We start from the raw sequence: 72,089 nt of genomic DNA, 5'->3' as shown, positions 1-72,089 counted from the left end.
AGATATCCATTAATTAGGTGGGTAAAAGCATATAATTGACTCAACAAAGAAATGCCTATATCACTTCCTAAACTGAACAAGACTATTATTTCACTTTACAAACACACGGGGAAAGTTCTAGACATTAACCGACATGAATAGAATATCACAAAATCTCGCACACACATTGGCACATAACTCACTTAGGATCGGATCTATCCCGACTCCCTAGTCAAAGCAGTTAAGAAAAGTTACAATCAGACAATTTAAGGTACATATCCATGAGTTAAGAACTGAGCCTAGGCATCACAACTAAGGTACTCACTGCTCTCAAGTCACAACAATGTCAAGGAAAGTCATCTCCATTTAATACATAGCACAAGATTTCACTATTCCTAATAAAAACACTAACTACACCCGGTTCAAGCAAAATTCTTAGAAAGAACGGCGGCACGAAGCAAAACCAAGGGGTGATTGTTATACTACCTAAGCAAACAAAACAAAATAAACGGCTACAAAAGTTTTCTTCAACTTTTATCCCTCAAGAAGACAGCCGAGGAAATCCATCATCTAGAAAAGTCAATTTTTTTTTCAATCAAAAGAAACGATTACAAACATACATATACATATTTATATTCCGTACCCCAAATTTTAAATTATGGCATGTCCCCATGACACACAAATAAAAATCAAGAGGTAAAGGAAACTTCACTGATTCATCTAGCCGGGGTCGGAATCGAAATCGGGATCTCCTTTGCACGCCCGACCCAATGCATACATCCATGCTGGGCGTTTCTTTTTCGCTTTCTTCGAGTGTATATGGGTATAATCGAGCCTGCTGTATGACTTGACTCCCGGTGAGCCAAACGAAGTAGGAACGTGACCATAATGTATCAGAGTCAGAGCGAAAAACCCCTCGTATCGGGGATATCAGGGCCATATCTTCGAGGTATGATTTGAGAATTGAGACTTCAGAGAGCATTGCCAATCATCTGCACACAACTAACAAAGGGCTGTGATGTACGTGCCTAATCAGATATCACGGCGTAAATCTCAGCTCGTATCGGCAGAAAATCAGTGATCGGCGAAACAGAAGATTTTTACCTTTTTTAGAATTGTACTTAGGGTAAAACTCCCCTACTATATAAAGGGGAAGGCTTACTATTTATAGGAAACATTGTAACATGCATATCAAAGCAATACACTCTTATTTTCTATGTTATTCAAAGTTCTTACTTTTGTTCATTAGTTCTACATTAGTGTGAGTCCGGGATCGAAGGCAGGCACCTCGTTAAGACATTACTGAGTCCGGGATCACTCTCCTTATTAGCTTGACAATTTAGTATGCCCTTTATCTGTTTAATCTAATGCCATTTATCATTTGTATTAAATTAATCCGCATATCCTTAAAATCACATATAACTTTAATTGTTATCTATTTTTTTAGGATAAACAGTTTGGCGCCCATCGCGGGGCTAAGGATAATAGTGGCAATTTGATACAAATTTCCATAACACACTATATTTTACACTTGTTCTTTGAGCTTTTAATTTCAGGTCAAATTAAAAATGTCAAACTCCTAATATATCCATTTGAATGTTGATGCTGAGTCTGACCACCATGGCGAGAACAACAACATGGCGCCCAACAACGAGGTGTCCCCTATTGACCCCAACGGAGTCCAAATCGCGGATCTGATCGATGCTAACTCACACGTGGCTATCAAAGCAAACTTGCCTACCTACCCCGAAAACAACATTCACGGGGGAGCCCGATCGATAGCCCGGAGTACACATGACGGTGAAGGTGATGGGATCAACTTGCGGGTGATCTTCGAAATGTTACAGGCTCAACAGGAAGCAATATCCCACTTGCAGAACCAAACCCACACCCCCAAGAGAGTTGAGCCCGAACCATCTCGGAAAAACACTAGCAGAAATAAAGCGGCCACAGGAAGGCCGAGTGAAGCTGAACCTGGGACTAACCCCAAGATAATAAAGATGCTCGAGGAACTAACAAAACGGGTGGAATCGGGAAAAAAAACTCGAAACCAACGACAAAAAAGTGGAGACCTATAAATCCAGGGTTGATCAAATCCCAGGAGCACCACCGATACTGAAGGGCCTGGATTCCAAGAAATTTGTCCTAAAACCTTTCCCTCCGAGCGCATCTCCGAAGCCGATCCCAAAGAAGTTTCGTATGCTCAAAATTTCGAAGAATAATGGAATAACTGATCCAAATGAACATGGGACCTCCTATACATGCGCCATCAAGGGAAACGACTTGGAAGATGACGAAATCAAATTCGTTCTGCTGAAAAAGTTTGGAGAAACCTTGTGAAAGGGAGACATGATATGGTATCACAACTTACCTCCTAATTCTATTGACTCGTTTGCTATCATTGCAAATGTCTTTGTAAAGTCGCACGTCAGGACCATCAAGGTCGAGACCACGAAGTCAGACTTTTTCATAGTAAAGCAAAGGGATAACGAGATGCTCAGGGAATTCGTGTCGAGGTTTTAAATAGAACAAATGGATATGACTCCGGTCGCGGACGATTGTGCAGTTCAGGAATTTTCCCAAGGACATAACCCCTAAAGCTCATTGGCTTCGCAACAGTTGAAACAAAATTTGATAGAATACCCGGCGGTAACTTGGGCCGACGTCCATAATAGGTACCAATCAAAAATCAGGGTCGAAGATGATCAGCTCGAGGCCCCTTCCAAATTTGTTTATCTTGTTAGAACTAGTGACAGATCCAAAAGATCCATCGATCATGAACCAAGATCGAGCAGAGATCGGTATCAACCATACAACAGAGATCGAAGGGGTAATGGGTCCAGACGCAACCCTGCGAGGAGTGAAAAAAGGAACGATCGAGGCCACAATAGTCGGGGACTTATGAGTAAGAATAGTTCGACAGGCCACTCGGGGCCCGGGAGGCACCGAGATTATCGGAATACAACTTCAGTGTCGACGCTGCCAACATTGTGTATGCCATCAGACACATCAAAGATACCAAATGGTCTCGACCATTGCAGTCCGATCCTGCCCAAAGGGACCCCAACCTAATGTGTAAGTATCATGGCACTCACGGCCACAGAAGCAAAAAATGCCGACAATTAAGAGAATAAGTAGCCCGGTTATTCAATAACGAACACCTCTAAGAATTTCTGAGTGATCGAGCTAAAAATCACTTCAGGAATAGGGACTCTAACAAGCAGACCGAGCAAGAGAAACCTCAGCATGTCATTAACATGATCATTGGTGGAGTTGACGTCCCCCAAGGGTCGGTGCTAAAGCACACTAAGGTGTCTATTACAAGGGAAAAACGGACTCGACTGTACTCATAAATAAATCTCGAGTTATGTGTGTTAAGTGATCCAGGTAGCTCGGCCAATATCATCAGATCGAGGGTCGTGGAACAACTGGGTCTACAAGAGCGGATTTAACATGGCATGCGAAACTACTAAAGGGGAGATAACCCTGCCGGTAAAACCACTGGAACCATTCAGAAAACAAAGTTCTATGTGATCGAAGGAGATATGAGATACAATGCTCTATTCGGAAGGCCATTGATTCACAACATGAGGGCAGTACCCTCGACACTACACCAGGCATTAAAATTTCCCACATCGAGAGGGATCAAGATAGTTTACGGAAAACAACCGACAAAAAAAAAATATTCGAGGTCGATGAGGTGACCCCGATATCCACACTCTCGACATCAAAGAACCCGAGTTCGGTTATGAAGAAAGAAACCAAATAGCAATCACCGACACCGGCCCCGACCGAACTAGAGAAGCATGAGACAGGCGGGGATGATGATCACAGAGTACCTAGGTCGTTCATAGCCTCTGACGATTCTGATGCTACCATGTCAACGATTGAGGAGCTGGAGCAATTCATATTGATCGAGAACTTGCCCGATCGGAAGGTATACCTCGGCACGGGGCTAACTACTGAGCTAAGGTAAAAACTCATTAAATTCCTTATAGCTAACATATATTGTTTCGCTTGGTCCCATCTTGATATGACAGGGATCCCGCTAGAAATAACTACTCACAAGCTGAGATTGGATCCAAAGTTCCATCTGGTTAAACAGAAGAGGAGGCCTCAGTCCAAAGTCAGCATGCATTCATCAAAGACGAGGTATCCAAACTCCTTAAAATAGGCTCCTTTCGGGAAGTTAAGTACCTGGATTGGTTAGCTAACGTAGTGGTAGTGCCTAAAAGGGAAATAAATTAAGAATGTGTGTAGATTACAAAGACTTGAGTAAGGCATGCCCTAAGGACTCTTTTTCTTTGCCTAACATCGATCGCATGATCGATGCGCCGACCGGCCATGAGACACCCAGTTTTCTCGACGCTATTCCGGGTACTACCGAATCCGGATGGGCCCGGGTGATCAAGAAAAAACTTCCTTCATCACTAAATACGACACCTATTGTTATAACGTAATGCCGTTCGGACTAAAAAATGCCGGTGCTACTTACCAACATCTGGTAAATCGGATGTTCGAAGGGCAAATAGGAAAATCAATTGAGGTTTAAATTGACGACACCTTCAACATACTGAATGAATGTGCATTGGTGATCGGGTCCGAGAAGTTCCTTGGATTCATGGTGTCCAACCGAGGGATCGAGATCAAACCTGACAAGATCAAAGCTATAGAGGACATCACCGTGGTAGACAATGTCAAGGCTGTTCAAAGACTAACCGGGAGCATAGACGCCCTGGGTCGGTTCATATCAAGGTCCTCCGATAAGAGTCATCAGTTCTTCTAATTATTGAAGAAGAAGAATAACTTTTCGTGGATCCCGGAGTGCCACCAAGCTTTGGAAGATTTCAAACAGTACCTTTCGAGTCCACCTTTGCTTCATACTCCGAAGGCAGACGAGTAGTTGTACCTGTACTTAGCGGTATCCGAGATAGTGGTAAGTTGAGTCCTAGTCCAGGAAGAGGAAGGTACGCAATTTACTATCTATTATGTTATCAGGTCTCTAGGCGAGGCCGAAACAAAGAATCCTCACATGGAGAAATTGGCGCTCGCTTTTCTAAGTGCCTCCAGGAAGTAAAAGCCATATTTTTGGGACAAACTCAATCTCTCGGGACAATTGGCCAAATGTGCCGTGGAAATTAGCGGGTACGATATCAAATATCGACCTCGAACCGCCATCAAATCTTAAATTTTGGCAGACTTCGTGGCCGACTTCACGCCGGCCGTAATACCCGAAGTCAAAAGGGAATTGTTGTTGACCTCGGGGACTCCCTCGGTGATCTGGACCCTCTTTACAGACGGTGCCTCGAATGCAAAAGGGTCCGGACTTGGCATCGTGTTGAAGCCACCTACGGGTAACATAGTAAGGCAATCTATGAGAACTGTGAAATTGACTAACAATGAGGCCGAGTATGAGGCCATGATTGCAGGTCTCGAATTGGCTTAAAGCCTGGGGGCCGAAGTGATCGAAGCTAAATGTGATTCCCTCCTTGTGGTAAATCAAGTCAATGGGACAATCAAAGTGAAAGAGGAACGAATGCGAAGATACTTGGATAAACTACAGGTAATGCTGCATCGATTCAAGGAATGGACCCTACAATACGTACCCCGAGATCAAAACAGTGAGACCGATGCTCTAGCTAACTTGGGTTCGTCGATTGGTGATAATGAATTTAGCTCGGGAACGGTTGACAACTGATAAAATCAGTAGAGGAAGAAGGCCATGCCAAGATAAACTCAACAAGTTTAACTTGGAATTGGAGAAACAAGTATATAGACTATTTGAAGACTGGGAAGTTGCCCTCGGATCCTAAAGAATCGAGAGCTTTGTGTACGAAGGCAGCCATGTTTAGCTTGTCCGAAGATACGCTATTCAGAAGAATGTTTGATGGCCCACTCACTATATGCTTGGGGTCGGGAGACACCGAATATGTTTTGAGGGAAGTTCACAAGGGCACCTACGGAAACCATTCGGGGGCAGAATCATTAGTTCGTAAGATAATCAGAGCCGACTATTACTGGGTTGGCATGGACAAAACTGTGAAGGAGTTCGTGCGAAAATGCGATGGCTGTCAGAGGAACGCACCAATGATCCTCCAACCAGGGGAGTTACTACATTTGGTCTTGTCGCCTTGGCCGTTCATGAAATGGGGAATGGACATCGTCAGTCCGCTGCCATGGGCACCTGGTAAGGCTCAATTTATACTATTTATGACTGACTATTTCTCTAAATGGGTCGAAGATCAAGCGTTTGAAAAGGTTCAGGAAAAAGAAGTCATCGACTTCATTTGGGACCACATAATATGCCGGTTCGGTATACCGGCCGAGATAGTGTGTGATAACGGAAGTAGTTCATCAACAGCAAGGTAAGAAAATTTTCGAGGACCATAAGATCAAAAAGATCTTGTCAACACCCTACCACCCTAGTGGGAACGGACAGGCAGAGTCGACGAACAAAAAAATCCTTCAAAACCTTAAGAAAAGGTTGACCGATGCCAAAGGGAAATGGAAGGAAATCTTGCCCGAAGTCTTGTGGGCATATCGCACGACCTCAAAATCCAGTATCAGGGCCACCCCATTTTCGTTGGTCTATGGTGCCGAAACATTAATATCGATCGAGGTAGGAGAATCGAGCCTCAGGTTCCGATATGCAATCGAAGAATCAAACGGCGAGGCCATGAGTACGAGCCTAGAACTATTGGATGAGAGGCGTGAGGCCACTCTAGTCCGACTGGCCACCCAAAAGCATCAGATAGAAAGATATTACAACCGGAGAGCCAACCTTCAACACTTCAACATCGAGGACTTGGTGTTAAGAAGAGTAACACAGAGCACCCAGAACCTGAACGAAGGGAAGCTAGGACCAAATTGGGAAGGTCCATATTAAGTCATCGGGATTACCGGTAAAGGTCCGTATAAACTCAAAGCCGGAAACGGCGCACAACTACCAAACAACTGGAATATGACCCACTTAAAATGATACAACTGCTAAGGTACGCCCTCATTCATTTTCTTTTAATTATTTTATTGTGAATTGGGCTAACACTTACAGGCAACAACCAAAGGAGAATGTAGTTGTTAGGTCTGAAAGTACGCGTTGCACTCTTTCCCCCTTGAATCGGTTTTGTCCCAAATGGGTTTTTCGGTAAGGTTTTTAATGAGGCAACAATAAACCGTGCTAACTTAGAGTCAAAGACCAGTTTTAAATTGGAATCAATGGTCGCATCAACAGTATTCGAGCCCACTCGAAGATCGACCTCGAATACTAGGGTCCATCACCCTCGGGTTAGGATTTTTAGCAAGGAAGAAAACTTTGTGCTCGAACAGTCTAGGCTCAGTGGTTAGGATTTATTGTATGGGTGTTTAACGGGAGGGCTGGGATGGGCTGGACACAAAAAAACCCAGTCCGTTCATTTAACGTTGCGGGCTGTTAGCGGACTGAGTTAGCGGGCTGTACTTTTTTGGGTTTTTTTTGTCCGTCCGGGTTCGGGCTTAGTGGGCTGGACCGGGCCGTGCAATTTTTTATTTAAAGTAAATTTTATTTTTCTTATTCAATGTTATTGATACTTAAGTGTTTGCAAACTTTTAAGGCTTAGAATTTGAAGTTTAAAGTTTTAAATTTGAAATTTGAGTTTTACAATTTTATTTAATAAGACCAATAGGCAATATGTAAGAATCAAGCTCTGAATACTTTCATTTAATATTTTTATTGAATAATATATAATACTTCAAATTAAGTTGCAAGTTATTTTTTGATTTTGTTATTTTTGAACTTGCAAATTAAAAGTTTACAACAATTATAAAAAAAAGAAATAGTACATCACATGCTTTGTATCATTTTTGTAAGTTCATCCATGTCAACATGAGATTTTTGGTTTCCGGCATTGGTTGAATCAGAACCATAAACCATTATATCTCCAATTTCTCGGTCCTCCGCTTCATCTACCTCGTCACGCCCTTGATTTCGCCGTTCTGATCTTATCCAATCTTTGAAGCACACTAGAATTTCCAAAGCGTTGCTGCCCAATAAATGACGGATATCTCCTAATTGTTGCCTTGCTTGGCTAAATGCACTCTCTGATGCGACTGTTGAAATCGACACATTTAGCACGTCTCGAGCCATGGCCGAAAGAACATGAAATTGATTTGAGTTGCTCCTCCACCAACCCAGTGGTAGAAATTCCTTTGTGCGGGGCTCTGCTGACTTTTGCAAGTAGAATTGAAGTTCATCAACATTCCTTCTACTGGTTTGTTGATGCTCCCCTAGTGTAGACAAAATCAAATAATTTATCAAATATTAGGGGTGTGGGGGCTATTTTCTTAAGGGGGTATGCCGAAATGGCCATTTCTGCAAAAAAAGGGACGTTGGCCAACAGTTATATTTGAATTTGACCGTTGGCAACGGTAAAAAAAAAAAAATTTAAAAAAAAACGGTTAAAAACCGGGTTGAACCGGGTTGTAGCCCGTTAAAAACTCGTTAACGGGCTTAGCGGGTTCAGGTGCACCGGTATCCAAAAACTATTCATTGAAACCCGCTCCCCGCCCAACCCGTCCCAGCCGGCCCCCCACGCTACAGTACCGGGCTGACCTGGGCTGAACCGGGTTGTAAACCGGTCAACCCGGCCCGATTAACAGGTATAATTTTTGTAAGGGCCAAACAGTCAAATAAACTGTGCCCGCGTAGGTCACCTCGGCCATAATACGAGCTTCTACACTCTTACAATCTTATACGTTACACACAAAAATGAAAGAAAATTTCTACCTTGCTAACAAACATTTTTTGCTTCTTAAAAGTATCGAGCCTAAGGGCTATTCCTACCGAGGAATTATCGAGCCCAAAGGCCACCCTTATTCGAGCCCAAAGGGCTACCCCCACTCGGGGAGTGCCGTCCGAGGTAAGTTCAGGCGGATCGGGTTATCGAAACCCAGAGGCACAAGACCTAATAGGCAGTGCCCAAATCTAAAAGGCTATGGCCACCCTAAAAACGGTTCGGAGACGTCCGAAGCCCGTAATAAAAACATAAGGCCTTCAACAAAATTCCAAACCTATTCAAAGATTACCCTCGGCAAAGATATAGTCTAAAAGCATTTAAACAATCATCTTGGGGAAAGCTTCCGGTCACTCCGAGCCCTAATAAGTTTCACGAAAAACTTGTCTATCCAAACTAGTACATCTTCTACTATTCCTTCAGGTATGATTATGGTCTGATCCGCCAGCTGCAAGGACACAGGTATAGACCTGATCTCTCCAATTGCTCCCTCCAATTTCCTGAAAATAGACAAAGGCATACAATTAATGGAAGCACTTGAATCACTCAAAGATTGTTTAAATTTAGTACTTCCTAAAGACCAAGGTATAGTAAAACTCTCTGGATCTCCACATTTTTAGGGAGCTTATTTTGCAAGATGGCACTACAATGCTCTGTCAGATTGACAACCGATGTCTCTTTCACTTTTTGCTTCTTGGACAATATCTAATTCATGAATTTAGCATAAGCTGGCATCTGTAGAAGCATCTCTGTGAAAGGTATATTCACATGCACCTGCTTGAACACTTCTAGAAAGTGCTCGAATTATTTGTCTAACTTCTCCCTTCGTTGCTTCTGGGGGAAGGTAGAGCAAACATGTATTTTCTCTCTTCAGTCTTATTATTTGTTGCATTATCATCCTTCTTCTTTTTCTGAAATATAGTATTACCCTTCTTCTTCTTCTTCTTCTTCTTCTTCTTCTTCAGACCATCATCTACCATCCCTGCACCTTTTTGAATATTATCATTTTTCTGCTCTTCCACAATCTCCATCTGTCTTTCAATCGGCTCACCCTTTTGCTTTGCTATGCGATCCTCCAACTCGTGCCTACTTATCAAAGACACTGCATTAATTGTCTCTTTTAGATTTCTTTCTGTATCAGTATGGAGCGTTCCTGGAACCCTCTCAGACAATAGAGTAGCGAGTTTCCCAACCTGACTTTCCAGGTTTCAAAAGGATGTGCCTAGTTCTTTTATAGCTGCACTATGGGTGTCAAGCCTCTCATCTATCTTGATAATGAAGGCCTTCATTAGATCTTCCATGCCAGACTGATTAGACTGTGGAGGCTGATATTGCTGCCCCTGCTGATTTTGAAAGCATGGAGCTCCTTGTCCTTGAGGTCTAGAGTTATTTTGCTGCCATGGTTCAGGCTACCACTTGGTGAATTCCAAGAAAATCCTGGGTGCCTCTGTCCCATAGAAATGAAATTGTTATCACTCTGGTAGTTTCCTCTATCAAAACTTCCCACATCATTTACCACTTCATCTGCAGCTAAGGCCTGACACTCATGCGTTGGATGACCCATTCCACAGAAATCACAAACTGGTGATGGCTGACTCTCGACCTTGGCTAAGGTCAACTTTCTTATCTCTTTGGCCATGGCCTCTAGTTGGGCTTGCATTGCTGTATTAGAATCTACTTGATGAACCCTAACTGACCTTCTTCTATCATTACTCTTAGTCGGTCATTAGTTGGCATCTTCAGATAGCTCATCAAGAATTGCCACAATCTTCTCAGGAGTCTTCTTCATTAATAGACCTCCGACTGCAGTGTTCAAAATTCGTCATGAGGGAGGTGTCAGTCCATCCCAAAATTCTTGGAGTTGCATCCATAATTCAATCCCATTACGCTGACACTTCCTTACTATCTCCTTGAATCTTTCCCATGCCTCAAAAACTGTTTCGGTGTTCGTTTGGCAGAAGTTGTGAATTTCCCTTCTGAATTTCACAGTTTTAGCAGCTGAGAAGTATTTGTCAAGAATGTTTTTAGTCATATCTTACCATGACCAGATCGACCCCGTTGGTAAGCTACAAAGCCAGTGCTTCGCGTCATCCTTCAGTGAAAGAGAATGCCGTTAAATATACTGCATCTTTTGACACTCCGTTGTACTGGAAAGTGTTCATGAATTTCTCAAAATCCATCAAGTGAGTGTTAGGATCTTCATTCACCTTACCTCTGAAGATACAGTTGTTCTGAATGTTTTGAATTTAGCCTTGCTTCAACTCAAAATTATTCGTTGTTACTGGTGGAGGTCTGACACTAAACAGTCCCTGATTGTAGATTGGTCTGGCATAATCTCCCAATGCTCTACCAGACCTGGGTACCGCATTCTCGAACTGGTCTTCAACCAAAGGTCGATTTAGATTGAATCTTTGACCCCCATCACCATCGACAGTCACATCAATAGCTCTATCGGCTACCTTAACTGCTATTTGTGCAGCTTCTTGTCTCTGTTGTGCTACCTCTCTTGCAGCTAAATCAACTTCGTCGTCATTGTTATTGTCCATGTGTTCTGGGGTTGAAGGTTTCCCCAAGAACTTTTTGGTGAGTTCTTTCTCGTTCCTCAACTGTCGCATACTCTTTTTGACCTTTGGATTGTATGGAATCAATTCCTTTGAAGAAGATTGAGTCATACACCAAAGACGTCAATCTGTTGCATGCACACGGAAGATGAAACTCGTGAAGAATAAAAACAATTCTTGAATTAGCACCAAAAACTAATTTGAATACTATTTATTTTCAATCCCCGGCAACGACGCCAAAATTTGACGAGTGCAAAACATAATACAAAATTGATGCTCCCTAGCCAAAGATAGTATGGTTTAATTATCGTCTCCACATGAATTGGATTTAAACAATGCTCAAGTAATTTCTAGCTTAACGCTATTCAAGATGATCAAAACTTGATTTGTAATGGTTATAATCTACGATTAACTATTAAAGTAAAGCAATTGACGACTGACTTCAACAAACCAGAGATTAGCAAGGTCGGTTTCTTATCAATGTGAGGAATAATGGTTTTGACGTGATAGATGCAATGTTTTGATCCAGGATATGATATAGTTATATTTCACTCTTGGGATTCTATCGATTCTCACGAATTCAATAGGTGATTAGCTTATGCTTCCGATTCAGACTCCTCTCTTGATTAAATCTAAATCTTTTAAATAAACTAATGTGAAGTGCGGTGAAACTTGCAAGAATATATTGGTAAGAATGAATATTCAATATTATGCTCCTCTTCTGATTAAACAAGATAGTAATTAAAATCACAACTAGAGTTAAAGTTCTTCCAATAAATTCAAGCAATTAAGCAGTAATCAAATCCATAAACAATAACCAAATCACCAAATCACGCTAAACCCTAAGGTAAACTATCCTATAATTATGGAGGAAGTCATCACAAAAAGAGTTAATGAATAATAGAGCATCAATCTAACTTTACAATCTAAACTCCCAATTGAATTGATGGAGAGATGATGAAATCCCGTGTCTTGTAGCCTCCAATGCTCTCCTAAAGCTTCCAAGGTCAAAAGTTCCTTGAAAAACGTGTTTCCAGTGTATTTATACCATGTAGGAACGAACCCGGACAAAACTACCCTCTTTGAGCCGAAGAGGGAGAACCAACATACTTTTTACACTTCATGCGTCACACAATGTATTTTTAGAATTAGTGCAATTTGCTCGGTTGCAAACTCTCTAAACTTAGCTTGTCTGACAAAATTTTGTACTGATGCTACGCATTATGCCACACACTATGCCTAGCATTAGTGTATTTTTCTGTCATACCCAAAAACTCCAAGTCTCTAAACTTCTCAAATGTCTGACGAGATTTTGTACTAATGCGACGCCTAATGCCACGTCATATGCGACGCACTAGTTCATTTTGCACTAGCCCTTGCTCTTTCTTCTAACTTTCATACGCAACGTCGGTCCACGAGCCCCGGACGCAATCCCCGTTTAGTTCCTTAGGTTTTTACTCAGACTTAAAGCTCCAAATTATTCGATTTAGCTCCAGAACATCTTGTTAACTCGGAATCATCTCCTACAAAGCATAAAATACGTAATAAGTGCAAATCACCATAATTTAATATCAAACACGCTCAAAGTGCAGTAATTAGAGAGCAAAATGTAGCTAAAACACGTGATTCTTGCCTACCATTAGGCTCTCACTTAACAACAAGACAAGACTCTTAAGGACCTCCCAGTTCTCCGAGCCGAGCTAGAAAAGTCACCGAAGGAGGCCTCGTCCGTGAAATGGGAGCATGACAAATTGGTCAAGCAAGTAAGGATTTTTGAGGTTAAAATCGAGAGGTTACGCGTAGTGACTAACGACGCAACCTCGCAGGTCCAAGAGAAGATAGATTTGATTGACCAGCTCCGGTCCAAGATGAATGAGGTCAAGACTACGGCCGAGGCGCTGAGGAGCATGATGGACCAGCTGGCCTCAGAAAAAGAGGCTACAAAATAGGAGCTAGCATTAGTCAAAGACCAGCTCCAGGTGGCAAAGGACAAATCCGACAAGTGGTCATGGCTAAATGACGAACTCGGGGCACAACTGGATTCATCCGCCTCGGAACGGGATGCCCTTGGCCAGGAATATACTGCGCTAAAGTCCAAATTGGAGGCAACCTCGATTGATTCTTCCGAAATCGAGGAAATGCTAGCCCAGTATAAGGCTGATGTGGAGATAGCCGAGGCCCCGTTTAAGAACGAAGACCGTGTATGTAAAGCTGTTGTCCCAGAGGTAGACCCTCGAGGAGGTTCACGCCTGAGGATTCGACTTGTCGGCCAAGATTGAAGAAGTTAAGAGGCTAGAGGCCGAGGCAAAAGAACTTTATGAGCCCGAAGGTTCCGAAGGTTTCGGTGCCGAGTCGAGCTCCGGTGAAGATCATGCGGAGATGCCTTAGTTCTTTTTAGGTTTCCTTTTTGTAGATTTTTCTTGTTTACCTTGAGGCAGTTTTATCGTGCCTTTGTAAATATTTTTTGAAATATATATAAAATATTCCCTTTGGCAACACCATGTATTTACTTTTCAGCATCTATTTGTAATCTTTTATTTGTGTATCGTCCCTAATGCATTAGCATGGAATCAAACATAATCAAGAGTCGAGATAGCCTGTGGGCTTTAGGATTTAGGATTTGTTATGAATTATCGACGAAGCGAAATGCGTAGTAATAAAGTATGAAGGAACCAAAGATTTCTTTCATTGCTTTATATGTAGAGTACATAATCGGAGACGCATAAGCCTTGTGCCGAGGCTAGAGTGGGCTACATGGACACGGTTCGTTTGACCGTTTGACTCTTACAATGAATCCTAACCACCAAGCCTTGGCTTTTGATATATAAAATTTTCCCTTTATAAATATCTTAACCTAGGGGTAATGGCCTCCAGTATTTGAGGCTGAACTTGCGAGGGCTCGAACACTGTTGGTTTGGTGCAAACGATCAACAATTCCGGTTTAAGGCTGGTCTTCAAAACTAAGGTAGCATGTTTTACTATTGCCTTGTTAAAAACCTTGCCAAAAAATCCACTTCGGGACAATACTGGTTCAAGGAAAAAAGAGTACAAAATGTGATTCCAGATATAATCGTCACATTTGCCCTTGGTCGAGTACTTGCATAAGTTAGTCTGTAATATAACAAAATTAAAAAGGGAATTGAGTCCGTACCTTAGCATTAGTACTGCTTTAAGTGTGCCACATTCCAGTTGTTCGATAGTTGTACACCATTTCCTGACTTGAGTTTATACGAGCCTTTGCCGGTTATTTCGGCAACTCTATACAGTCCTTCCCAATTCGAGCCCAATTTTTCTGTCGTTTGGGTTCCTGGTGTGTAGCGTTACTTTTCTCAACACCAAGTCCCCGACTTTAAAATGTCAAAGGTTGGCTCTTCGGTTGTAGTACCTCCCTAATTGCTGCTTTTGGGCGGCCAACTTGACTAGGGAGACTTCCGCCTTTCGTCTAATAATTCCAGGCTCATGGTTATGATCTCGCCGTTCAACATTTTGGTGGCATACTGGAACCTAAGGTTAGGTTCCCCTACCTCAATTAGTATTAAGGCTTCCGCTACATAAACTAGAGAGAACGTGGTTGCTCCGGTACTCAACTTCGAAGTTGTAAGGTATGCCCACAAAACTGCGGGCAAAATTTTCTTCCATTTCCATTTCGAATCGGTCAATCTCTTTTTCAAGTTTTGGAGTATAGTTTTGTTCATCCATTCTGCTTGTCTGTTCCCACTAGGGTGGTAAGACGTTGACAATATCGTATTGATTTTGTGGTCTTCGGAAAACTTACTTACCTTACTACCGATGAATTATTTTCCATTGTCGCAAATGATCTCGACCGATATCCCAAATCGACATATTATGTGATCCAAGATGAAGTCGATGACTTCATTCTCCCGTACCTTCTCGATCGCTTGAGCCTCGACCCATTTGAAAAAATAATCGGTCATGAGCAGTATGTATTGGGCCTTACCGGGTGCCCATGGCAGGGGATCGACGATATCTATTTCCCATTTCATGAACGGCCATGGAGACAGGACCGAGTGAAGCATATATCCCGATTGATACATCATCGGGGCGTGTCTTAGACACTCGTTACATTTTCGTATGAAGTTTTTTGCATCCTTCTCCATTTCATTCCATTAATAGTCGGCTTTGGTTAGCTTCCGAATCAGGGACTCTACCCCTGAATGGTTCTTGCAAGTGCCCTAGTAGACCTCTCTCATGGCGTATTCGATCTCTACCGGACCTAAGAACCTAGTTAGTGGGACAAAGAAGGATCTTTTGAACAATTTCCCTTCGACTAAGCTAAATCTGGCAGCTTTTGTGCGCAGGGCTTTCGATTCTTTGGGATCTGATGGCAATTTTTCTGTTTTCAGGTAGTCTATGTATTTGTTTCTCCAGTCCCAAGTCAAACTTGTCTAGTTTACTTCGGCGTGGCCTTCTTCTACCACCGAGTTCATCAGTTGTACCACTACCCCCGAGTCGAATTCATCAGAGTCTACAGACGACCCCAAGTTGGCCAGTGCATCGGCCTCACTATTTTGATCCCGAGGTACGTGCTGTAGAGTCCATTCCTTGAATTGATGTAGGGTCACCTTCAATTTGTCCAAGTACATGTGCATCCGTTCCTCTTTTACTTTGAATGTTCCAATGACTTGATTTACGACGATGAGGGAGTAGCATTTGGCTTCAATGACTTAGGCCCCGAGGCTCTTAGCCAGTTCTAGACCTGTAATCATAGCTTCATACTCGGCTCATTGTTAGTCAATTTCACATTTCTAATGGACTGCCTAGTTACGTTACCCGTAGGTGGTTTTAAGACGATACCATGTCCAGACCCTTTCGTGTTGGAGGCACCGCCTGTGAACACGGTCCAGATCCCCGAGCTAGTCCCCGAGGTGAGCAACAATTCCCTTTCGACCTCGGGTATCAGGGTCGGTGTAAAGTCAGCCACAAAGTCTACCAATATCTGAGATTTTATGGTAGTCCAGGGTCTGTACTCGATATCGTACCCGCTAATTTCTACGACCCATTTGGTGAGCCGGCTCGAGAGCTCGGGCTTAATGAATGATAGTCCTCAGCAGGTAAGAGGTTATGACACATATGGGGTGGTATTAAAAGTATAGTTTTAGTTTTGTAGAAGCGCTTAGTAAGGCGAGCGCTAATTTTTCTAGGTGAGGATACCTTGTTTCGGCATCGCCTAGGGTTCTACTAACATAATAAATGGGAAATTATGTACCTTATTCCTCCCGGACTAGGACAGCACTTACCGCCACCTCGAAAATCACTAAGTAGAGGTACAATTGTTCATCTACCTTCGGAGTGTGCAGCAAAGGGGGCTCGATAGAAATCGCTTTAGTTCTTCCAAAGCTTGCTGGCATTGCAGAGTCCAAAAAATTGTTCTTCTTTTTCAATAGTGAGAAGAACCGATCAATCTTATCCAACAATCTTGAGATGAACCGGCCCAATACGGTTATTCTCCCGGTCAGTCTTTGAATTGCCTTGACGTTGTCGACCACTGTGATGTCCTCTATGGCCTTTATTTTGTCGGGGTTGATATCTATTCCCCAATTAGATACCATGAATCCAAGAAATTGCCCGAGCCGACCCCAAATGCACACTTCTCCGGGTTTAGCTTCATGTTGTACTTTCTCAATATATCAAAGGTTTCCTACAAATGTTCCAAATGGTCCTCTGCTCACAGGGACTTGACCAACATATCGTAAATATAAACTTCCATTGATTTCCCTATTTGTTCTTCGAACATCCGGTTTTCTAGGCGTTGTTATGTGGCATCGGCGTTCTTTAATCCGAACGGCATTACGTTATAGCAGTAGGTGCCGAACTTGGTAATGAAAGAAATCTTTTCTTGATCGTCCGGGTCCATCCAAATTTGGTTGTACCCGGAGTAGGCATCGAGAAAACTGAGTATCTCGTGTTCGGCCGACGCGTCGATCATTCGATCAATGTTAGGCAAAGGGAAAGAATCCTCCGGATATGCCTTATTTAAATCCTTATAATCTACACACATCCTTAGTTTATTTTCTTTTATAAGAACTACCACTATGTTAGCTAACCAACCCGGGTATTTAACTTCCCGGATGGAACCTATTTTCAGAAGTTTGGATACCTCGTCCTTGAAGAACGCGTGTTTGATCTCGGACTATGGCCTTCTCTTCTGCTTAACCGGATAGAACTTCGGATCCAAACTCAAATTGTGGGTGATTACCTCCAGCGGGATTCCTATCGTGTCTAGATGGGACTAGGAAAAACAACCGGCGTTAGTGATGGTAGGCTAGAAACCCGTGTTTTAGCCGTAGTATTGCACCCTAATTACTGCATTTTACATGTGTTTGAGCTTAAATGATAGTGAATTACACTTATTACATGTTTTATGCCTTGTAGGTAACGATTACGAGCTATTTAGGTAATTTGGAGCTAAATCGAACAAGTTGGAGCTTTGAAGTTTGAGTAGAAGCCCAAGAAATTAAGCCGGGATCACGTTCGGGGGTCGAGCACCAAGTCTGGATGTTAAAAATTGGACGAGATAATTTACTCTGAGAAATAAAAAGGCACAACCACGCTGCATGGGGCACTGTGAGGTGCGGCGCGGCAGTGCAAATGTGGTCTGACAGGTTTTTTGGCGAGCTCTCTGGATTTACTCACAAGCGCGCCGCATGGCACGGCGTGGGTGCACAAAAATTATATAATAGTTTCCTACTTTGGCTCGGAAAGGGTAGCTTCGTCCAGGTTTGTTTCTACATGGTATAAATACACCAAAAACACGATTTTTAGAGGATAGGGGGGGGGGACTTTTGACCTACTAGATATTGGAGAACCAACCAAGGCAAGAAGACTCAAGAATTCATCAATATTTCAACTTGCAATCGATGTAATACGAGAGTTTGTATCGAATCATTAGAATTGATGTTTTCTTTATTCTTAAACTTATTTGAGATGTCTTACTCCATTGCTATGGAGTAATTTCCATTAGGGTGTTGATAAATACAATGTTTCGATAACTTGATTAGGGATTCGATTCTTGATAATTGTTAAAATTAATTGATAGAGTTTTAATTCGTATTGGGAAGTTATTTATTATTTTTCTGTAATCGAAAGAGCCTCTTGAATTGTTAATCGAACTAGAAAATAGGGAAATATTCGTGAGAAGTTACCCTTTAGATCATAACCATCATTTTATTGTTGCAATTTTTTACCGTGCTTCAATTGGATCAATTGGATTGGCAATCAATAGTGTTTAAAATAGTTTTTACTACTAATTCAGGAACCCATTCTTACTTTAGTGTATTCACGTTTTCTCACTTATGTACAGGATACAAGTTTGATTTCTCTGGTGTATGACTCGATCCTCTTCAAAGAAAGTGATACCCTATGAACCATAGTTGGAGAAACATCTGTGACAACTGAGAAAAGAAAAAGAATTAACAGAAATTCTTGGGTCAAACTTTGACTCAAGATACCATGGCAAACAAAGAGAATGATGGAGTAGACTTAGCTGCAAGAGAGACAGCACAAAAAGAAGCTACACGGATAGCAGTTGAAGCAGCCCGAAGAATTGCTGATGAGACTGTCGAAGATAATGGGGGTCGAAGATTCAATCTAAACTGACCCTTGCTTGAAGACCAGTTCGAGAATGCAGCACCCAGGCCTGGAAGATCATTGGGTGACTATGCTATGCTAGTCTACAATCAAGGATTGTCAAGTGTCAGACCTCCACCTAGCAGCAAACAACTTCGAGTTGAAGCAAGGCTTGCTTCAAACCATCCAAAACAACTATATTTTCAGAGGGAAGTTGAACGAAGATCCTAATACTCCCTTGATGGAGTTTGAAGAAATCATGAACACCTTCCAATACAATGGAGTGTCAATGGATGTGGTCTACTTAAGGGCATTCCCCTTTTCATTGAAAGATGATGCGAAGCACTGGCTTTGTAGCTTACCCACATGGTCGATCAGAATATGTGAAGAGATGACCAAAACGTTTCTTGACAAGTACTTCTCAGCTGCAAAAACAGGGAAATTCAGAAGGAAAATCCACAATTTCTACCAGAAGGAGACAGAAACGATTTTTGAAACTTGGGAAAGATTGAAGGAGATACTCAGAAAGTGTCAACACAATGTAATTGATTTGTGGATGCAACTCCAAGATTTTTGGGATGGACTGACACCTTCCTCCCGACGAACTCTGAATACTACATGTGGAGGTCCACTAATGAAAAAAACTCTGGAAGAGGTTGTCTTAATCCTTGATGAATTATCTAAGGATGCTAATCAGTGGATAGATGACAGCAATGATAGAAGAAAAATAGTTGGGGTTCACTAGGTGGACTCTAACACATCCATGCAAGCCCAGCTAGACACCATGGCCAAAGAGATAATAAAGCTAACATTGGACAAGGTATAGAAAGAGCTGCAAGCAGCATGTGATTTTGGTGGAATGGGACACCCTACACATGACTGTCAAGCCACAGCTGAGGAAGTCAACATTGTGGGGATCTTTAATAGAGGAAACTACCAAGGTGGGAACAACTATAATGCTATGGGTCAAAGACATCCAGGTTTTTCGTGGAGTTCACCTAATGGGAGCTTGAACTCATGGCAGCAAAATAATCTCAGACCCAGGGTCAAGGACCACCAGGTTTTCAGAACCAGCAGAGGTAGCAATACCAGCCACCACAACCAAATTAGTCAAGTATGGAAGATCTCATGACGGCATTCATCAAACCAGATGAAAAATTTGAGATTTAGGGCACAACCATCCGAGAGCAGGGCACAACCATCCGAAATTTAGAAAGACAAATCGGACAAATTGCAACTTTGTTATCTAAGAGGGCTCCTGGGTCTCTACCCTCTGACACTGAAAAGAACCCAAAGGAAACAATCAAAGTTGTATCTCTCAGAAGCGGTAAAACAATAGCTGACCCATTTGTGAAAGCTAGAACAAAGGTAGTAAACAAGGAAACTGAGACACTCGAAGAGAAAAAGAGTGAAGATCAGAAGGACAGAGTAGTGGGGTACAAAAAGAGATTGAAGAAAATAGACATATGCCAGCTCTACCATTCCCTCAAAAGATGAAGCGGGAAAAACTTGACAATTATTTTTGGCGGTTCTTGGAGATGCTCAAGCAACTTTATGTGAACATTCCCTTCACATAGGTACTCACTCAGATGCTTGCTTATGCAAAGTACTTGAAGGAAATCCCGTCTAGCAAGAGAAAATTGAAGTAGACAACAGTGGTTAAGCTGAATGCCCACTGTAGTGCCATAGTACAATATAAAATTTCCCAAAAGTGTGGGGACCCAGGAAGTTTCACCATACCATGCTCGTTGGGGAGTAAGAAATTCGACAAGGCCCTCTATGATTCTGGTGTGTCTATAAATCTAATGCCTCTATTTGTATTAAGGAAACTGGAAGGTGAGCTTGGAGTGATCAAATCAATGCCAGTGTCCCTACAAGTGGCTTACCAGACCACCATTTTACTTGAGAGAATCATTGAGGATATTCTAGTGCGGGTGGATAAGTTTGTGTTCCTCGTAGAATTTATTGTGGTGGATATGGAGGTGAACAAGGAGGTGAATCTAATTCTAGGGAGGCCATTTTTATGTACAGGTAGAGCTATCCTTGATATATATGAGGGGCAGCTTATGCTCAGAGTGAGAAATGAAAAAGTGGTGTTCCAGATGAAGAGGATGATGAAATACCCCAGTGATGAGGCATCTGCCTACTCGTGCTTCAAGATAGACGTTGTTGGGGAATTGGATGAAAAATACAAGTTTGACAAGCTTGTGGGGGATACTCTAGAGAGGTTTATTACTCAGTCTAGCGCAGTGGAGGATAAAGATCCTGAAATAAAGAAAGAGGATGAAGCTCTTGAAACTGAGGATCAAGTGGTTGATGAGAAGGAACTAAAAGCAGAGGCTTCTAAGCCTAATATGGAATTGAAAGTCCTCCCCACTCACTTGAAATATGCTTTTCTTGAAACTAACCATTTTTCTGTGATTATTTCCGCTGACTTGACAGGTACACAAGAGCAAAAGCTGGTGGAACTGCTGAAAAAGCACAAGAAGGCCATTGGCTAGAGTATAGCTTATATTCAAGGAATCAGCCCAGCCATTTGCATGCACAAAATTCTGTTGGAAGAAAATAGCAAGCCAGTGGTGCATCCCCAACGCAAGTTGAACAAAAATTTGGAGGAGGTGGTGCACAAAGAGATCATCAAATTGCTAGATGCGGGAGTAATTTTCCCCATCTCTGATAGTCAGTGGATTAGTCCAGTGCAAGTTGTACCTAAGAAGGGGGCATGACAGTGGTGAAGAATGAAGACAATGAGTTGATCCCTAAAAGAACAGTCATTGGGTTGAAAATGTGCATTGATTATAGAAGGCAACAAGGAATCACCCTTTTCCAATCCCCTTTATTGATCAAATACCCGAGAAATTGACTGGACATGGATGCAAATGCTTCTTGGATGGGTACTCAGGCTACAATCAGATACTCATTGCCCCAGAAGATGTTGAGAAGACCGTATTCACTTGCCCGTCAGGTATTTTTGCTTACAAGAGGATGTCGTTTGGGTTGTGCAATGCACCTGCCACTTTTTAGAGATGCATGATGTCTATATTCTCTGATTTAAACGGGAAGTGTCTAGAAGTATTCATGGATGATTTCACCCTCTTTGGTGGTGACTTTGAGGATTTCTTGAAGAATTTGGAGCTCGTGCTAGAACGTTGTGAAGCCACTCACTTGGTTCTTAACTGAGAGAAGTTCCACTTCATAGTGAAAAAGGGAATTGTCCCGGGCCACAAAGTGATTGCGCATGGAATTGTTTATAAAGCTAAGGTTGATGTAATTTCTAGGCTCCCTCCACCGATGTTATGCCCCGACCTCGGGAAGTGCAACTGGTGCTCAATCGAGATACCCCGGTTAAGCAAGCCTGCTAGATGACCTCTACCCAGCCTTACCCATTAACAATGTAAGAATCAGTACAAGTGATAGACATGAGAAGAGTCAAGTGTTCTACATTCTTTTTCCATTACTCAAAGGATATTCATTTATGATTTTCAAAATATTACAAGTTTATAGATATGATGAAAAATATGTTTGTCAAATACCAACACTTCTAGTTTAATTTCCAACATCAAACACTACCCACAACCTGTCTACGGAGCCTCTACGTACAACAAAAGAGTAATATGGAAGTGTCGGCGATAAGACTCCGGCTATACCTTAAAACACATAGTACAACATCAAGTGAAATCAGGCCCGGAACAGATTAGGGCTCACCAAAACCTGTTGAATAGAGAGTAATTGCTAACGAGGACCAAAGCTGCCCGCTGATGAACCACCTGCATCCATTGAAGATGCAGCGCCCCATACAAAAAGGATGTTATACATATGGAATAGTACTAGTATGAAAACCAAACACCCCCTTCAAGAATTAGAAGTACAACATGAATGTGACGAATCATGGAAGCAATAAAAGAGCTTAAGTAGACATTAAAACCATAGCAAATTCATTAAAAGATTTCAATAACATTTATAAATTTCATGTTGGGGATCCTCTGTAGCAACCTCTACACAAAGCGGCCCCGCCGCACCCCAATGTGTGCGGGTAGAGGTGTAATATCAATTCCACAATCTATACACAAAGCGGCCATGCCGCCTCAATCCAATGTGTGCTGGTAGAGGTGTAATCACACTGCCACAATCTCTAAGATTTCAAATCAAACCCTTTGGAACCTTTGGCCTTAACAAATATAAGTTCATAAGATTTTATCATATGAGAAATAAGAATTTGATCACATTGATTTCGCACAAAACTTTCTTCCCAAATGCAATTCGGGAATCAATTTACTAGCTTGAATATCCCACATTAGTAGTGTTTCAAGTTTGAACTATACATGATGGAGCTTTGTAAGAATACGGGAATTTCGATACTAGAAAAAGAGTTTAGCCTTCATACCTTGTATGAGCTTTCCTTAAGTTACTACAACGTTCCAATACTTCTAGAAATATCAATATATAGGAAGATAAACAGGACAATAATTAGAGGGGTTCTCATGGTGTAACTCTCTTAGGAATCTTGTCAAACACTTAATATGCAAAATCGACTACAAAGCTCTACAACGGTAATCCCTTCCCCCCCAACCAATTTCAACAAGGTGCTACCCAAAATAGTTCAACAACCTCACATTCTACCACCTATTGGCACATGCATGGCCTATCTCCAACTCCACAATCTACTTAGACACTAAAGAAACTTGCACGGATGATGTAGGAAAAGAACTTACCCGGATAGATGTTGGTCTAGTGAGTGGCTTCCATGATTCTTGAAGATTGGTGCAAGAATGGGTGATTAGAATGCTAGGTCTTCTCCTTCTCTCTCTAAAATACTCTTACTTCTCTCTAAAATCATTAGACATTCACTTCAAAATGAGCCCCAAAGTCTATTTATCAAAATGGGGTCGGGTTATAAAAATAGTAAAATAGACCCTCCGAACTCAAGTATGCGGTCACAGAATGGACCGTATAACAGATATGCGGCCCGCAAAATGGACTGCGAAAGTGATGCCAAAACCTGGGATGGCCTGGACCGGTCTGCGGTCCGCAGACCACTTATGCGACCTCAGAATGGACCACAGAATCACCTAACGAAATTCATCATGCTAACTCTGCGACAGAAGTGTGAACCGCTAAACATGTATACGATCGCATAATGGACAACGAAATAATCTAAAAATTCAACTATTTTCTACTCAACTCCGTAATGGATATGCGGCCCACGGAACGGATCTGCGGTCACGAAACTGACCGGATAATTGCCTTTTTCCGCCAAACATTTCCACCAACTCCTCCATGCATTCTTCAACCCCAAATAGTTCGTGCACATTAGTCTACCACGACACCACAAAACCTTAGATTCCTTGGCAAAATTTCACGGGGCCTTACAACCGACTTCTGTAAAGAGCATAAGGAGTTTTTTAGGACATGTTGGGTTCTATAGGAGGTTCATCAAGAACTTTTACAGCATTACCAAGCCACTAACTGCATTGCTAGCGAAAAATGTCAAGTTTGTTTTCATTGTGGAGTGCTAAAGGGCATTCGAATTGATAAAGGAAAAGCTTGTCAGTGCTCCTATCATGGTGACACCTAATTGAAGCCAGCCATTTGAGATAATGTGTGATGTGATATAGTTGTGGGGGCCATTTTGGGGCAACGAAAAGATAAGATGTTTAGGAATATTTACTATGCAAGTAGGACGTTGAATGATGCTCAAGTCAACTATGCCACTACTGAGAAAGCGTTCTTTGTTGTGGTCTTTGCTTTTGACAAGTTTAGATCATATCCGGTGGGGAGTAGAGTGATTGTACACACTGATCACTTTGCCTTGAAATAAATGTTAAGTAGGAGTCCAAGCCGCATATGATGCGGTGGATGTTCTTGCTCCAAGAGTTTGACTTGGAGATCAAAGATAAGAAGGGCATATAAAATCAAGTCACCGATCATCTATCTCGACTTGAGAGACCTCTGGTTGAAACAGTTGAAGTAAGGGAAGAGTTCCCTGATGAGCAGATTTTCTCCATTGTTGCAGTATCCGAAAGGCCCCTTGGTATGCTGATATAGCCATCTTTTTGGCTAGTGGATGGTTGCCTCATGACATCTCTCATGATCAAAGAAAGAAGCTTCAAGGTGAGGTAAAAAGTTATTTTTTGAATGACCCTTTCTTGTTTAAACTGTGTGCAGATGGTGTGATTCGAAGGTGTGTGCCTGAAGGAGAGATGGCAAGAATTCTTTCTCATTGCCATGACGCAGCAGCTGGAGGACACTATGGTGAAAATTACACTACAGCAAAGGTCATGGAAGCCGGTTTCTATTGGCCTACTTTGTACAAAGACACACGAGCGTATATAGCTATATATGACAAGTGTCAAAGGGAAGGTAACATTAGCAAAAGGGATGAGATGCCACTAAACTCCATTCTGGTATGTGAAATTTTTTATGTTTGGGGCATTGACTTCATGTGCCTATTTCCATCGTCTCATTCTTATGAGTATATCCTAGTAGCCGTTGACTACGTCTCTAAATGGGTCGAAGAAATCCCTACTAGGACCAATGATGCTCGAGTGGTGTGTGAGTTCTTATGGAAGAACATCTTTACCCGCTTTGGGACACCTCAAGTGATTATCAGTGACAATGGGCCGCACTTTTTGAACAAGCAATTCTCTGCATTGTTGTCTAAGTATGGGGTCATATACAAAACAGAAACCCCCGTACCATGCCCAAACTAGTGGGCAAGTTTAAGTGGGTAATCGTGAACTTAAACGAATTCTTGAAAAGGCGATTAGTGCTTCTCGTAAGAATTGGTCTGTAAAGTTGGATGAAGCTCTATGGGTGTACAGAACTGCGTTCCAAACAACCATAGGGACTTTGCCATTCAAACAAGTGTATGAAAAATCATATCACCTACCTGTTGAGATAGAATATAAAGCTTATTGGGCAATTAAGATGCTTAATCTTGATCTTAGTCTTGCAGGTGAACATAGGTTGGTGCAAATGAACGAATTGGAAGAGTTTAGACTGGACGTGTATGAAAATGCGTGAATTTTCAAGGAAAGAAAAAAAGGTGGCATGATCGTCTGATTAAGCCAAAGGAGTTTCATGAAGGGGACAAGGTCTTACTATACAATAGTAGACTTAGGTTGTTCCCTGGAAAATTCAAATCAAGATGGACAGGTCCGTATGTGGTGAAACATGTCTCACCGTATGGCGCCATTGAAATTCAGGATGAAGGAGGGAATGAAAGCTTTAAGGTGAATGGGCACAGGTTGAAACCGTACCTTGTTAGAGGCTTGACAAGCAATCCCCTAGCATCATGATCAAATGAGCCTAAGTAATGGAATCAAGCTGACGATTATAACTCAGAACTACTTCTAACCCTTTTTCCTTCTTTTGTAGAATAATTTAGATAATTGTAGATTAAGATAATTAGAGTATAGGAGTTTTGGTACTCGTTTGGATAGGTATAAGCATGAATCGAACACGAAATAAGTACATAATAGAGTCGGGGTGCAACCTGTGGGCTAAAAAGCATACATCGCCGGAACTCTAAGAAAAGTGGCCTAGCGCGCCGTGTGGGGTATGGCGTGGGGCGCCGCGCTAGGCCAAACAAGCCCCTATGAAAGAATCACACTCTCTGAATTTCTCCACTATCGCGCCGCGTGGGGATCTGCACCCAGTGATGCGGCAGTGCAAAAATCGCAGCCTGGTTTTTTTATATAAAAAAAACATTAAAATCAACATAAAACAAACTCGTTTCCCCTCCCATACCCCCACATCTCCCCTACTCTATTCATTAACTTTCCTCTCTCTCACCCAAAATCCTCCATTTTTCTTCTTCTTCAAAGTTCTTCCCCTACAATTCTCCCACCTCCATCACTCTTCAAGGTAAGATCTTCCTCTCATCTCTTCTATTTCTTTTAGTATTTGGTTGTAGAATTTAAGTAGTTTAGTTTAGTTTAGTTCAACCAAACCCTAGGTAGTTGTAGTTGTGCTAATATTTTTTAATTTCTTTGCTTATTATGGCTGATAATTGTGATTAACTTGTGGGTTTTTCATTGTTCTTATGATTGTGGAGGATTTTTGGTATGTCTTGGTGCTTGTTGAATAATTCTATAGTGAAGTATGGAGGAGGTGCCTTATGGCCGAAAATTGGAGGGCGTTTTGCTTAAAATTGGAGCACTTTGTGCTATTGTTACATTGTGGTGGTATTGTGATTGTTGTTGGGAGGTTGATTGGTGTTGTCGTGTAGTTATCCTAGACCAATTGAAATTGAAATTATGAGATGAACTTGATGAATACAATGTGTTTGATAAAATGCCCCAATGACATAGAAAATAAAGTTTTGCTTAATTAGAGAAAATTTGTATGAGATAATGTGATGTTCGATGATAAGTGCGGGGTGGAAGGTCATGTTTTTATGTTGTGAAACTTTAACGTGTTAGTCCCGAGCACTAATCGATTGACCAACCCATGCTAATGTGTTGCTAGGTGTTAATTGGGGTATCTGATTCATGCTTTGTGTTGTGTAGTGTTGTATTGTAGATTTATTTTGTTAGTGGTAAATTAGACTAACTTCTTACTTTTCTTTTTGTAGTTACTTATTTAAATTCTTAATTTTATCTTTCACACTAGTGTAGTCCGGGGTTATGTTGTTGTAATATTATGTTGGTGGTTGGGTGGGTTGTTGATTACTTGTGGCGTGCTTTTAATGGGGTAGTCTGAGTCCTCGATAAACATTGTACTTGTGAACATGCCAATAACATAAGTGTGGGGTGGTCACCCCATTTGATCTTGTTTCTGTTTTAGGTGTTGTGGCTAATATTGATCGTCTTGTGCGGGTACAATGTCTCGTTGCCCTAGCAAACGTTCTAACACAGGTTCCTCAGAGTATGCCTCTAGTAGCCATCGAGGAGGTAGGCGGGCACCTCCCCCCGCCCCAGTGGAGGAGGAAGAGGAGCGCATTGATCCCGATGCAGATGTAGTATCGGGCTGCAAGCATGGCATTCGGGTTGTGCCAGATCATGCTAGGATGTGGTACCGAACCTTTGTTCCAGCAGTGAGTCCCGACCCGGAAGTTGGTATTGATGATTGTAAGCTAGCAAGGAAATACTCGGGGATTTACAATAACATCAGATACTTGGGCTTTGAAAGCTTGTTCCATCCCGGTGAGTCGGTGAACATAAACATGGTCAAGGAATTCTATGCTAAATGGCAACCTGAGGCAAGTTTAGATGCGGTGTATGAAGTGGAGGTGAGAGGCAAGATGATTCCCTTTCCTTCCCAGGTAATAAATCAAATCATGGGGTTCACAGAGCACTCTTATAAGTTGTTCTAGAGGTAACTGCGTCGGCCCCCTTATCCTGATATTAGGCGCCAGCTGTGTGGCACAGAGTCTCTTGCCACATGGACGCGATATGCTAATGACTTCCACAAAGACATGAAGAAGTGCCATTTCCAGCGTCCCGCCAGAGTCATTCTCCAGTTGATTAATGCAAAAATCATGCCTACCCAGAATGACATTGACGTCTCCCGGTTGAAGGTGTGTCTCATTTATGCTATCGTAACTCGGTTGAATTTTGATCTTGGTAAGATTATGCTTGAGCACATGTATCGAGTACGACAACTTGGGGACCACCGCCTGTATTTCCCGAGCATGATCACACGGCTTCTGCGGACACACCATGTGGATGAGGAGTACCATTATGACCGGACGATTCCGATTTTGCGGCCTCTAAAACCTTTTGATGTCACACCTGTGACAGACCCCCACTCTAACTGTTGTTGTTCCTGTAGATTAGAGATTTATTCTTGTTGAGGAGACACTGCAACTGTTATTTGCTGATATGCGCCTTCACGCTGCTCGGGGGGGGGGAGTTTGACTTGGCAGAACTGCAGGACGACCATCCCCTCTCATAGGTCACTCAGCAATGGTTGGGCTTGGCCGATGGAGTACAGATTCTACCAGATGAGGACGTCAACTCTATTCCCTCTGATAATGAAGAGTACATGCGTACCTTTGAGGGTGTTGATGAGGAGTAGGCCACGGGCCTCAGGAAGTTACCCTTTCACTCTTGTTTTATCATTTTGCATTGGGGACAATGCAATTTCTTAAGTGTGGGGTGGGGTGCTCCGATTTGATTGTATTTGTACTTATTTTCTATTTTCCAGTTGGTTTTGTTTGATTTGTTTCTTGCTTTTTTAGACAATATGGTCTGTAATCATAACTCTAAATTCTATCGGCATGTAATAGTTAGTAATTAATTATTTAGTTTCGACTCTTCTGGGCGATGGATTTCGTTGACTTGCTTCTTGAGGGATTTGAAGTCGAACGAGAAAAATACAAAAAAAAAAAAACCAAAAATATGTCTTTTATTATTTTTATTTTTTTTATTTTACTTTCTTAGGTAGTGTAGTAATTTTTTCTTGGTTTTTCTTTTTGCCATAGTTCTTTTCCAAGGATTTTACTTGAACCGAGTGTAGTTAGTTTTTTTGTTTTATAGGAGTAAATAATCTTGAGTCATAGTGCTAATTTGAAGCAATTTTCCTTGACTGCATATGCCTTGAGAGTGGTGAGTGCCTTAGTTGTGACTCCTAGGCTCTGTTCTTGACTTTTAGATAAGTGCCTTAAATTGGTTGATCGTAACTTTGCTTAACTACTTTGACTAGAGAGTAGGGAAAGATCCGATCATAAGTGAGTTATGTGCCAAAGTTTGAGTGAGGTTTTTGTTGATATTCTATGCATTTCAGTGATGTCTAGAACTTACCCCGTGTGTTTGCAAAATGAAATACTAGTCTTGTTCAGTCTAGGAAGTGATATATGCATTTCTTTATTGAGCCAATTATATGTCTGTGACCCGCTTAATTGTTGTGCATCCTAGTTAGCCCTTTTGAGCCTGTAATCCTATTTTCTTTGGGAATGACACTATAAGCCTGACCCCTTTGTTTGAACTGTTTACCTCTCTTGAGCACTTGATATATTTATGAGCTGTTAAAAGCTAAGTGGAGGAATAGTTGGGTTTTGAATAGAACTATAGAAAAGGAGAAAGGTGCACTGTTTGAAAAAGAAATTGTTGTGAGACCCACTTATAGGTAATTGAAAAAAGAAGAAGAGAAAATCAGAATCTAGAAAAAGTAAAAAAAAATGTTGGTGTGTATATATTATAAAAAAAGTTATTCCTTGCTAGTGGTAAATCTTGCTTTGTCTGCGCTTAAAGAAATTGTGACCTTGGTGTTAATATGATGTGAAGGTTGGGGTTTGGTTCAAAATAAATGTTGGGTTGAAAGTGTTAATGTACATGTATTAAAAGTGCTCAGGAAGGTGTAGTTACTATATCCATATGTAGCCTACCCGTCTCGCAGCCTAGATTATATCCAATTAAAGTCCTACTTGATCCTTCACTAAAGGAGCTCAATTAGTAGAGTACTACACTACAGGCAAACTTATGGTATATTTTGTCTGGCGCATGAATTTTACTTCTGAGAGTGAGTGAATTCCTTATATCTTTGAGTTTCTATTTGTTCTTGAATTTTATTGTGTGTGAACTACTCTCTATTATTTGTGTGAGGGCACATGATTTGCTAAGGTAAGCTGAAATTTTTGACCTCTGTGTTAGAGTAAATGAGCAGGTTGTGAAAAATGCGTGAGTACTTTTGAGTCGACTCTTGAGGTTAGGATGTTGTGATAGGGTGCTTAGACTATTTTAAATATTCTTGGCATGATGTATTAGGGAGGTTGTTTGATGAAAATTTTTTGGTGTATTTATACCATGTAGAAACAAACCCGGACGTAGCTACCCTTTCCTAGCCTAAGTAGGAAAATACTCTATAATTTTTGCGCACCTACGTCGCGCCATGCGGCGTGCTTGTGAGGAAATCCATAGAGCTCGCAAAACAACCTATCAGAACACATTCGCACTGCCGCGTTGTGCCTCGTGACGCCCCATGTGGCACGGATGTGCCTTTTTCTCAGAGTAAATTCTCTCGTCCAATTTTTAACATCCATACTTGGTGATCGACCCCCGAACGTGATCCCGGCTTAATTTCTTGGACTTCTACTCAGATTTCAAAGCTCCAACTTGTTCGATTTAGCTCCAAATTACCTAAATAGCTCGGAATCCTTTCCTGCAAGGCATAAAACACGATAAGTGTAATTTACTTTCATTTAAGCTCAAACACACATAAAATACAGTAATTAGGGTGCAATACTACGACTAAAACACGGGTTTCTAGCCTACCATCAACACCCCACACTTAGACTATTTCTCGTCCTCGAGCAATCAAACTACAAAATTAACATTGCCCATTGACAGGGAAAGACCACTTCCCACTCCCCTTTATTGATCAAATGCTCGAAAACGTTGCTGGAAATGGATGTTACTGTTTCATAGGTGGGTACTCAGTTAGCTTTAAGAAAATTAATAAGTTTTTTCCTGAGGTTGAAGATTAACCCCATGCCCAAGTATACCTTACAATTCGATAAGTGCTCGATCAATATAGCTTGCTCTAACTCCGCGATCGTTGATTTAGTGGTGTCGGTGTCATCGGGTGCTATGAACGATCTTGGGACACTGTAATCGTCTTCGTCATCCACTCCATTCTCCTTCTATTCTTCCGTCCCGGTTGAGGCAGGTGTCATTAATTGCTATTTAGTTACCTCTTTTCTGGTCGATTTTGTGCCCTTTGAAATCACGGGCATCGGGATCACTTCATCGACAACGAATATTTCTATTGCGACCGGTTGTTCTCCGTAGACCGTTTTGACTCCTTTCGGTGTGGAAACTTTCATCGCCTGGTGTAAGGTCGAAGGCACCGCCCTCATGTTATGGACCCGTGGCCTTCCGAACAAAGGATTGTACCTCATGTCCCTTTCGATCACATAGAACTTTGTTTCTTGGGTGGTCCCGACAGTGTTTACTGGTAAGGTTATCTTCCTTCATGGTCTCGCATGCCATGTTGAATCCATTCAATACCCCGACCGCTGGTACAATTTGATCATGTAATCCCAGTTGCTCTACGACCCTCGATCTGATGATATTGGCCGATCTACCTATATCAATCAACACATGCTTAACCCGAGATTTATTAATAAGTACAAATATTACCAGTGCATCATTGTGAGGTTGTATGATGCCCCCCGCATCTTCATCATCGAACGAGATAGTTCCTTCTGGGACGTAATCCAGGGTGAGTTTTCTCCTCGTAATAGATACCTTAGTGCACTTTATCATCGGCCCTTTAGGACATCGACACCCCAAATGATCATATTGATTACGTGTTGAGGCTCCTCTTGTTCGACCTGTTTTTTAGCATCCCTCTTTCTGAAGTGGTTCTTAGCTCGCTCGCTTAGGAATTCTCGGAGGTGCCCATTGTTGAACAATCGAGCAACTTATTCTCTTAACTGTCGACAATCTTCGATCCTATGACCGTGTGTGCCATGATACTTACACATCAGATTAAGATCTCTCTAGGAAGGGTTGGACTGCAATGGTCGGGGCCATTTGGCCTCTTTGATCTGCCCTATGGTCGACACAATATTTGCAGCGTCCACATTGAAATTGTACTCCGACAATCTTGGCGCTTCTCTACTCCCGAGCGACTTGTCAAACCCGCTCTTGCTAATTAGGCCCTGGTCGCTCGGTCCTCGATCACTTCTTTTCTCATTCCTGGTTGGGTGACGCCTGGATCCGTTTCCCCCCAATCTGCATTGTATGGCTGATATCGATCTCGGACCGGCCTTGGCTCCTGATCAACAGCTTTCTTAGATCTATCATCGGTTCTGATATGGTAAATATATCCAGAAGGGGCCCCGAGTTGGTCGTTTTCGACCCTGATCTTCGATTGGTACCTATTGTGGACGTCGGCCCAGGTTATCGATAGGTACTCCACCAAATTTTGTTTTAGATGTTGAGAGGCCATGGAACTTTGGGGGTTGAGCCCATGAGTGAATGCCTGAACGACCCAATCATTCCCAACTGGTGGCAGATCCATCTGTTCCATCTGAAATCTAGACACGAACTCCCTGAGCATCTTGTTATCCCTTTGTTTGACTTTGAAAAGATCTGACTTTCTGGTCTCGACCTTGGTGGCTCTGGCATGGGCCTTTATGAAAGCATCTGCAAGCATAGAAAACGCGTCAATGGAATTTGGAGGCAAGTTGTGATACCATATCATTGCCCCATTGGACAATGTTTCCTCAAACGTTTCTAGCAACACCGACTCGATTTCATCATCTTCCAAGTCATTCCCTTTGATCACGCATGTATAAGAGGTTACATGCTTATTTGGATCCGTGGTATCATTATACTTGGAAATGTCAGACATTCGAAACCTCTTCGAGATCGGCTTCGTTGCCGCACTCGGAGGGAAGGGCTTCTAAAATTTGGAGTCTGGTCCCTTCAATATCAGAGGTGCTCCCGGGGTCTGATTGACCCTAGAGTTGTACGTTTCCTCCTTCTTGTCGTTGGCCTCAATCTTTTCTCGCTTGACTCCACCTATTTTGTTAATGCTTCGAGCATCTTCATCACATCGAAACTTTCTCCGGGCTCGACTTCTCCCGGTCCCACGGCAACTTGTTCATCTCTTCATGTATTTTTCCGGGATTGTTCGGGCTCTACCCTGTTAGGGGCGTGGATTTGGTTCTGCAGCTGTGCTATTGTCGCTTGTTGAGCCTGCAACATTTCTAAAATTAATCGTAGGCTCACCCCATCACCTTCACCTTCGGACGCTTCCCGAGCCGTAGGCTAGGGTCCCCCGCAAATACTATTTTTGGGATCAGTTGAAAAATTGATGCTGATGGCCACCTGCAAGTTAGCATCGACTGGGTCGGCGACTGGGACACCATTGGAATCGGCATGAGGCACATCATTACTAGGCACCACCTTATTATTCTAGCCATGATGGCCTGACTAAGCGTCAACGTTCAAGTGAGTAGACTGAGAGTTTGACATTTTTAGGCTAAACAAGAATTAAGGTTTTAAAAAACAAACGTAAAAATGGGTGTTTTATGGATATTCGTATTAAATCACCACTATTATCCTTAGCCTCACATTGGGCGCCAAACTGTTTACCCTAAAAATGAGTAACAATTAAATTTGTACGCATTTTAAAGGATACGTGGTTTAATTTAATATGAATAATTAAGAACAAAAGATAAATGAATTAAAGACAAAATAAACGATTAAACCAATCGTTATGTAATTACCAAGCCTGATATAAGATTGAAAAGTGGAACTCGTCCTCGATTGGACCCTCGGTAAAATCTCGGTCCCGAGAGAAGAAAAGAACAAATGAAAAATGCTTTTAACAATAGCTAGAAGACAAAAGTAAACTTTTATTGCTTTGAGTTGCGCGTTACAATGTGTTAGAATAAAGAAAACCTTCCCCTTTATATAGTGGGAGAATTTCAGTCTTAGTAAAAGTCTAAAAAAGGTTTTTTAAAAAAAAACCGAAAAATGTTAATTTACAGTTGATAATGAACAGGATTCGCGCCGTAATATCCGGTTAAGGACGAATATTACGGCCCCCTACCCGTCATACAAAATTATTCAACGCGCCTCCCGAGGTCCGAAAGCTATACTTGGTACGGGTACATTATTTTACCGTGTCCGAACTTAGACACATCGTTCATTCCTCCCGGGTCTCGATATGAGGGGATCCTCGCCTTGATTATAATCACGTCGAGTTGTGCTTCCTCTTCGTTCTCTCATCGGGGAAAACTTTGCCCCCAATTTTACCCGTACACAAGCTTATTTTGAGAAGTATTTTTTGTCAAAAGCGCTTTACTCAAAAGTACTTTTGGTGAGAAGCAGCTTGTGTTTGGCTAATTAATTTGAAAAGTACTTCTAAGTAGCAATTAGTGTTTGGCCTAACTTTTAAAAAGTGCTTCTAAGTGTATTTTTCTCAAAAATGCTTTTCAAAAAAAATCTTTTGGGGAGAACCTTCTTTTTTCTGCTTCTACTCAAAAGTACTTTTTTCTAAAAAGTTGACCAAACACTTCAACTTTTAAAAAATGGTGATTTTGGCCTTGGAAAAGCTTGGGCAAATATGATATTAGGCTCCATGGTTCAGTTAAGGAAAAATGGGCAAATATATCTCTCTACTTTCGGATATTATCTATATTTAACCTCTGTTATACTATCCGACCAAATTTTTCCCTACTATTATACTATCCAGCCAAATTTACCCCTACCGTCAGCAAACTTTTAAAAATTACCCTTCAGCCCGTCAGGTAACCCAGAATCTCCCAAATTATTTTAATTAAGTCACTTATTATTATTCTTGATCCACTATTTTCAGAAATTACTATTTATGTGAATGCTAAAGGTATTACACTACACATATTATTCATGGATATTTTTAAATACCAATGTCCCACTTCTCTTCTTGTGATAATGAGTTTGAAATTAGTTTAAAATTTTATTTATTTTTCAATAATATATACACTATAGAACTCAGTGGGTCTATTTATTATGTATTATATGCAGATGATCATTATGTATGTATATGTATATTCGAATATATTTTGTTATTGCCTGGTTAGTATAAAGTTTGATCGACTAACTTAAGAGTGAATAATGCGTAGTCGTTTGATTAAAGCAAAGTTGAATTCGATAATGTAAAGTCTCCAAGGAAGTTCAACATTTATCACGAATACTTGCAAAGTCTCCATACCGTTGGTGCAGCGAATTCATTAAAGTTGGGATGTTGTAAATACTTTTGGAATTTAGACAAGCTACCTAATTTAGATTCTTCAATTTACTATACTTTGTTTACTAACCGTTGTATTATTTTAATATTTCTTTCTCTAATTTTTTCTAATTAAAAAAATATGTAAATGCCAATTATTTCGAAAATAGTGGATCAAGAAGAATAATAAGTGACTTAATTAAAATGATTTGATGAGATTCTGGGTCACCTAACGGACTGAGGGTAATTTTTAAAAGTTTGTTGATGGTAGGGGTAAATTTGGCCGGATAGTAAAACGGTAGGGGTAAATTTAGCCGAATAGTATAACGGAGGTTAAATGTAGACAATATCCGAAAGTAGAGGGGCACATTTGGCCCTTTTCCCTTCAATTAAACACTCTTTGTTAAATCAAGGTAAAAATCTTGCTTGCACTTGCTACCTCCGTCTCAAATTATCTGTCATGTATCTCTTTTACACGTCTCTAAATAAACATTAATTAAAAAGAATTTTAGACTGTTTACCCTTATTTATATTTTAAGATATAATATTTTCTCATTGAATATTTACTCTATTTATGTGCTATCTCTTTTTTCAAGAACAATTACTATTGAGGGTAAAATAGGAAAAATATAATTTATTTTATCTTGAACTTCTAATATGACAAATAATTTGAGACAATATATTTTTGAAATCACGACAGATAATTTGAGACGGGGGGAATAATGTTTTATACTAAAAATAGATATATGCTATGTATTTGCATAGGGACTTCTAGCATTTAATCATAGTTGTATTGGTCTAACTCAACTTCAAAAACTAACTCATTTGATGAGAATTGCCCATCATCTACTACAAAAAATAATATCGGGCCTATTATCAGGTAAACCATGAATTGAAATGAGTATGCATACGAGAAGGTTTTATCGAAAACCTGAGACATAGAGAAAACTCTAAGGGTCATTTGGTATACGGGATAAGTGATAATAACCCCCGAGATTATATGCGAGATTATTTTATTCTGCATTTAGTTGAATTTTTTAATCCGGAATTAGCAATTGTAGAATTAATTAATCCTACAATAGGGTATTATCCTATCCCACATTGAATGTGGGATAATAATCTCGAGATTAATTAATATCCGAATAAATACTAAATGGCAAAAATGCCTTCTCCGGGGGTCTTCTCCCAAAGTCTTTTAAGCAGTCCAAAGTTAAAATTATAAAGAAAAAATTATCCGATATATATACCATGTACATCCTATTTTTAGTCAAATAACCAAACATCTTGCAATAAAACTATATTTACTAAATAATCAAATTATTATTTAATCCCTATATTATAATCTCATTATTATAATTTCGGGATAACTCTTTCGCTTTCGACCCCTAAAAATGTACAATGAGTAGTCAATCAAACGATGAAGACATAGAACTAAAGAATTAAAAGAAGTATGATTAGACCTAATCGTTAATATGATAATTAATTGTCTCATCTATTGCTCTTTCGTCGTGCATGTTTGCTTTACGGATTGGTTCAAGGTATAAATTTTATAATTTCATGTATACATATAGATTAGCTGGTTCTTATTTAGAAGGTAGAAATTTATTATTTCTACTTGTGCTAATAGTTTAGCGTTTCCATTTTTGTTAGGTGATTCTACTTGGGGGTTCTAAAATACAAGGAGATTTGACTAGTTAGTGCCAATTAGAGCTTTATAGATTTCATGCTACGTTTAATTTAAGCTTGCTCGTTTCGTTCAATTGAAACTTTATAATGAATCGCATTCTCTAGTCCAATTAATACCTTTTATTTGTTACACACTTCCAATTTAGCAAAAAGAATCAGATTGAAGTCCAACTCCAAAATGCAGTTCTATTCCGAAAAGAGAGTCAAATTTAAATACACTTCAAAAGTTCACCCAAACAAATGAACTCAATTTTATCTAACAATGTTTTGGCAATTTCGATTTACCTATAGCTAAAACTGACAACAAAACCCCCTTTCGACAAATCTAATTTTGACTAGACAAAGAAACTCTTTTTAACCTAGTAATAGGATGTATAGTTCCAGTAAATTTGAATTCTTTTTTCTTTTTTAAGATTTGAACCTCTAATAATACCAGAGAAATTGCAGGAACGTTATGGAAAAAAGATCATATTTTTATTACAATGCTACGAGTTCAAGCACATTTTTATCCAAATTAAATCACATTTTAAACCAGTAAAAATGTAATTATTAAATTCGTTCACCAACTTTGGACAAGAAAAAAAACAGACCACATCAGATTAACAAATCTGTTTAATTTTATCAACACAAGCTTTAACTTAAACTAGTGAGAAAAAGTAATGAAACAAAAGCTTTCGCAGTTGGGATCAGACTGACGTGCAAAAAATATTTATTCAGCACAGCACAGATTATTGAGCCTTTGATATATCGATATATTCTCATCATTTCCCAACTGTAAATGAACTCAGTTTGCAAAAATCCAAAAAAAAAAAAAAAAAAATCGAATCGTAACTATAAAAATAAAAATAAAAACTTAAAGATTGTAGAAGAGAAAAGAGAGTTTTTTCATTTGCAGAAAGCCATAAAACTCTGAAACTAAAAAAACCTATGAACTTTCTGGAGAGAAATAAAAAGGAAAGACAGCACTATTGAGGTTGAAAGATTGCAAACTTTGCAGCTTTTTAAAACAAATTCAAACCCTAACCCTAACTTTAACTTTTGGGAATTGGGCCGACGGCTATAAAACAAGGCCCTTTATTTCGTTAGGCCCTTTAAAATATAGCCTCTTTACAGAAATAGCCATGAGTTTTACTATTTATTTTTCTAGCCAGTGTATATAGATTATATACTGGTTATACATGATTATACACATATTATAAATAAGTATGTTATATATTGTCCGGCTAATTTTAGTTCAAGCGATTGAGTTAGGATAAAAGAAATTGATTTCTTCCAACGACTAATAAGAAAAACTTCATTACACTACCAAAAAATCATGTCCTACAAGACTTTACAAGTTATATGTTTAATTGCCATTCCAATAAACCCCTAAATAAAAAAAATAAAAAAAATAAAAAAATATCTTAAGTGTTCAATAACTAATGTAAGTTTGCTCTTGATGAAATATATGTACATGTTTATCGCTAACCTATTGCGACTAGAGTCGAACCCAAGATTTGAAGGTCGCGGGTGCACATTTAGATTCAACCACAATCTACTTTGTATATAAGGTGTCAACTATTAATATATTACTGTTTTCTAAAAACATATACAAGTATACATAGAATTTTTGTTGAAATTTTACGAGTGTCAGTGACCCCTCTCGGTATAGCATAGGTACGCCCCTGATTGTGACCCTCATTTTTATCTACTTGAACAAGCAAAATTGTGCTTTTGATGAAATCTATTTTACATGTTTATCCTTAACCTACTGCAACCCTCATTCTTTATCTACTTGAACAAGCAAAATTGTGTTGTTGATAAAATAGGGGTAAAAAAGGAAAAGTAATGCAGTTCTCACTTCTCAAAACAGCAGCAACTGATGAACATAACCAAACCATTTCAATATTGTTATTACTAATAAGAATAACATTGTTTGTAACACCATTGCCAAAATCATATAGCAATGAAATCAGCCTTGCAATGAAAATACAACTTAAACAGACAAATAAAAGAAAAATAACAAGACCAGACTATCCTAACTAAAGACACAGGCGAAGCGAAAGCGCTGTTTCACAATTCAAATGAACATGGACAGATGCACTACAGTTATATAACGGTGTTAGATTAGACATGGAGATTAAGATAAAAATTTGACATAAATCAAACGATACTTTTTTAACTTGTAGCCTTAAACATGTCTTTAAATGACATGAAGAGGATGTCATTAAAGTCAAAATGAAAAGTTTAAATCTAAAGAGTTTCCAAATATAAAAGAATATTTTTTTTGGAATAGGCTAGAAAAGAGCATCGTATCAAAAGGAACAAGTAGACTAATTGGAAATTCCTGTCTCTTATGACCAGCACTAAAAGTTTAGGTTGTTTCACAGTCAAAGAACCTAGAACTCGAAATGTTTAAAGAACAGAGAAAGTACAAAGTCGATCTCAACTTGCAAACTATAATCATAGTTGAACCTCCACCACCAACGAAAAAACAACGGTTAGGTAATATGACGTAAGCAGTTAAGGGTGTTCATAAAAATCCGAAAAATCAAACCAAATCGAAAATCAAACCAATCCGACCAAAAACTGATACTTTTTAGGTTTGATTTGGTTTGGTTTTGGTTTTGAATTTTAAAAACCGATCAAATTTGGTTTGATTTTGATTTTAATCAAAAAATAACCGGAAAAAAACGAACCAAACCGACTATAGAAGTAGCTATTATGGTGCATATTAGTCGTTTGTATTTTAAGTCTAGTTCTTTGCTATTACAATAATCTAATTCTTTGCCTTTACATTCTAGTTTGATTGGTAGTTTGCTTTTGCTAAGTACAAGAATTATTTCATGTTAAAAATAATCAATTTTTAATTGAGTACTTAAATTATTCATCACTATTTGATTCAATTATCATCAATATATCACGGTAAATGATAGATTTTTCAAAGAGCAATTGGTTTGATAGTGTTACATTGAAAATATAGTTGTTGGAATATGTATTTGGCAGTGTATGTCTCATATTTAAGAAAAATCGATAAATAACCGAAAAAGCCGAAAAATCGATAAAAATCGACAAAAACAGAATTGCTAAAAACCGACTTAATTGGTCTGGTTTGGTTCCAACATTTTAAGAACCGACTTACTTGGTTTGGTTTCTTTTTAGGGAAAAACCGATTCAAACCGAACCATGAACACCCCTAGCAGCAGTTACCAAAAATAAAATAAACCATTACGACCAAGACATAGACCAATGCATGAGGCAAAAATAACAACAACAATCTAGTGTATTCCTACAAGTGGGGTCTGGGGAGGGTAATGATAACGACAAGGTCGGGAATCCAAACTAGAGTAAGAATTTGAAAAGTAAATGCGGAAGCAATAACAATAAGGAATTGAGCAACTAGAACTAAAGGGCAGAAAATAAAGGATATGGGAAAATTCAAGGAAAGAATTCCAAGAACTTCCAAGAACGCAAGTTCTATAGCCTTGACAAGATCAAAGCAACAACGTCTTGATTTATTGAAGAAATCAAACGCCTTTACTTAAAAGCAAATCAAAACAATAGATTCGGATCTTGACCGCTTTACGAGTAACTTGAGACAACAATTAATAACTAGTATTAATCGCCTTTTAAGAATACCACAAAGGAATCAAAGATATCACAATAGAGAAGTAATCTTACTACCTTGAACTATGAACTAGTAAAGGTTGAAAGATAAATCTCAAAGCACAAGTAACAAAGGTTCAAAAGAACTCTCAAAGTATGATATACTTAATCAATAATGAAGTGTCTTAATGAATGAGAAGAACTCCTTATTTATAGGAGTACTAAGGCACAAAAAGTCCTTAAAATTAGGTAGGGTGGTTGCTAAGGCATAAAAAGTCATTACAATTAGGTAGGGTGATTGCTAAGGAGTAAGAAAAGTCATTACAATTAGGTGGGGGGCGGCCAAATCCCTTTGGGGCAGATTTGGACCTTAAAACTACTAGTTTGGGCCATTGATTTGGACTCCAATTGGGCTCCCTTTGAAACACCCCCTTTTGGACCTCTTTTAAGCTCATTTTGAGCCTCTTTGGTGGATTTCAAGGGCTGATTTGGTGGCCCAATCTTCCTCCTCTTGGACTTCAATTTGGATCACCAAATAATTATAAAACTTGGATAATTCATCTACTTTGGGCTTGAGTTCTTCCTCTATAATTAAAAGCTTCTTTATTTGCCATTGAAGTCCAGCAACCTTAGAGTGCAACTCTTTAGCTTGAAATCTTGTAAATGGCCTTGGAGCTTCCAAAACTCTATCCTTGTCCTACATTCCCCTCTTCTTGAAAAGAATTCGTCCCCGAATTCGATCCTATATCAAACAAAGACAAGTCAGCAACATTGAATGTAGCACTTACTTGGAACTCACCAGGTAGGTCCAGCTTGTAAGCATTGTCTCCAATCCTTTCAAGGACTTGAAATGGGTCATCTCCTCTAGGGTGCAACTTTGACTTCCTTTTGGAGGGAAATCTCTCCTTTCTAAAGTGAACCCAAACTAAATCTCCAGGTTTAAAAATTACTTGTTTTCGACCCTTATTCTTTCTCAAGGCAGTTTGCTCATTTTTCTTCTCAATTGCAAGCCTTGTTTGTTCATGAATTTTTTTCATCATCTCAGCCTTTGTCCTACCATCAAGATTAACAATATCATTAGTAGGTAATGGTAATAAATCAAGGGGAGTGAAGGGATTAAAACTATAAACAACCTCAAAAGGAGACATACCTGTAGAAGAATGGATTGTTCTATTGTAAGCAAATTCAATCATAGGTAAGTGAGCCTCCCAAGAAGTTAATTTACCTTTCAAAACAGCCCTCAACATGTTTCCTAAGGTTCTATTAACTACTTCAGTTTGTCCATCAGTTTGTGGGTGACAAGAAGTAGAAAACAACAATTTAGTGCCTAACTTCCCCCAAAATACACGCCAAAAGTGGCTCAAAAACTTAGCATCCCTATCACTAACAATAGTTCTAGGTATACCATGCAATTTGACAACTTCTTTTACAAAAAGATCAGCAACATGTGAAGCATCATTAATCTTTAAACAAGGAATAAAATGAGCCATTCTGGAGAACCTATCTACCACAACATATATACTATCCTTACCATACCTTGTTCTAGGCAAACCTAACACAAAATCCATAGAAATATCAATCCAAGGTGAAGTAGGAACAGGTAGTGGCGTGTAAAGACCATGTGGTAACACTTTAGATTTAGCTTGTTTACATTCCAAACACTGTGCACACATTCTTTCAACATCTTTTCTCATTCCAGGCCAAAAGAAATTTTCAGCAAGTATGTCTAGCATCTTTGGGACTCCAAAGTGACCCATAAGCCCTCCACAATGTGCTTCCCTTACAAATACTTCACGTAAAGAGCAATTAGGGATACACAACTTATTTTCCTTAAAGAGAAACCCATCTTGGAGGTTAAACCTCTCAAAAGGACCCAACTTACAATCTGCAAAAATCTTGCCAAAATCAACATCATTAGCATAAAGTCCCTTGATTTGATCAAAACCCATCAATTTAGAAGTCAGGGTAGAAACTAAGACATACCTTCTTGAAAGTGCATCCGCAACAACATTCTCTTTTCCTTGTTTGTAAGAAATTATATAAGGAAAAGTTTCAATGAATTCAACCCACTTAGCATGCCTTCTACTAAGCTTACCTTGACTCTTCAAGTATTTCAAGGATTCATGGTCAGTTTTAATGACAAACTCTCTTGGCCACAAGTAATGTTGCCATATGGCTAAAGCCCTTACAAAAGCATATAGCTCTTTGTCATAAGTGGAATAGTTCAATGTGGCTCCACTCAACTTCTCACTAAAGTAGGCAATAGGTTTAGAATCTTGCATCAAAACAGCACCTATTCCTTTGCCAGAAGCATCACATTCAATTTCAAAAGATTTAGAAAAATCAGGCAATTGTAACAATGGAGCAGAACATAACTTTTCTTTCAACAAGTTAAAAGCATCATCTTGTTCTTTTCCCCATGTAAAAATCTTATCTTTTTTAATAACTTCAGTTAAAGGAGAAGCAATGGTGCTAAAGTCTCTCACAAACCTCCTATAAAAACTAGCAAGTCCATGAAAACTCCTAACTTCCGTTACACTCTTAGGTTTTGGCCATTCTTTTATTGCTTTAATTTTCTCTTCATCAACCTCAGCTCCTTTAGAACTAACCACAAAACCCAAGAAAATCACACGATCCACACAAAAAGTACACTTTTTAAGATTAGCAAATAAGAGTTGCTTTCTAAGAACTTCAAAAACTTATTTTAGGTGTTCTACATGCTCTTCTAAAGTGTTAGAAAAGATCAAGATATCATCGAAGTACACCACAACAAATTTTCCATGAAAATCCTTAAAGATATGATTCATTAATCTCATGAAAGTGCTAGGTGCATTAGTCAAGCCAAAAGGCATAACTAACCACTCATAAAGCCCATATTTGGTCTTAAAAGCAGTTTTTCATTCATCTCCAGGATTCATTCGAATCTGATGGTAACCACTTTTTAGATAAATTTTAGAAAAGATTTTGGATCCATGTAATTAATCCAACATATCATCAAGACGAGGAATAGGATGGCGATACTTTACCGTTATCTTGTTGATTGCTCTACAATCCACGCACATCCTCCAAGTTCCATCCTTTTTGGGTACCAATAGGACAGGAACAGAGCAAGGGCTCATGCTCTCTCTCACAAAGCCTTTCTCAAGCAGCTCCTCAACTTGCCTTTGAAGCTCTTTTGTTTCTTCTGGATTACTCCTATAAGCAGGTCTATTTGGGATTTGTGATCCAGGCATGAAATCAATTTGATGCTCAATGCCACGTAAAGGTGGCAATCCATTAGGAATATCTTCAGGAAAGACATCTTCAAAATCCTGCAAAAGAGAAGAAATACTACTTGGCAAAGAAGAAGTTAGTAACTCAGAATTAATCAAAACTTCTTTGTAAGTAAGTAGTATTATGGGCAACCCCTCTTTTCTTGCATTTAAACACTCTTTGGCTTTTATATAAAAACTCTCTTTTTTTATTACCTTAGCCTCTTTCCTCTCACCAAGACTTTCTATTTTTTCATTCAAGCCCATTTTTATCTCTTCTCTCAAATTGTTGCCCTCTCTCTCTTTCTCTCGCCCATCTCTCTTTTTTTCCAACTCTTGGCCTCCTTTCTTTTCTTTTTCCTCAAGCTCACTTTTTATCCCTCCCCTTGGTTTTCCCATTGTTTCCCTTAATCTCTTTTGATCTTCAAACACTTGAGAAGGAGATAAAGGTGCAAGAGTAAATTTTCTGCCATTTAGCTCAAGAAGAATTTCTATTCTTCCTTCCATCATGAAAAACATTCCTATCATACTGCCAAGGACGACCCAGTAAGATATGACAAGCTTGCATAGGGACTATGTCACAAAGAATATCATCCTCATATCTACCAACATTGAATGAAATCATGCATTATTTGTTTACCTTTAGTTCACCACTATCATTTAACCATTGGAGTCTATAGGGAGTAGGGTGTTTTATGCATGCAAGTCCCAATTTTTCCACAAAGTATGAACTCACCACATTAGCACAACTACCACTATCAATGATCATAGAACAAGTTTTCCCCTTTATCCCACACCTAGTATGGAATATATTCTCCCTTTGTTCTTCACTATTGCTTCCCAAATTGATAGTCATAATCCTCCTAACTACCCCAATCATGCCATCATTAGGTAGTTCTATATCATCATCATTACTCACATCTCCCTCTTCTTCTCCCTCACTTTTTTCACTCTCATATCCTTCATCTTCTCTAAGAATGATGTTTCTTCTACTTGGACATTCATGCATCATATGTCCCCTTCCTTTACATTTATGACACTGAATAGAACTAGAAGGTGTAAAAGGTTTAGGGTTAAAGGTTTTACCTCCCTCTTTGTTCTTAAATTTACCTTTATCCTTGTCTTCTTGAGGTCTAGAAGAACCCTTCATCTCTTGATTCGACCATGGCTTCTTGGAGATGGTGTTTGACCGACCTTTCCATGAGCTAGCTTGCTTTCTTTTATTTTGATTTTCTACCTTTACAGACAAATCAACTAACTCATCTATTGTTACATATTGTTGTAATTCTACTACATCAGCTATTTCCTTATTTAAACCATTTAAAAACCTAGCCATTGTAGCCTCTTCTTCCTCCATACAATTAGCTTGGATCATAGCCATATCCATAGCCTTAAAGTACTCATCCACAGACATGGACCCTTGCTTCAATGTTTGAAGGCGTTGTTGTAGCTCTCTTTGAAAGTGTGATGGTATGAATCTCTTTCTCATCACCCTCTTCATCTCAGCCCAAGTAGCAATTGGTGCTTGTCCTTCTTGCAATCTGTCCCTAGTAAGCTTTTTCCACCAAATAGCAGCATAGTCAGAAAACTCAACAATAGCAAGTTTAACCTTCTTACCCTCAGAGTAGTTGTGACAGTCAAATATGGCTTCAACCTTTCTCTCCCAATCAAGGTACAAGTCTGGATCCCTTGTTCCCTTGAAAGATGGCATCTTCATCTGTATACTGCTTATATTATTATCTTCTACTCTACCTCTTTGTCCCCTCCTATCTCTTCCCATCCTATCAAAATCGATATCATTAAAATCATCTATTGGGTTTTCTTGATTTACAATGGGAGCAAGGGGTACATTTCTCCTAGCTTGGGGCCTAACATTATTTTCCCTTCTAAGTTCAGCAATTGTATCATTTTGCTCAGCAATGGTGTCCCTCATCTCTTGGAGTTGCAAATTCCACCTTTCGAATTGTTGATGCATAGCTTGCAAGGTAAAATCATTTCTTGCTTTGATTTCGGCTTCTTGAAGAACCCTTCGTTCATCATCACTACCTGTATGTGACATCTTAAATAATTAAACTGTATCAGAAAATTGAATTTTTTCTCAATTGTTCTCACACACACTTTGTCTTTTTTTTCTCTCTCGAAATAACCTTTGAACGAAATACTTTATAGATTTATAGTTAAACCCAACTCGTATAAAGTTTTTAGTAGTAAAATATAGATTTTTGGGGAACAAATGAAAGAAGAACCAAATCCTAGAACTATTAGACTCAGTTGAAACAAGACACGAACAAAAAGGAAATGATTATATATTTAGATTAGAAAGAGTAAGAAGAATTGAATTTTTGTCTTATCTTTGAAATATGGGATCCCCTCTTCTTGTTTCCTTTGATAGTTTTTGGAAACAAATTAGATACAAAAGAAAGTTCCTAGAGAGTAAACAATTTTATTTTTTTAAAATTGATTTTTATTTTTTGTTTTTGTTTTTTTTTTAACTTTTTTTTTTCGCTCTTAGTATTCAAGAAATTCCCAGAATTATCAAAAACGAAACCTTGATAGAACCGCTCTGATACCACTTGATAACGACAAGGTCGAAAATCCAAACTAGAGTAAGAATTTAAAAAGTAAATGCGGAAGCAATAACAATAAGGAATTGAGCAACTAGAACTAAAGGGCAGAAAATAAAGGATATGGAAAAATTCAAAGAAAGAATTCCAAGAACTTCCAAGAACGCAAGTTCTATAGCCTTGACAAGATCAAAGCAACAACGTCTTGATTTATTGAAGAAATCAAACGCCTTTACTTAAAAGCAAATCAAAACAATAGATTCGGATCTTGACCGCTTTACGAGTAACTTGAGACAACAATTAATAACTAGTATTAATCGCCTTCTAAGAATACCACAAAGGAATCAAAGATATCACAATAGAGAAGTAATCTTACTACCTTGAACTATGAACTAGTAAAGGTTGAAAGATAAATCTCAAAGCACAAGTAACAAAGGTTCAAAAGAACTCTCAAAGTATGATATACTTAATCAATAATGAAGTGTCTCAATGAATGAGAAGAACTCCTTATTTATAGGAGTACTAAGGCACAAAAAGTCCTTAAAATTAGGTAAGGTGGTTGCTAAGGCATAAAAAGTCATTACAATTAGGTAGGGTGATTGCTAAGGAGTAAGAAAAGTCATTATAATTAGGTGGGGGGCGACCAAATCCCTTTGGGGCAGATTTGGACCTTAAAACTACTAGTTTGGGCCATTGATTTGGACTCCAATTGGGCTCCCTTTGAAACACCCCCTTTTGGACCTCTTTTAAGCTCATTTTGAGCCCCTTTGGTGGACTTCAAGGGCTGATTTGATGGCCCAATCTTCCTCCTCTTGGACTTCAATTTGGATCACCAAATAATTATAAAACTTGGATAATTCATCTACTTTGGGCTTGAGCTCTTCCTCTACAATTAAAAGCTTTTTTATTTGCCATTGAAGTCCAGCAACCTTAGAGTGCAACTCTTTAGCTTGAGATCTTGTAGATGGCCTTGGAGCTTCCAAAACTCTATCCTTGTCCTTGATGCTACCGGGTAAGATGTACGTAGCTTTCCTACCCTCAACAATAAATTTTTCTTCTCATCTACCTAATTCTCAGTGACTGGAATTAGCAAGTACCTGGAACAGTCGCGATGCTAGCTGGCCCGACGACATAAAATTTTTTAGCCACATTTCCCCCTCCGCACAATTCAAATGTCAACATGTGCATGTGGCTCCTATATGGTGCAACCTATGCCTACCAAATGTATAGCTAGAAAATTGTAGTAGAAGTTTTGTAGCTCAAATGTGTCATTCTTTTTAAAACACGTCACTAGGACAGAGGATTGTTGTGTTCTACATTGTAAAAATGCCCAAGTGCAAGAATCGTGCTCATTGAACATAATTTAATATGAAAAAAAAAACAAATATTTATCCTAATGAAAAGTAAGCAGTTAAATATAACTCAAAATTTACCATTATAGGATAGTAAAATTGGAGAATTTCTTGGAATTGGAGTAGCAGTAAGTGAATAAGGTGAAAAACTGAATAAAGAAGACCATCTAAAACTCTCAAACATCACCAAGATATCAAGGTATTCAAGGTATATCTCTGGTAGAGATTTACAGCAAACTCTACAACTTAGACAACAATATGTCTAAAAAACTTCATATTGAGATACCCGCTGACGATTGTTCTTTTCTTTTCATAAGATGTATTAATAGTTTGCAGGATTTCTAGAATAGGAATATGCATTCTCTTTGAACTGTGGATTGGTCCTTACTATTTACTCTCTTTGTTTCAATTTAGATGATGTAGTTTGATTCGTAACGGAGTTTTTTTTAAAAAAAAAAGACTTTTATAACTTGTGGTCTTAAAAAATTAAGGGGTAAAAGCTTTGTGGGGCCATAATATTTGTGTGGTTATAAAAACTTCTCATTAAGGGTAAAATTAATAAAATGAAGAGTTTAAAGTTGAATTATTTTCAATTATAAAAATATGTCATTCTTTTTTTAACAAACTAATAAGAAAAAGTGTGATATAAATTGACACAAACGGAGTACTATTTATTGGCCAACGGAGACACATTTTTACTAACAGTAATTTTAATAAACCATGCTTTCATGAAAAGTCGCACCCTTTCAAGTGATACCTTTTTGAACATATCATTTTAAAATATGGTTACACACTGGCAGAGCTAGCATAGGTCTTGCGGGTTTAGTCAAACCCTTTATTTTTTGCCTAAACCCTATATTTTTCTTAAGATATCAAGTAAAAATTATACGGGCATCCTATTTGGTCGCCCCAATTTAACCTATACCCATATTTTTAAAATTCTTTAACCTATACCCTAATTTTGACAACTTCAGACGCCTCATCTTCTTCCTCCTGACCTATGCGCTCCTTTCTTCCTCCTCTTCTTTTCCTCTTCTTCTTTTCTCTCTCAAACACATGAGACTTTGTATAAGTATTATTAATTGGATCTGTAAAGTTTTTATTAAATTATCAACTACCATATTCTATGTTGAAGGATGAGTAAATAAAACTCCACAAGCTGATTAAAGTAGGTGTGATTTGTGTCTTTCCCTGATCCATTCTTCTTAAACATACAACATCAATTGACTGCTATATGTCCTCTCTTCCAAGTTACCTGCCACGAGAATGGCACATGCATGTGAAATTTATTATACACAATAGTTGCTCTCGCGATCTCTTGAAATTAGCTTACCCGTTGCTTTATGATATCGTCAGCAGGGAAAACGACAGAAAAGGGCTGCAGAACTGAAAAATAAAAGATAGGAAAAATAATTTCAGAACATTATCAAAAAAATCAGTTAAAACTTCAGCACAATTTGGCTTAAGTTATATTTTAAAGCCATCTAACTTCAAAGAAAGGCAGAAGACAACTTCAGCTCTAAGACTATTGAAGTTTAACAAATATAAAACAAAAACTTCAACTCCTAGAATGCTGAAATTCAGGAAATACAAAACAAAACTTCAGCTCCTAGAATGATGAAGTTCAACAATTACAAAACAAAACTTAGCTCCTAGAATGCTGAAATTCAGCAATTACAAAACAAAACTTCAGCTCCTAGAATGCTGAAGTTCAGCAATTACAAAATAAAATTTAAGCTCCTAGAATGTTGAAGTTCAACAATTACAAAACAAAAACTTCGGCCAAAACATGCTATAGTTTTATTGAACTGAAGTTTGTCATTGCACTAAAAACTGAAGTTTGCGTGATTGCCTTTGCAAGTCAGGCCAAACTTCAGGCAAAAATATCTGAAGTTTTGCTTTGATAAGGCTACACTTCAGGCAAAACATTCTGAAGTTCAAACTTTAGACATAAATTTTTGCTACTGCAGGCCTGTATGTCTGAAATTACTCGAAAAGTGGGTACGCTTGTAATTTTTTTTGCAAAGCGGGTATAAGTTAAAATGTGACTCAAAAACTAGGTATAGATGCAAATCCCCCAGATATCATTGAATATGTATAAATTGTTAATTTAAAACACAGTAACTTAAATGGACTAGAGTCCCGATCCCATAAGGTTCAAATTTTGGTGTCGCCTCTGGTTACACATGTCATCAACCATGTGAATTGTGTTATAACTACTATACAACAACATCAACAAACCCAATATAATCCCACAAGTGAGATTTGGGGACGGTAGTGTGTACGCAGACCCAATGACGGATCTAGAGTATTGTTACTGGATTTTTCGGAACCCAATAACTTTTGCATAGACGTTGTATTTCTATTAAGAAGTCCTCTAAATATTTATAAATATCTAATTGTGAACCCAATTATTATTGTATATTAATTTGAAATTACGGTAGGAACCCATAAATTTCAAATCCTGAATCCGCCTTTGCGCAGACCTTACCCCTACCTCGAAGGTAGAGAGCCCATTTTTAATAGACCCGGCTCAAGGAGTTATAACTACTATACAACAAATCAAATGTGACAAAGATCGGAAAAAAAGAGCTTCTTCATACTGGCAGCTCACACATACTAGTTTTTAGCTGTCAGCAACTTCATATCATCACTAATTGAACTATTTTAGCTTTAAATTCTATCAAATGGAGCAATTTATACCTAAATTCTTCATATTGCGAGTAAATTAACAAATGCTTGTCGGATAAACATCATTTGATTAAATCCGAAATTGAATTATAAAGAACTTAGAAATTTAAAGAAAAACTATGAATGAATTTATTGTTGGGTTTTAAATTTTTACTAAAATAAACTCTTTGAAGAACAGGAGTCGGTCGAAGTAACTAAACAGCACCTCGTATAAAAATAAACGAGGTATTTAAAACATAGTACCTTTACATAAATAGATTATATAATGATTATACACATATTATACATAGATTATAATTGATATATAAACTCCTCAAGATCGACCCAATAATAAATAACAATTTGGCAAAATCCAATTTTTACCCCATATATAATGTGTCACTTTGTCATCCAACCTTTAAGAATTCCATTTACCATTTAAACTTAGAAAGTTGTTTTTCTTTACCATATCGAAACTATGCAATGAGGGGCTGATTGGTTGTGATAGAAACAAAAGGAATGAAAATGTAAAAAATGAGTAAAAACTAACTACGTGATCCATTCTTTTCTTTTTTTGTTTTTTATTCGGTATTCGATATTTATTTTGAGATCCAACTAAGTCGAATTCACGCTGGGAGGTCCCGATTTGGGGTAAAATGATCCCTAACAAATACGATTACATACCACCGGCATCAACCCGATATAAATATTTAAGGATGAAGAGTACTTACAGTACAATTTCACCACAACCTTTGATGGTAATTTTTCCTATTCCAGTCCATCCGACGTTTTTTCTTCTTTTAATATTAGGCATCTCAAACATTCAAAATGAAGCAACAAAAGTGCAAGTGATAAAAATTGTACATATTTAGAATTGCTGAACTAATTTGTTATCAGAAACCTAATAAGGAAACAGTGTCACACTCTGGATCTGCTCTTTCCCCGTGTTGAAAGAGAGGTCAGCTTCTTCATTAACACTTTCGTGTTTGAATCAATTGGTACAAACATGGCCTCTAATATACTCACAACTCCAGAATTCTGATTACTTAGCACTTGGAAAAATGTAGCCAACTCGAAACTAGAGATCAAACGGTAGTGCAGAAGTCCTCTAGGGACAACAAACACACCACCTTCCCTTAGTGTTTTTTGGAACAATTTGCTTTTCGCTAGACTTGCAAACACACCACCATCTAGAAGATTAAGCCTTGTAAATTCTGCAGCAATGACTTTCGCTAACAATTTAAACTTTTGAATGATATGGTCATCCACTTTAACATGATATCAGGACAGACCATAGATTTTCACGTGCTTGACATGTGGAAAAGAATTAGGCTCGCGAGTGAGGGTAGTACTAAGACATGTAATTAAGTTATCAAAAGTGTGTTCTTCCTAACGATTTAAATTTCTAGATGAGATAGTAATATAGTTCAACATCTCCTTCAGGGCTCAAAAGCGAGCTTTTGAAATTGGAAGCAATGATGTCTGATGCATGGATGACCATTAATGAAGATGTTCTTGGGCGTAATATCAGTAGGACAAGCATCATTAGAGATTTTTAGCGTCTTTCGCCAAGCAAAATTTGGTGCATAAGCACTGATAAGTTATGTGTCATTTTGTACTTTGATTATCTAACAAACTTTTTGATAAGAACCAGAGTCTAGACCCTATTGCTTTTGGTAGCCAGAAGGATTGATTGTATCTTCCTAAACTCTTTGTTAAGTATATATGCTATGTAAAGCTATTGAGATTGCATTAATGTCAAGTAATAGCCAAAACTTGAAGTTCACTTCACTAAATTTTAAGTGTGACTTTTGTTAAAAGAGCCAGTGTTTAAAGAAAAGATGAACATTATTTATCTACAAGGTTGGATGTCCCTCTCCCAAAATAATAACTTGGTCCTTTTGATTTATCCTAAGTTCAGATTAATATCATTTTTCATTCCATCTTCTAGATTAAAAAAACTTTTTAATCCCACTTGAAATTTTATAATGTGGGGCATTACTAGTTATAGGGATGTAAAGGGCATTAGAGCCAAAAATATATGCAAATGTTACCCCTCAAATATTTGCAAATAGTAAAAGAGTTTCATAAGGGCTAGTATAACACATCAACTGGAGGAAATGTCTCTTCTCCTAGGAGAACATGGATTCTACCATTTACTAATCTACCAAATGAAAACACTGTAAAAGAATAGGGAAAAAGATACTTAATATTTTTTCACTTTTAAGGGCTGTTTGCTCTACCAAAGTAGCAAAAAATATTCCACCTTTCCGCCTCTCTATTACATGACTTATAAAAATAATTTTGGCGTAACTGGTAAAGTTGTTGTCAAGTGACCAGAAGGTCACGGGTTCGAGCTGTGGAAACAGCCTCTTGCTGAAATGCAAGATAAGACTGTATATAATAGACCCTTGTGGTCTGGCCCTTCTCCGGATCTCGCGCATAGCTGGAGCTTAGTGCATCGGGCTGCCTTTTTTTAACGTCCTTAGAATATAGTAATCCTATCACACGCGGGTTCTCAAGCATAGGAGAGGAGACGTTTCCCCATCGCTAGATTGTGTGGCGACGTGAGATAACGTCATGAGAAAGGAAGAGAAGACAGAAGGTTGTATCAAAATCTCTGTGTAGTGCAAGTTCCACTTATATATGGTATTTGGGTGCAAGAGCATCGGACAAGTTGGAGTACTAACCTTCTTGAGACTCCATGGATCAAGATCTGCTTTTAATACGTAGTCAATACCGATTTACTTTAGTAGATTATATGGAATTTAGAAAAATAGGCAACCAACTAGTTTCACACTAGGAAAACAAGATTCGAAGCAACAATCCGAATATTTTGAAAGATATCTTGAGAAAAGGTTTTAGCATTAGCGTATCCTATACGTACTCAAGTTTATTTGAAGTGTCCAAATCGTATAACACATTCAACTTCTTAGGGGGGAAACGACAAAAATGAATAAGTGGCTCACGAGAAATAAAAAGAAACATATTATATTTGATCTCTAAGTACACAGTACATAGCAAACCTAGGTCTAAATTACATAATCAGACCACTCAGATAAATATGAAGTATGATCCATAGTCAAACTAGGAATTTTATCAAGCTTAATTGGATTTGCTTTCCCACCAATCAATCTAGCTGGATTTCCAACAGCAGTTGTTCTAGCAGGAACTTCCATTAACACAACAGAACCAGCTCCAATTTTAGCACCATTTTCAATTCTAACATTTCCAAGAACACAAGTCCCTGCACCTATTAATACACCATCACCAATTTTTGGATGTCTATCACCACACATTTTTCCGGTTCCACCTAATGTTACATTATGTAAAATTGACACATTATTTCCTATAATTGCTGTCTCACCAATTACAACTCCAGTTGCATGATCTAATAATATTCCTCTACCAATTCTTGCTCCAGGATGAATATCCACAGCAAAAACTTCACATACTCTATTTTGTATTACTAAAGCTAAAATCTTTCTCCCTTTAGACCATAACTTATGTGCTATTCTATGTGCTTGACATGCTAAAAACCCTTTAAAATTCAAGAAACAATGTATATAACTAATACAAGCTGGATCTCTTTCTTTAACAGCTATCAAATCAGCATTAACATCAAAAATCAATTCTTGATCCTCTGTGAGCACCCCCATGAAAAGATCATATAGAGTTTCACTAGAAATACTCAAATTGCTCAATTTCATTGAAAGATGGTTAGCTAAAGCACTTTCTATAGAATCATGAGCCAAGATTGAATTTTTATAGTAATTTGACAAAAGGGGTTCTTGCTCAATATCTAACCTTGCCTCTTTTTGCATTTTTAGCCACAAATCATCATCTTTTGCAAAATTGTCCAAAATTGTATGGTTCTTGTTGGTTTTTGGCTGTTTTTCTGAAATGGGTGTCTGAGAAACATGATTTGGGAAATTGGGAGTGCAGTATTTAGTGTAGTTGTTGTAGATATGATCATCAATTTTGGGCTCACAAGAATGTAAACAAGCTCTTATTGTGAAAGTGGAGAGTTTATTACAAGGAGAGATTACATTCTTGAAAAGGGGTGGTGGTGATCCGAGGAAATTAGTGGACATTGAAGCGAAATGTGTGTAGGAGAATATGTGGCGGCGAGGGAGGAGAGAGATAAACAAAGAGAAAGAGAAAGAGAAAGCAGTGGATATGGCAAAGCCTATGAAGAAAGAATTAAATTAGACTTATATGTGTTATTTTGTAGTAATGATTAATCTTTTGTCCTATTTCTAAGTTACACTCTTCCGCTTTCTAAAATTTGTGCTTTTATACTATTATAAATATATTTTTTATTTTTTTTCACCCAGTATTGGGTAATTGTATTGAGGTCCGACTAAATTTAGATTTGCGCCGAGAAGGCCCACATTGAGTAATAAAGTACTCTCTAATCAAGGCGACGCTATACCCAGGACTCGAACTCGAGACCTATCGTTTGGTGTTTGATACCTATTTTGGGCTCGACTAATCTTGATTCGCACTGTGTAGCGCTTATTAAAGTGACAAACGCCCCGTGTCAGCTTTTTTCCATATTCAGAACTCAAACTCGAAACCTCTAGGGTGAAGGAATCTTATCTATCCCACCATAACTTTTGGTGGTAGTAATAAATATTTGTATAACTATAAATTATCTCATAAGGTAAAATAAAAAGTTTAAAATTAATTTTGTTTAAATATATTTAAAAAAGTCGTTCTAAATGCAACATGGGAAGTTATAGGAATATTAGTATTGGAAGTGCATTTGTTATTCTGGAGATCAAATATGAATTACAAGAATAAGAATATATACAATTCATTCAACAAAAAGTCTTGCCAAAGTTTAGTAGCAAATTGATATCTACCAATTAAATGCAAATGGAAGTTGATCAAGATTTTTAGAGCATCAAACTATTTACAGTTTAGACTAGCATTTAATACACTTTATTAAAACGAATATACTGATATATATACTGGTTGAATACTCAAATACAAAAATGAACTAGCACATCACTTGCCTTTTGTTGCAGGAGATGAAAGTGACTTAATATTTGTTAATTCTGACGTAATGATAACTAATTTGACAATCCAAGAAGAGTTGTTACAAACTTTTGCCCAAGATATTTTATTTTTCCTAATTAAAAAAAAATTAAAAATTCAAAGGTCACATTTCTTGTCGATACTTTTGTTAATATGCTGATTTATTGAGACAGATCTTTTTGAAAGATTATGAGAAATGTGGACCACAAGACCTTGGAATCTAGCATCAGAAATGAACACATGCAATCATGAAAGCTAACTCACTTTCTATGGTGTTGGTGCTTCTGATAAATTTGAACCTGTGGAGGAGAGGAAATGTGAGTACAACTTGCTACTTTAATAGAAAATGTTCGTCTCGAACGGTTTAAACTTTTAAATATAGATCGTTAAGACGATACAACATATTATTATAATAAAGAGAAATGTAAAAGTGTAGCTCAATGCACGAAATATTTCGTGTTCATGCAAGGTCCAGAAAAAGGACGTACCTTAAGGGGATGTGATATAGGCAGCCTATTCTGATGGGGTCTAGGACAGGGTCGCACCCCAAGGTATGTTGATGTAGGCAGCTTACTCTGATACAAATATTAGTGGTTGATTCTACAGCTCGAACATGTAACCTATAGACCACACAGAGATAGCTTCACTTTTGTTCCAAGGCTTCAACAGTAGTCTTTCTAGTTCAAAGAATGGTGCTCTAGTTGATTGTTTTCAGATTGTTCAAAATCAATATGGCTTTGGAGTTGACAAGTTTATTACTCATTGATTCTGCAATGAGATAATTGGAGGAAGAACCGAGTGCTAAGAAAAGTAGATGCATAATGCATTTGGAATTTGATATTTTCAAACTAAAAAAATCCAGAAAGATGGTGTACTCAAAACAGTGAGTGAAGTACAAAATGCCTAAGGCCCCAAAAGTGGCGCTTAAAGAAGCTGAAAAGGTATTTACTACAATGATTGAGTATCTGTGGTGTCCATGATTGAGTATCTGTGGTGTCCGATGAACTAGCACGTACTTCGATTAATTTCACCGAGTACTTATTACCTTTCACCGGCACATATATTAAATAACTCTATCCACCAACACTTAAATATATGAGAAATTATTTTTTTTGTCTCCACTAAGATTTGATCGTAAGTTCATTCGCTCCCCTAACTTCCGTTTCTTAGTGTATGTGTCGACCCAACAAAGAGCTTCCACCGTTGGTGTTCTTTTCGATCTCCATACATTTCACTGCTCCACCAAAAATTCTCTATGCCCCTACCATAATACTCCAGCTTGATAGTTTCCACCGCCTATCCAAGGTTGAACCATAAAATTTGACGGCGGACTTAAAAAGCCACTTACAATCGTCTCATACCCCTTTACCTTAATGTTGCTAAAGCTACACTAAAGATTAGAAGTAACACCGATATGTTTTTTCTTGCCACCTTGATGTTGACCTACCATGGGTATACATGTACAAGCAAAGTTTAGGACTTCACTTTCTTTTATTGGTTAAAAGTAGAGTCCCCCCTCTATCTTCCTCCCAACTTAAATACCAGGCTTTATCCAGACAAGGCTCAAAGCTATAACAAGGACGTAACTCATATATCATGTGTTGCATCCTTACCGTTGAACCAAAACCTTGAGGGCAATGATGCTTTCTAACTAATCTATAGCTTTAACCATTCGAATAGGTTGCATCAGCTTTATGTCAAGAGCTTTTAATATATCACACCACACGAGGAGTCCAGAACCTAAATGTGGTTCTTTTTGCCATATAGGACGGAAATAAGTATAAAAAGAAAGAGTGATTTATCTATGTATAACGCTCTTTTAAAGAGCGTTATACATTAACGGACGTTTTGGACATTAAGCTATAGCGCTCTTTAAAAAAGCGTTATACATCTATAACGTTGTTATTGAAGGCGTTATATGTATAGCGCTTTTTTAAAGAGCGTTATACCTATTTTGTGGGCCCATCAATAAGTCTCTTGCATTTAACTGACATAACAATAATTCAAATGGGTATAGCGCCATTTAAAAGAGCGTTATACCTAAAAATATTCACACACACAGCCCCTCGAGCTAGGCATTGCCTTATTTAAAGGCGTTAGAATTTTACAAAAATCCATTCAAAAATATTCGTAACTCCTGTTAAAATTTTTCTTCTTGTTAAATTCTCAAGAATTTTTTCATAATGTCTGAAGAGTGAAAAGTAAGGGTTTCATTATATTGGGAGGGGGGTGAGGTTGTGGTGACGAATAACAATGTGAGCTATAGTTTATCTCCACAGTGTCATGTTAAGTTGCCACTTACAATGGAGTACGATACATTGGTATCGTTGTTATGTAAAATAATGAGTGTGAGGAAACGTTCGGTGAACCTTAAAGTAACCGGAAGATATCTGTATTCCGTCACTCCGCAAGGGGTTGCTTGTTACGCTGAGTTTAACATCGACGATGATGAAACTTTGAGGGATTTTTTGAGGACTCCGGATGAATACCGGAAATTTCTTGTGATAAAAATGTTGGAAATGTACGTCAAGGTCGAAGACGTTCGCAATAATGAGGTTGAGTATAGTAGGGATAACATTCAGTCGTCGGGTGGTTATTCTGGAGCAGTTTTTGCCGGACAGGTTCCGACTGAAAGAGTTTGGCCTGATTTAAACTTATCACCACGGGGGAATGAGGAGCGAGGAAATAATTTCTCTCCTGCTTTACATAATCCACAAGACGAGTGGTAAACTTCAATTTTCCTTAGTGTTACGATGTATATTTTTGTTGTATTGAACTTGTATTAACACTCATATATTTCACAAGGGGGTACCGGCCAGATATGACTTTTACAAGTTATGAACACACCCCCAGTTGGAATATGCATAGTTCTGGTGTGTTGGATCATAGTGGTCCATCCGGGAGTCATCACCAACAGGATAATGTCCATCAAGGAATGTCAACACATTACGACTTGTAAGTGACGTAATACAACTATATGAAAAGTATTTATTAATTTGAGTAGCTTATTATTTTGTTGTTTGTGCAGTGAAAACGAGCAAGTTGAACCACTTGTCCTGACTCAATTCCCCGAAGACGACATATTAAATCGGAATCTGGCAGATGCACAGAGTGAGGAAGAGAACAATGATTATGACAACAATGCCGATGATTACGGAGATGACAAACCCTTCCCTCGCGAGGATGGTGATGAGGAGGAAGAGAATGAAAGACCTAATTTGACGAGGGTGTATGCTCCACCCCCACCCCCACCCCCAACCCCCGTTAGACCAAGAGTGTACGAGTCCCGAGTATCGTTTCATTCAAGAAAGATTCTCTACCTTGATCATTTGCCAAGTATGCAGGATGTGAATGCTCTCACAAGGGATTTTGATGAAATTCGGACAGCAATGTGGGATGATTCTAGACCAACAGTGCTGGCAAAGGGCATGTTTTTTCCTAATAAAGCGTGCCTAAGCAGGGCGGCAAAAATGTGCAGCGTAAAAGAGTGTCGTGAGATGACGGTATGTGAGTCAAGTCCGGATGTATACAAGGTTGTTTGCCGCGGATGGTTTACTGGTTGTCATTGGATGCTGCATGCGAGCAAGAATAACACAGGTATATGGAAAATGGGTAAATATATTCCCACTCACATATGTGAAATGGACACATTCAATGGGAATCACTACAACTTGGATATTGACTTGATTTCTCTTATCCTTATTCCACATCCTGAAACGTTCATAAGGTATAAAATCAAAGAGTGCATTACACCAGTCCACCAGGAATATGGCCATACCATTACCAAAAGAAAGGCATTTCTCGGGTGCAAACGTGCGTTTGAAATTGTTTATGGTAACTAGGATAAGTCATTTGCAGCTCTACCCAGGTACATGGCCGCACTGCAACACTTTAACCCTGGGACGGTTGTTGAATAGAAGCTTGAGCGGAGTCCGGGAAGACCAGAATATATATTCAATTACGTGTTCTGGGCATTTAAACCAGCAATTGATAGTTTTCCGCAATTGATAAACCAGCAATTGCAGAGAATTTTCCTGCAAGGCAAGAACCTTATGCCTACCACCATTACTATGTGAGGCACCTGAAGGCAATTTCTAGAAGGCACATCCCAACAAGGATCTGCATGATTTGATGTGGATGGCAACAACAGACCACCAAGAGCATAAATTCCGGAGGCACGTAGAATCTATCAGGCAGGAAGACGAGATAGCATATCGTTGGTTGATGCGACATGAGTTTGACAAGTGGACTTTGCATGTTGATAGTGGAGTAAGATGGGGAATTCTGACTACAAATGTGTCAGAGTCTTTCAACGGGTTATTGAAGTCGGCAAGAGGATTGCATGTCACTGCCATGGTGCGCATGTCGTTCAAGCAGATGGCGGAGAGGTTTGTTGAAAGGGCTGCAGCTGCACGTCATTGATGGAAAGGGGTGTTGAATTTATGCCACTGCCGATGAAGAGATTTGAGAAATACAGGTGACGAGCACATTGGCATTCATTTTTACAGTATGATCAGGACAAAAATATTTTTGAAGTTCGCACCGCTATCCATCAAAACTGGGGGAATAATGTACATACCATAAATGAATCTACAAGGTTATGCTCTTGTGGAAAATGGTCTATCTACCACATGCCGTGCTCACATGCCATCGGGTGCTTTCAACATGTTGGTTTAGGGCCAACCAACTATGTTGATAAACAATATAGTATTGTTGCATACTTAAACACCTATAGTGGGCAGTTGCAGCTAGTGGGTGTTGAGCATTATTGGCCGCCGGAACCATTTAAAATGGTGTGTAACGAGGAGTTTTTGCGTCGAATACAGGTGCAGAAGAGAACGCGTATTCGGAACAAAATGGATGTTAGCGATACCGTTTATGTGCGCAAATGTGGTATATGCTCGCAAATAGGACATGACCGTCGAAAATGTCCTTCGGCTGGTTTGGGTGGCGGTGGTAATCCAGCTCCTGGTGGGAGTTCTTCTAATGTGCCCAACTATCAAGGATACACGTAGTAACTGGGTTTCGTAATGTAGTTGTTATAAGTGTATGTACTTGTTTATATTGTAAGATGTATCAAATAAAATTATGTTTCCATTGTTGTTAAATCTTATTGATAATGGTCCATTTTTCAGTTGAGTAAATTAATGAATTTCTCCCTCCCGTTCATGTAATCAAAAATAGTATTGGATTAAAAAACAGATTTTTTTTTAGTAGACCTTCGAATTTCATGCTAAAATTATTATTAGAAAACTACATTGTCAGAGGAGGAAGATTTTTGATAAATACGTGAATATATAGCGCGGTTAAATACTACATTATGTGTTAGCATAGCGTAGTTAAATACTACGTTATGTGTGTTGTCTTGTCGAACTGAAAAGTTGCCCGCCTGCGAAAAGCTGTTTTGTATCCGAAAGAATCTTTAACCCGTGAAGCATAGCGTGGTTAAATACTACGTTATGTGTGTTGTCTTGTTGAACTGAAAAGTTGCCCACCTGCGAAAAAGTTGTTTTGTATCCGAAAGAATCTTTAACACACGAAGCATAGCGCGGTTAAATACTACGTCATGTATTAGCATAGTGCGGTTAAATACTACGTTATGTGTGTTGTCTTGCCTATAAATAACGGGCGCATTCTAGTTATTTTCTGCGCTTAACAATAACCAATAGCAAAACTTTCCATAAAAGCAGGGGTTTTTTTCACTTTAACAAATGTCTGAACGCCTTTATGTACCAAGTTGCCAGTGCGGCAAAACATGTATGATGGCGGACTGTTGGGATGATGGTGAAGTTGGGCGCCGATACTGGATGTGTGTGAACAAGTTTTATAGGATTCCCGACGAACCTTTTTGCAATTTTGAGGTATGGATTAATGAACCCTGTAAGCAAGAATGCTACAAACAAACTTTGTAGTATATTCATGAATTTAACAAAAGATACGAACGTGATGAGGTTATGTATAAATGAGAAATTGCGGCGTTGAAGGAGAAACTAAAAGAGGTGGAAGAAAAAAAAAAGTTGTTGGATCAATTTGAGTGGTTGAAGAAGAGAATAATTGACTAAACAAACCAATGTATGTGTTGAGTGTTGTATTTTATCTTTATGTTTTCTATGTCATGTATTTTCATTATGTGTGCCGAATTTAAATTATGTTAAGTTGTTGTGTTTGTGTTTATGTTGCAGTATTAAAATAACGAAGAACCCCGGAAATATATATAAAATAACGAAGAACCCGGGAAATATATACATAATGCGCATATAACGAAAACAATAAAAATTGTTGCTATTATTTACATAAAATAATATTTACATCAAATACAAAAAAAAAAAAAAAAAATCAATGTGTTCCACAACCTGTGTGCTTCAATGCAGCCGCTGGCCTGAGGCGCATCCCATCCCGCCCGGCTACGCTATTAAGATCATCCTCATCACGTCGCCTCTTTATAGCAGGATGCGCTGCAGCACGATCATCAGTAGTGCTGGCAGGATCGGTAGAAGGGGTCGTCGGTCCAGTAGTAACCTAAAGAAGAATAAGTCAGCTCAGTATAGGAAAAATATATATTAAGTCACAATAATTTAAATTATCTTACCACGATCTCGCTGGGCTCCTGAATATAATCATCTGTCGCAGCCAGGTCAGCATCGCACAAAGCGGCCTCCGTGACAGGCGAGGATGAAGCCTTAATAAGAAAATTAATAAAGTTATTTATGGAAACTAAATGAGAAAAGAAAAAAACAAATTTAAAGTAAATACTAATAAAAACATATTTGCGCCCGTGAAAGCTCTCCAACACCCCTCGATGATTAGCCATAACTCAGTTTGCATCCACTATCCACATCTCGGGTCGGACGATCTTCAACAACGGTCGATGGGCCTGGGAAGTATGCATCCCAATGCTCTCCGGTAATGTCCGTGCCCGTGATCAATAATGGACCTGACGGGGTCACATGCGAAGTCCCTAGAGTGAGCTGCAGCCCAAGGCTATATGACGGCATGATGTTGGGATACTCGTCCGGCTCATGAAGGTCACCCGGCAAATCAGCATCAACATCATCAACAGGGGCCTCAACGCCCCCTTGCTGGGGACCACCTCCTCGCCGCCCACCATGCCTCGTGGGGCACCCCTACCTCGTAGGGCACCCCTACATCGTAGGACACCCGTACCTCGCTAGTACTGCTCTGGCGCCACATAAGCAGGGTCGTGTCCTAAGCGTTGATCCTCTCGGGCTCGCTGCAGTGTACGTGCATCCACCTCTGCAACCTGCCGGCCATAATCGTGCAAAGCGGCCGCTCCCTCGCCGGCATGGTGTTGCTTCTGCAATCCCATCTGGTAGACTATATGTAGGCCAATAGCCTGCACAACGTATAAAATATAAACTACATAACACTATGTTACAGTTTTATAAGTAATAATACCAAAAAATATACCAGGGCCTCGTGTTGCACGGCGTATGAAACGTACCGACCGCCAGCTCGATGAATGGGTTTCCCGACGAAAAGTCGGGTAACGCGGCGGTACCAAGGCATATACTCATGAATAATATCAGTCCGGCTCTATGAAGGGGGGGATGAATCAGGTCAGCTCGCTGGTCCCAAGTATCGACTTGCGCCTCTAGCCATGCCACATATGCGTTGTCCACCCTGGAACGATCATCCCGCTGAAAAAGTGTGGGCTTCCATGTGTGCCCTCTCGGTACAAGATGCGGACGACCAAACTGGCGAAGTACCCGCTCCGTGGCATGATGCTCCACAATATCAAGGCACATCAGCGGGGTGGTAGTGCTCCAAATCAGTTGGTCGGCCAAGCAATAATCGGGCAAGCCACCTATCAAGTCGCCGTTGTATGGCGTCTAGATGAACTATTAAATAACAACAGAAAACGTGAGTATGCGCAACACATGTGAAGCTATACCAAGTAAACTTAGGTATACATTTACCTGTGCGCCCTCTAGCATATCCAACAAATCCCCGCAAAGGGTGAGATTATGTCGAGCCTCGTAGATATCCCCGCCGGAGAACCCACCTCCTAGCTAGAGGGAGAAACGAAGGTGGTACATCCGGAGGTAATGGTGGTAGAAGTGGCTGCAACTGCATGAACCGCTCCCAGGCCCAAACCTAACATACAAAGTTGATGTAAAATTTAAGATAAATTTTTACTAGATATGTTATAATGAATAGAGTATTCGAATATGTTGTCAACTGTAGCAGCGGCAAAAATCCACATGCGTCATGTTGGGTGCCCATGCTCACCCGACACATCTGCCTGTACAAGTAGGCGAGAACAGCAGCACCCCAGATGTACTGGGGTAAATCATCTAGCCGCTGAAGATGATGAGGAAATTTCAAGCTGATTAGGTTCTCCGAAGTGTTCGGGAACAAGACCCCTCCAAACATAAGGAGCAACAGCAACCTCGTATACCAGTGAATATGCAGATCATCTGTCTCGCCAGTGATGTCGGGGTGCAATATCTCCAAATGTTGTCGAATAGCTGTCAAACTCATGCGACTGGCTCCTGAGTGTGCAGTCTCATCTTGTGGCCTGAAATCAGTGAGTTGCTGCAGCATGTCCAAATACTGCCCACACGTCATCTCTCTCATGGCCTGAGGCAGTGCAGCGGGCAGCCCATATAAAACCTCCACGTCCTGCACCGTGATGGTGGCCTCGCCAATGGGCAGGTGAAATGTGTGTGTCTCCGGTCGCCACCGCTCTATCAGGGCCATGACCAAAGACTAGTCGAGTTGCAGCCGCCCGATCTCCAAAATCATGTAGAATCCCGTAACCCGCAGGCGCTGGACTACACGGGGATGGAGATCTCTGTCCTTCATAAAATCCCACATGTCGTCCACTCTCCTAGCGCGGAGAGTCTGGGCCAGTAACTCTCCCTCCCATACGTGGGCGAACCTATGATCGCCTTATAACACTAATAGCTCATCGTAGAAAGGTTCGGGATGCATAGGCGGCAAGTCCATGTCGTCTACTGTAAATTAAACAACATTAATTGTATGTTTTTTCTGTAAATTAAATAATTAATTTTTATAGTTATACAATATTTAATTGGACAGAGTATATATCTATGGGTTCCATGCTCGATATTTGAGGCCCAGTAGCACCAAGCTATCCTGAATTCTTGTATGTGTCAATTTTATTATTTTACATGTTAGTTTCATAATTTTGTATGTTTGTTCTGTAAATTAAATAATTTATTTTATAATTGTACAATATTTAATTGGATAGAGTATTAACATATGGGTTCCAGACTCGATATTTGAGGCCCAGTAGCACCAAGCTATCCTGAATTCTTGTATGTGTTAGTTTTATTATTTTACATGTTAGTTTCATAATTTTGTATGTTTGTTTTGTAAATTAAATAATTATTTTTTATAATTATACAATATTTAATTGAACAAAGTATTCACATATGGGTTCCAGGCTCGATATTTGAGGCCCAGTAGCACCAAGCTATCCTGAATTCATGTATGTGTTAGTTTTATTATTTTACATGTTTGTTTCATAATTTTATATGTTTGTTTTGTAAATTAAATAATTAATTTTTATAATTATACAATATTTAATTGGGCAGAGTATTCACTTATGGGTTCCAGGCTCGATATTTGAGGCCCAATAGCACCAAGCTATCCTGAATTCTTGTATGTGTTAGTTTTATTATTTTACATGTTAGTTTCATAATTTTATATGTTTGTTTTGTAAATTAAATAATTAATTTTTATAATTATACAATATTTAATTGGACAGAGTATTCACATATGGGTTCCAGACTTGATATTTGAGGCCCAGTAGCACCAAACTATCCTGAATTCTTGTATGTGTTAGTTTTATTATTTTTACATGTTAGTTTTATAATTTTATATGTTTGTTTGTAAATTAAATAATATACTTTTGTAATTGTACAGAATTTGTCTTTGATCTATCAGTATAAGAGATACTTAAACAACAGGGATACTACGCTAAAATACTCTACATTTTACTACACTAAAAGGGCATTATATTACTAGTCTTTAAGCAAATAAATAATCTAAACTAGATAAAAACAACAAATACATTTTAATTACAAAACATTCACGAAAATACATATAAAACAGTAAAAGTAATTTATTAACATTTTTATTAACAAATAATAATGATTTCTCAATTTTTATATTTTTTTAGAACACTAATATCTTAGTCCGGATAAAAATAACATACCAGTTTAATCGCAAAAAAATACAAAACAACATGAAACACATTCAAAACAACTAATATGCATTATTTATACGAGTTTCGACATAAACTAAATCGGAATACCTCGATTTATGTTTTTCGAAAAGTTGAAGAATTGAAGATTTGAGTCCGGAACAAGCAACCCACAACAAGAGAAGGCTTAGCTAGGATGTGGGATCAACACTCTTTACTTTTTGTGGGACGGGTAGGGTCAACTCAATTTTTTTATCTCGTTAATGGGGGAGGGGTGGGGGACCGCTGGAACGTTTTTTAAAAATGGGGGAGGGAGCTTTTGGTTCAAAACGTGGGGGAAAGGGAAGAGGAACGTTTTTTATGTATGTATAGCACGGTATATACATAGCGCTTTTATATATCGCGCTATGCATACCTGTCTTATCAGCTTTCAGATATATCGCCTTTATTAAAAGCGTTTTACATATAACGTTCTTTGAAAGAGCACTATATATAGATATGTCACTCTTTCTTTTTTACACTTATTTTAGTCCTACTTGACCAAAAGAACCACATTTAGGTTCTCGACTCACCACACGAGTCTTGTATCGGAGGTAAAATGGTTTCGAAATCAGGGGCAGATGTACCATACATAGTACGAATTCGGCTCAGTAGTTTTTGACTCTTAACATATGAACTATTTCTAGTCCTTTTCACTTAAACACTAAAACCTGAACCAGTAATTCCTATTCAGCATATGAACCATTTTTCCCACTTTTAGTTATATCTCCACATCAACTGTCATCAGCATTCTCAAGCAATAAGCTGGCATATAATCAAAGCCAAATCTGGTAACATGTAACAGTATACGATGAAACGAGCTTGAATAGGTGCTTGCTAATCCAATAATCCAAATTAATACACAAAAAAAGATATGCATCTACCTACTTTTTCCCAACAAATATTGTGGCATGTACTGGTACAAAATCCAAAACTTGAAAATAAACTTGTAAGAGATAAACAGAGTTACAGTGCTACAAGGAGGAGAAGCGATTTTCTCAGAGCTTGACCTCAACATCAACGCCAGCAGGAAGGTCGAGCAGCATTAACTTGTCGATTGTTTGGGCAGTCGGGTAGAGAATGTCAATAAGGCGTTGATGAGTTCTTATTTCAAAATGGAACCGTGCATCTTTGTGCACATGTGGAGATTTGAGGACACAGTAAATTCTCTTTTTGGTGGGCAATGGTACAGGACCCACGGTCTTTGCATTTGTTGTTGTTGCAGCGTCCATAATTTGCTTACAAGAGTCTTCTATTAGGGGCACCCAGTATGACCTCAATTTGATCCTAATCTTCTGCTTTGGTGCTGCCTGGAAATATGTCTAGATCGTTAGATGATGCCAACAATAGTTAGAGAGAAAAATCCAAGTTTTTATGCCAGCTAAAGCTAGTAAAATTTGATTATGCACAGCCAGCTTAATGTTGAACTAGAACAACCATTGGGATGTTTCTCAGTTCATAGGCTTAACTCATAGTGAATAAGTATCTAGAGTTTGAGGGGGAACCCACAGTAACCTTTCTAACTCCATCCTAAAGTAATATTTTTTCCAGCTTTCCTTGGATTCCCACAGATGACTGATAAATCGAGGGAAGTCTGTCCTTAGCTATGTTGCTCGGACTCTCCAAAAATGCTGTCGCACCCATGTCGGATCCTCCAAAATGCACTACTTTTGGAAGAACATACACAGACCTGGCGGCATTTTTGATGAGCAACATAGGTCCTTAGAATTCATAAACTGAGTGTATTAAAGGGGGGAACACAATGATCTGTCCAGTACCATCATAATTCTAATAATTTTTCAGCTTTCCACAGATTTCTCAAATGACTGACCATTCAAGGATTGTCAACCGAGGATAGAAAATACCACCAGAGCAAACAAGTGGACCAAAAATTGCTTTAATCAAACTATTACACAGGTAGTCTTGGTAGAAGTGAAAATTCTAAACAAATAATTTTTACTGAATAGCATGTCAATACGTGAAACAATGAAAGATCAATAGGACATTATTATCCAGAAACGAATACAACTCAAAATAGCCTTGAAAGGATTGTACGCTATGAATATTAATGACCTCGGTCTCTATACTCAAGAAGCATCAAAATGCAATAGTGAAAGGTCCTAATAGCATTAGATGTAGCTTCCTTCAAACAAATTTATCAATTCGACATACTTCTGTCCTTCTGTTTTTCTGGGGCAACAACTAAAGCTTATAGTGGAAAATAGTCCACGGCTCCACGCATACAATTACCTAAGGACAGCTAAGAGATTTGGGTGATCAGATCACTGCTAAAGCTCCAGGTTATTTCAGTAAGGGAGGAAGTTCCATCGTTTCCACATTCAGCAACTTGAGAAATCTAACCTCGGAACACTCTATAATCTCATTTATCAAAAGTTGCTTGGCTGTTGAGCAGGTTATCATATCACTGCACATAGCCCTATAAGAAACTTCCAATTTGATGCAAATGAATCTTAGCCTTACTAGTTACTTCACAGGCTAGAAATAGTTAACCTCACAGTACACGTACAGAACAACAGGCACTACCTAGTTTTAATTGCTCAGCAGCCTAACAAGCAAAGACGGATAGAATTGAGTGGGTGCAGAGCGAAGGAGATTTCTCTAATATCAAACAAAACTTAGAGAATGCAGCCAGCTCGATGTTCAACAAATTTTTTTATAGCAATAACTTGCTTGACCTTACAAAATCTATTCGTATTCTCCTAGATGGTACAGACATTGTAATTCTCTAATTATATAATATGCACAATACACCTATCCTATTTTATGTCCCATGTTCTCCCCGCGCCATGAAGCTAGTTTCTGTCAGCACCGAGCAAATGGATGTCATCGTTTCAGATCCATTTTAAAGTCAGTAGCCAAAAGCAGAACACCATCAACAAATATTCCAATTTAGACCAACATACAACTATTTCCTTATAAAGAAATGGACCTTGGCTCTAACTTAACTCTAAAAGCTAACTCAAGAGGTGAGTATTACCCACGACCATATAAGGAGACAACATCCCATTTCTCCATCAATGTGAGACACTTAAGACCCCCTCCGCCAAGGACCGGACATCTGGAGCGTCAGGGGCACATGTAGCCTTATGGCTACGGGTTCATCTGAACTTTTAACTTTCGACACAAAGCATAGATATAAGGTAAAAATCTACTAATATCTTTTTGATAAGGTAAATAACATTATTAACAATTGGGGCTAACCCCCTATACAAGCCATATATCAAAAAGAAGAGAACCCACACCAAAATATGGTTCTCAAGAAAAGATGCCCAATCCTCTATACATATGGGGACCTCGTGAGTACACCAAAAAAGAAACAAAAAACAAAAGGCTATTTTGCTATTTTTCAATCTACTAATATCTTAACAAAAATTAGATCTGAGCCCATACTTTTAAACATGTAACGATTTCAATGCTAAAAATCTTAAAAGTTGAACACATTAAATTTAAATCCTGAATTCGCATATATGAAGCGTGGACAATATAACACAGGAACCCAACATTATGTAAATCAAGAATAGAAATGAGTTTAGCTTTGGTCCGATGTAAAGAAATGGACAGTGGGCCTAACTCAACAAACAAAAGCTAGATCAAGAGGTGAGGATTGTATGAATCCATATAAGGAGACAACAACCCATTTCTACACTAATGTGGGACACTTAACAATCCTATTTCACAATTTAAAAGCTAAAAAGCAGAATACATCTCTCACAAAGGCTGCAGCATAAAATTTTAAACACACATACACACACGCACACACAGAGAGAGGAAAAAGAGGAAGAGAAAAAACACAGGGACCCAACATTATGTAAATCAAGAATAGGAATGAGTCTAGCTTTGGTCCGATGTAAAGAAATGGACCTTAGGCATAACTCAACAAACAAAAGCTAGATAACAACCCCATTTCTACACTAATGTGGGACACTTAACAATCCTATTTCACAATTTAACAGCTAAAAAGAAGAATACATCTCCACAAAGGCTGCAGCATAAAATTTTAAACACACACACACACATTTATACACACACAGAGGAAAAAGAGGAAGAGAAAAAAGGTTACCTTATCAGCGTCAACACCAACACTCAGCGTCGAGGCAGCAGGAATATCCTAAAAGAAAGCAAAAATGACGAACACCCAACATCAATAATGCAAAAAGAAAGCACATTTTTTGGTTAAAATAGTTTGGTATAGTGATAATTAGCCAAATAAATTACAAACCTCAACATCAGCAGAGACATTCTCGGCATCCAAGACTTCTGGAGAAGCAAAAACCTTAGACGTGGACACTTTTGATTGGTTGAAAATCTGTATTTTAGTTTTAGCGGAATTTGAAGGCAAAGAAAGAAGAGAGAACTTGGGTTGGGATGAAATGGTGGACGAATTACACACTGGAAAAAGAGCTGCTGAGAGTGAAGAAGATGAAATTGCCATTTGGGTCTTTTACTCAGTGATAAGCAATGGGGATAGAGCTGAGCTTATCCAAAAAAGAGAAATAAACATGTTTTGCTTTTTCTTTTTCCTACTTATTATTTTGCAGAAAACAGCCAAAAAAACCAAAGAAGAAGAAAGAATTGGGCCTCATAAGTTCCCATCCCCATTCCAATTTGCTTCTTCAGCCCAAGTTTATGAAGTGCACAAATAGCCTATTTTAGAACCCCTTAAGTTTTTAAAATTTGGCCGCCTTAGAATTAACTTGAGACATGCTGGTCTGAAGTTGAAATTTGCGGGTCTAAAGTTTTCAAATTCAAACCTAGGCTCTGCCAAAATTTAAATGAAATTCAAACTTAAGGTCTGAAGTTAGACTTTACCAAAGCCTAACTTCAAACTCGAAGGTCGGAATTTTATAACTTCAATTGAAGTTAAACTTCATAATTGTTGAAATTGTGTTAGGACTCGAACTCGAGAAAAAAGTTTATGAACGTTAAAAATCATTTCGCAACATTTCACTTGAAATACCCATTAAAACTAATTTTCACTTGAAATTCTGATTTTAAGATTTGATACTTACAAATACTAACATGGTGATTCATGCTCAAATATGCACAATTACCTCCAGTGTCATCAACTTAAGATATCTGTTTGTGATACGAAGTAAAACAAAATTGGTTTCCAAAAAAATAACACTTACCATCAAACACCAAGAAACATTTTTCTTATAAATATTCTCCATTAAAAGGGAAGATACGATTCCCCTATTAGTCCATTTTGAAATAGTTTCAAAATGTTAGAGAGAGTAGTGATAGTATTTCTTCTACAAGATGTTTTCCAGAAAATATTTTCCATTGTACCAAACAGTAAGTTTTTGAAAGTGCTATAACAATGTTTGCTGGAAATTGCTCCCTCCGTTTCAAATTAGATGAGGTACTTTCCTATTTAGTCTGTTCCAAAATAAATGACATATTTCTAAATTAGAAAATAATTCAATTTTATACTCTTCATTTTACTCTTATTGAGAAGCTTTTATAACCACAAAAATGTCATGACCCCACAAAGCTTTTACTCCTTAAACTTTTAAGACCACATGTTTCAAAAGTTTTCTTTCTTTTCTTCCGTGTCAAGTCAAACTACCTGTCTAAATTGAAACGGATGGAGTATATGAGATGTTAATGAGCATGACAAAGGAAGAGAAAAGGTCAACCTCATACGGCGAATTACGACAGTTGAATCATGCGATGATATCTCTCTCTGTCCTAAAATTCAGAGAAAAAATAGGTACTGACTGCAACCAGCTGGTAACAAAACATTGTCATTCTCTAGTATTGCGAAGAGGTGATGACAAAAGCCTTTTGCTGGAAGGGAAAAAGAATAGTCATGTTGTTAGAAGAGTTAACTTTTCTCAACTGGGACAAATCCTTTTTCTTAGCTACACAAAAATGGGATTATAGTTTTACGTCCTTCTATCAACTGTTCTACTCTTACAAAGGAATTTTTTTTTTAATTTTTATTTCTGCCTCTCAAAACCAACTCACATCAACTCCTATCGCTAGCGGCGCCAGAATCGACCATGCTGCTTTTGCTCTTGCATACGCCTGCAACCACCAGACCAACTATGTTAAGAAAATCAAGCAAAAATATACTATAATTTCAATAAGGGGTCAAAAACATTAAAAAAAAATTGAATGAAG

The 72,089-nt window shown here is 38.8% G+C and overlaps 3 protein-coding genes and 1 non-coding gene across 4 annotated transcripts in view; all 4 read right to left on the bottom strand.

The window, feature by feature from the left end:
* Positions 1–37,925: 37,925 nt before the first annotated feature.
* On the bottom strand, positions 37,926–38,019 carry LOC142167741 (small nucleolar RNA Z122). The gene has a single exon (XR_012697827.1). It is a non-coding gene; the product is annotated as a small nucleolar RNA Z122 (small nucleolar RNA).
* A 15,624-nt stretch (positions 38,020–53,643) lies between these two features.
* Positions 53,644–56,612, bottom strand: LOC107796342 (serine acetyltransferase 1, chloroplastic). Its single transcript, XM_016619097.2, has 2 exons — positions 56,200–56,612; positions 53,644–56,010 (listed from the first exon to the last, which is right to left on the bottom strand). Exon 2 carries the CDS (start codon positions 54,760–54,762, stop codon positions 53,701–53,703), a length of 1,062 nt encoding a protein of 353 aa, XP_016474583.1. The 5' UTR covers positions 54,763–56,010; positions 56,200–56,612; the 3' UTR covers positions 53,644–53,700.
* A 10,137-nt stretch (positions 56,613–66,749) lies between these two features.
* LOC107817346 (small ribosomal subunit protein uS10c-like) lies at positions 66,750–70,583 on the bottom strand. The gene is made up of 3 exons (XM_016643148.2): positions 70,183–70,583; positions 70,024–70,071; positions 66,750–67,252 (listed from the first exon to the last, which is right to left on the bottom strand). The coding sequence occupies exons 1-3, from the start codon at positions 70,393–70,395 to the stop codon at positions 66,941–66,943; spliced, it is 573 nt and encodes a 190-aa protein (XP_016498634.1). The 5' UTR covers positions 70,396–70,583; the 3' UTR covers positions 66,750–66,940.
* Positions 70,584–71,697: 1,114 nt separating this feature from the next.
* LOC107770973 (mitochondrial import inner membrane translocase subunit TIM50) overlaps positions 71,698–72,089 on the bottom strand; it is a 6,413-nt gene continuing 6,021 nt past the window's right edge. The window contains exon 10 of the mRNA XM_075227042.1: positions 71,698–71,993. Coding sequence (XP_075083143.1) covers positions 71,948–71,993 — 46 coding nt within the window. The 3' untranslated portion in view covers positions 71,698–71,947. The remainder of the gene's footprint in view (positions 71,994–72,089) is intronic.

Source organism: Nicotiana tabacum, chromosome 12, assembly GCF_000715075.1.
Source record: "Nicotiana tabacum cultivar K326 chromosome 12, ASM71507v2, whole genome shotgun sequence".
Taxonomy (NCBI): domain Eukaryota; kingdom Viridiplantae; phylum Streptophyta; class Magnoliopsida; order Solanales; family Solanaceae; genus Nicotiana; species Nicotiana tabacum.
Note: the sequence above shows the minus strand (reverse complement) of the source record. Positions and strands in the feature narration are given on the sequence as shown.

Bases quoted from the DNA above. Each gene is read 5' to 3' on its own strand.
- LOC107796342 (XM_016619097.2), bottom strand. From the start codon at position 54,762: ATGTCCACTAATTTCCTCGGATCACCACCACCCCTTTTCAAGAATGTA.
- LOC107817346 (XM_016643148.2), bottom strand. From the start codon at position 70,395: ATGGCAATTTCATCTTCTTCACTCTCAGCAGCTCTTTTTCCAGTGTGT. The intron at 70,072-70,182 runs GTTTGTAATTTA...GCTTTCTTTTAG, and splicing joins ATGTCTCTGCTGATGTTGAG to GATATTCCTGCTGCCTCGAC. The intron at 67,253-70,023 runs GTAACCTTTTTT...ACATATTTCCAG, and splicing joins TTGGTGTTGACGCTGATAAG to GCAGCACCAAAGCAGAAGAT.